Source organism: Chiloscyllium punctatum, chromosome 28, assembly GCF_047496795.1.
Source record: "Chiloscyllium punctatum isolate Juve2018m chromosome 28, sChiPun1.3, whole genome shotgun sequence".
NCBI lineage: Eukaryota > Metazoa > Chordata > Chondrichthyes > Orectolobiformes > Hemiscylliidae > Chiloscyllium > Chiloscyllium punctatum.
This window is the reverse complement of record NC_092766.1, coordinates 61,096,525-61,168,613: the sequence shown is the minus strand read 5'-3', so window position 1 is coordinate 61,168,613 and position 72,089 is coordinate 61,096,525.

Genomic DNA, 72,089 nt, shown 5'->3' with positions numbered 1-72,089 from the left:
ATCCCCCGCTCTCTGTCCCCCACTCTCTGTCCCCAACTCTCTGTCCCCCTACTCTCTGTCCCCCTCTCTCTCACGTTCTCTCTGTCACCATCTCACTCTGTCCCTCCCTCTCCCTCTGTCCCTATCTCTCTGTCCACCGCTCTCTCTCTCTGTCCCCCTCTCTCTGTTCCCCTCTCTCTGTCCCCCCACTCTCTGCACATCTCTCTCTGTCCCCCTCTCTTCCTCCTCTCTCTACCCCTCTCTCTCCGCTGTCACTCCACCCTCTTTCTCCCCCCACTCTCTTGTCCCCCTTTCTCTCTCTCCCCTCTCTCTCTCTGATCCCCCATCTCTCTCTGACCGCCCCCTCTCTGTCCCCCTTCCCTCTGTCCGCCTTCTATCTGTCCCCCGTCTCTCTGTACCCTCTTTCTTTGCCCCTCCCTCTCTCTGTCCCCCTCTCTCTCTCTCTTTCCCCCCTCACTCTCATTCTCCCCTCTCTCTGGCACCCCCTCTCTCTGTCCCCCTCTCTCTGTCCCCACTCTCTCTCTGTCACCCCGCTCTCTTCCCCCTCTGCCCCCCCTCTGACCCCTCTCCCTCCGTTCCCTCCTTTCTCTGTCCCCCTTTCTCTGCCCCCCATCCCCCCGCTCTCTGTACACCTCTCTCTGTCCCCCTCTCTTTGTTTCCCTCTCTCTGTCCCCACTCTCTCTGTCCCCTTCTCTCTTTGTCCCCCCTCTCTCTTTGTTCCCCCTCCCTAATTGTCCCCCTCTCTCTGTACCCCCCCCGTTCCCATCTCTTTGTACACCTCTCTCTGCCCCCTCTGCCGCCCTCTCTCTTTGAACCCAACTCTCTATGTCCCCCCACCTCTCTCTGTCTCTCCCGCTCTCTATCACCCTCTCTCGGTTCCCTCTCTTTCTGCCCCTCCTTCTTTCTGTCCCCCCACTCTCAGTCTGCCCCCTCTGTCCCCTTCTCTCTTTCCCCCTCTCTCTGTCCCTCCCTCTCTGCCCCCCTGTCCGTCCCTCTACTGCATCCCCGTCTCTCTGTCTCCCATCTCTTACTGTCCCCACTCTCTCTGTCCCCTCACTCTCTCTGATCCCCCGTCTCCATCCCTCTCTCTCTGTCCCCCTCTCTGTCCCCATGCTCTCTCTGTCCCCCCTCTCTGTGTACCCATCTCACTCTGTCCTCTCTCTATTACCTCCCTCTCTGTCCCCCCGTCCCGCCCTCTGTCCCCCACTCTCTCCATCCCCCACTCTCTGTCCCCCTCTCTTTGTCCCCCACTCTCTCCATCCCCCGCTCTCTGTCCCCCACTCTCTGTCCCCAACTCTCTGTCCCCCTACTCTCTGTCCCCCTCTCTCTCACGTTCTCTCTGTCCCCCTCTCTCTCTGTCCCCCTCTCTCTCTGTCCCCCACTCTGTCCCCACGCGCTCTCTATCCCCCCTGTCTCTGTGTCCCCCTCTCACTCCCTCCTCTCTCTCAGCTCCCTCTCTGTTTTCCCGTCCCCCTCTGTCGCCCACTCTCTCCCCCGTACCCCCTCTCTCCCCCACTCTCTCCATCCCCCACTCTCTGTCGTCCCTCACTCCATCGCCCTCTCTCTGACACCCTCTCTCTGTCCCCCTCTCTCTCTCCCCCAGTTTCTGTACCCCTCTCTCTTTCACCCCTCTCTCTATCCCCCGTCTCTGTCCCCTCTCTCTGTTCCCCTCTCTCAGTTCCCCCCTCTGTCCCCTCTCTCTCTGTCCCCCCTCTCTCAATCCCCCCTGCACCCCCTCTTTCTGTCCCCCCTCTCTCTCTGTTCGCAGTCTCTCTGTCCCAGTCTCCGTCCCTCCCCTCTCTATCCCCCCCTCTATCCCCCTCTCCCTGTCACCCTTCTCTCTGTACCCCCTCTCTGTCACCCTCCTCTGCCCCCATTCTCTCTGTCCACCCCCTTCGCTCTGACCCCCTCTCTCTGTCCCCCTCTCTCTGTTCCCCCTCTCTCTGTCCACACTCTCTCTCTTCCTCCTCCCTTTACCCCCTCTCTCTCCCCACCTCTCCCCTCCCTCCCACCCCCAACTCTCTTGCCCCCCCTCTCTCTGTCCCCCCCTCTGTACCCCTGCTTGGTCACCCTCCTCTCTGTCCCCACTCTCTCTGTCACCCTCTCACTCTGTGCCTCCCTCTCCCTGTGTCCCCATTTCGCTGTCCACCCCTCTCTCTCTGTACACCTCCTCTGTCCACCTCGCTCTGTCGCCCCCACTCTCTGCACCCTTCTCTCTGTCCCCCTCTCTCTCTTCCCCCTGTCTCTACCCCCCTCTCTATCCCCTATCACTCCACCCTCTCTCTCCCCCCAACTCTCTTGTCCACCTCTCTCTCTGTCCCACATTCTCTCTGCCCCCCCTCTCTCTCTGTCCCCCTCTCTCTCTGTCCTCTCTCCCTCTCTGTCGCCCCCTCTCTCTGTCCCCCTCCTCTGCTCCCCCGTCCTCTCTCTCTGACCCCCTCTGCCGCACTCTCTCTGTGACCCCCACTCTCCCTGTCCCCCACCTCTCTCTGTCTCTCCCGCTGTCTGTCTCCCTCTCTCGGTCCCCTCTCTCTCTGCCCCTCCTTCTTCCTGTCCCCCCGGTCTCAATCCGACCCATAAGTCCACCTCTCTCTTTCCACACTCTCTCTATGCCCCTCTCTCTGTCCCCCTCTCTGTCCCTGTCTCTCCCTTCCCCCCTCTGTCCCTCTCTCTCTGTCCCCTCTCTCTCTGTTTGACTTCACTCTCTTTTCACCCTCTCTCTCTGTCCCCCTCTCCATCCCTCCCCTCTCTGTCCCGCCTCTCTCTTTCCACCTATCTCTGTCCCCCTCTCTCTTGTCCACCTCTCTCTCTGTCCCACACTCTCTCTGCCCCCCTCTCTCTCTGTCCCCCTCTCTCTCTGTCCTCTCTCCCTCTCTGTCCCCCCTCTCTCTCTGTCCCCCTCTTCTGCCCCCCCCGTCCTCTCTCTCTGACCCCCTCTGCCGCACTCTCTCTGTGACCCCCACTCTCCCTGTCCCCCACCTCTCTCTGTCTCTCCCGCTGTCTGTCTCCCTCTCTCGGTCCCCTCTCTCTCTGCCCCTCCATCTTTCTGTCCCCCGCTCTCAATCCGCCCCATATGTCCACCTCTCTCTTTCCACACTCTCTCTAGCCCCCTCTCTCTATCCCCCTCTCTGTCCCTGTCTCTCTCTTCCCCCCTCTGTCCCTCTCTCTCTGTCCCCTCTCTCTCTGTTTGACTTCACTCTCTGTTCACCTTCTCTCTGTGTCCCCCTCTCCATCCCTCCCCTCTCTGTCCCACCTCTCTCTGTCCCCCTATCTCTGTCCCCCTCTCTCTGTCCCCTCTCTCTCTGCCCCCCCTCTCTCTGTCCCCCTCTCCGTCTCTCCCCTCTCTGCCCCCCCCCTCTGTCCCCGCTCTCTCTATCCCCCCTCTCTGTCCTCCTTCTCTGTCCCTCCTCTCTCTGCTCCCCCCTCCGTCCTCTCTCTCTGCTCCCTCCTCCGTCCCCTCTCTCTCTGTCCCCCTCTCTCTCTGTCCGCCCTCTCTCTGTTCGCCCTCTCTCTGTGCCCCTCTACATCCCTCCCTTCTCTGTCCCCCCTCTCTCTGTCACACTCCTCTCTATCCCCACTCTCTCTGTCCACCCCTCCATCTCTGTCCCCCTCTCTCTGTCCCCCCACTCACTGTCCCCCTCTGTATGTCAACCCTCTCTCTCTTCCGCCTCTCTATGCCCCCCTCTCTCCCCCCATCTCTCCCCTACTTCGCTCCCCCTACTCTCTTGTCCCCCTCTCTCTCTGTCCGCCTCTGTCTGTCCCACTCTCTCTCTGTCCCCACTCTCTCTATCCCCCTGACTCTGACCTCCCTCTCTCTGTCCCCCCTTCTTCTGTCCCCCTCTCGGTCCCCTTCTCTCTCTCTCTCTGCACCCACAATCTGCCCCCCCTCTCTGTCACCGTCTCTCTGTCCCCTTCACTCTCTGTCCCCCTTCTCCCTGCCCCCATTCTCTCTGTTCCCCCTCCCTCTGCTCCTATCTCTGTCCCCCATCTCCGTCCCTCCCCTCTCTGTCACACTCTCTCTGTCCCCCCTCTCTCTGAGGCCCCTCTCTGCCCCCCCTTCCCGCTTTCTCGGTCCCAGCCATCTCTATGTACCCCCTCTCTCTGTCCCATCACTCTCTCTGTCCCCCCTCTCTCTATCCCTCTCTCTCTGTCCCCCTCTCTCTCTGTCCCCCTCTCTGTCCCCCTCTCTGTGTCCCCCTCTCTCTGTGTCCCCCTCTCACTCCGTTCTCTCTCTATCACAACCCCCTCTGTCCACCCGTCCCCCACTCTCTTCATCCCCCACTCTCTGTCCCTCTCTCTCTGTCTCCCACTCTCTCCATCCCCCACTCTCTGTCCCCCACTCTCTGTCCCCCACTCTCTGTCTCCCTCTCTCTATCCCCCTGCTCTCTGTCTCCCCTCTCTTGCCCTTTCTCTCTGTCCCCTCTCTCTCTGTCCCCCTCTCTTTCTCCCCCTCTCTCTGTACCCCCTCTCTCTGTCCCCCTTTCTCTGTCCACCTCTCTCGCTGTCCCCCTCTCTGTCCCCATGTGCTCTCTGTCCCACCATCTCTGTGTCCCCCTCTCACTCCCTCCTCTCTCTGTCACCTCCCTCTCTGTCTACCCGTTCCCCCCTCTGTCCGCCAGTCTCTCCCTCATCCCCCCTCTGTGCCCCACTCTCTCCATCCCCCACTCTCTGTCCCCCCTCTCTCTGCTCCCCACTCTCTGTCCCCCTCTCTCTGTCCCCCACTCTCTGCCCCCTCTCTCTGTTTCCCGGCTCTTTGTCCCCCTCTCTCTGTCCCCCCGTCTCTCTGACCCGTCTCTCTGTCCTCCTCTCTCTGTCCCTCACTCTCTGTCCCCCACTCTCTGTCCCCCTCTCTCTGTTCCCCCTCTCTTTGTCCCCCTCTCTCTGTCCCCCCTCTCTCTGTCCCCCTCACTCTGTCTCCCACTATCTGACCCCTCTCTATACACCCCTCTCTCTCCCCATCTGTCCCCTACCTCGCTCCCCCTTCTCTTGTCCCCCTCTCTCTGTTCCCTCCTCTCTGTCCCCCCTCTCTCTGTCCCACCCTCTCTGTCCCCACTCTCTCTGTCCGTCCCCTCTGTCCCCGTCTCTCTTTCCTCCTCTTTCTTTCCCCCTCTCTCTTCGCCCCCATCTCCCTGTCCCCCTCTCTCAATATCCCCCTCTCTCTGTCCCCACTCTCTCCCTGTCCCCCTCTCTCTGTCCCCCCACGCTCTGTCACCCTTCACTCTGTCCCCAATCTCTCTGTCACCCTCTCACTCTGTCCCCAATCTCTCTGTCACCCTCTCACTCTGTCCCTCCCTCTCCCTCTGTCCCGATCTCTCTGTCCACCCTCTCTCTGTACCCCTTTCTCTGTCCCCCTCTCTCTCTTCCCCCTCTCACTACCCCCTCTCTCTCTCTCCCCTATCACTCAACCCTCTCTCTCCCCCCACTCTCTTGTCCCCACTCTCTTGTCCCCTCCTCTCTCTCTGTCCCCCTCTCTCTCTGACTCCCTCTCTCACTCTGACCGCCCCCTCTCTGTCCCCTTCTCTCTGTCCTCCCTCTCTCTGTACTCTCTTTCTTTGCCCCTCCCTCTCTATGTCCCCCACTCTCTCTCCGTCCCCCCTCTCTCTCTTTCTCCCCTCTCTCTGGCACCCCCTCTCTCTGTCCCCAATCTCTCTCTGGCCCCACTCTCTTTCTGTCATCCCTCTCTCTTCCCCCTCTGCCCCCTCTCTCTGACCCCCTCTCCCTCTGTTCCCTCCTCTCTCTGCCCCCTTTCTCTTCCCCCCAGTCACTCCGCTCTCTGTCCCCCTCTCTCTGTCCCCCTCTCTCTGTCCCCACTGTCTCTGTCCCCCCACCTCTCTCTGTCTCTCCCGCACTCTGTCCCCCTCTCTCGGTCCCCTCTCTGTCTGCCCCTCCTTCTCTCTGTCCCTCCGCTCTCAGTCCACCTCCTTTGTCCCCTTCTCTATTTCCCCCTCTCTCTGTCCCACTTCTCTCTGTCCCACCTCTCTCCGTTCCCCTGTCCCCCCTCTACTGCGCCCCCGTCTCTCTGTCTCCCCTCTCTTACTGTCCCCACTCTCTCTGCTCCACTCTCTGTCTCCCCTTCTCCCTGTACCCCCCTCTGTTCCCCCTCTCTCTGTCCCCCCTCTCTCTGTACCACCTCTCGCTGCCCTCCCTCTCTCTCTGTCATCCTCTCTCTCTCTGTCCTCCTCTCTCTCTGTCCCCCTCTCTCTATCCTCCCTTCTTTCTGTCCCCCTCTCTCAGCCCCCCATCTCTGTCCCCCCCTTCTCGGTCCCAGCCCTCTCTCTGTTCCCCCCTCTCTGTCCCACTCTCAGTCCCCCTCTCTATCTCTGTCCTCCCCCCTCTCTGTATCTCCCGCTCTCTGTCCCCCTCTCTCGGTCCCCCTCTCTCTCTGACCCCTCTATCTGCCCCCCCTCTCTGTCCCCCGGTTTCTCTGTCCCCTTCACTCTCTGTCCCCCTTCTCCCTGTCCCCACTCTCTCTCTTCCCCCTCTTTCTGCCCCCATCTCTGTCCCTCCCAGCTCTGTCCCTCCCCTCTCCGCCCCTCTCCTCTCTTTCCCCCCTCTCTCTGACCTCCCTCTCTGTTCCCCACCCCCGTCCCGCCTTCTCGTTCCCAGCCCTCTCTATGTACACCCCTCTTTCTTTCTCTGCACTCTCTCTGTCCCCCCCCCCCATCCATCTCTCACTCTGTCCCTCTCTCTGTACCCCGCCTCGCCCGTCCCCCACTCTCTCCATTCCCCACTCTCTGTCCCCCTCTCTCTCTCCGCCACTCTCTCCATCCCCCACTCTCGGTTCTCCTCTCTCTCTCCCCCACTCTCTGTCCCCCACTCTCTGTTCCCCTCTCTCTGTCCCCCCACTCTCTGTCCCCCTGCTCTCTGTCCCCCCTCTCTGTCCCCCTCTCTCTGTCTCCCTCTCTCTATCCGCCTCACTCTGTCCCCCCCTCTCTGTTGCCCTCTCTCTGTCCCCCTCTCTCTCCCGTTCTCTTTGTCCCCCCTTTCTCTCTGTCCCCCGCTCTTTGTCAAGGTCTCTCTATCCCCCCTCTCTCTGTCCCCTCTCTCTGTCCTCATCTCTCTTTCTCCCTCTCTCTGTGTCCCCCATTCACTCCCTCCTCGCTTTGTCACCTCCCTCTCTGTCCCCCCGTCCGCCCCCCGTCCCCACTCTCTCTATCCCCCACTCTCTGACCCCCCTCTGTCCCCCAGTCTCTCCATTCCCCACTCACTGTCCCCCACTCTCTCCGTCCCCCAGTCTCTGTCCCCCACTCTCAGCCCCCCTCTCTGTTCCCCCGCTCTTTGTCCCAATCTCTCTGTTCCCCCTCTCTCTCTGTCCCCCTCTCTCTGTCCCCCACCTCTCAGCCCCCCTCTCTGGTCCCCCGCTCTTTGTCCCAATCTCTCTGTTCCCCCTCTCTCTCTGTTCCCCCTCTCTCTGTCCACCACTCTCTGACCCCTCTCTCATTATGTCCTCCCCTATTTCTCTCTCTCTCTTCCTCACCTTAGCTCTCCCTTGCCTCTCTCTCGCTCTCTGTCTCTCCCTGCTCCTTCACTCTCTTTCCACTTCTCTCACTCTCGATCCCCCTACCTCAGTCTCTCTTTCTCCCCAGCTCCCTCTGTTTCTCTCTGACTAAATCTCTTTCCCTCCTGCCCCCCCTCTCTGATGCAATCTGTCTCCCTGACGCGTCTCTCTCCCTCTGATCCAGAGATTGGAGAGGGGGGTAGTCCCCATGAAACAACTGAAATCCTGTCCCACTCATGACAGGAAATGGGGAGGTCAGGGTGGAGTGTGGGGGGGTCAGAGGGAGTTAAACCCAGCTCCTGAGCTCAGGGCGCGGTGCCCTCCCCTTCCCTGAGGCCCAGGACTTGGGGCTGAGTCTGTCTCTCTCCAGCTCAGCTTCTCCAACACAAAGACACACAACAACATCGGTCACTCTGCTGCTCGGCACGCTTTAATCAACATTTTTATTGGTTACAAATGGAAGTGATGGATACAGTCAGTGGGATGGTGCCTTTTCTCACTGGCCCCTGAGTTGTGAGAAACATTGAAATGTTTCCCTGTAACCCCCCTGTGGGATAAGGATGGACAAACCAGCGCTACCCTCACTCTGTTACCATAGCGACAGGCTGCTCCATCGCTGAAAGACTGAACTGAAATGAGAAAATCCCGGATGGATTGATTAATGAGGGAATTTGATGGATGGATGGATTTGGGTGAAGGGATATTTCAGCACATTCTTCAGCTGCTGCCTAAACTTAGTCTGGGTCACGGCATAAATCGCGGTGTTTGTGCAGCAACTGAGGAGCTGCAGCATGAAGCCCAATTCCAGCACAAAGGGATGGAGATACACAGACCGATACCCAATATCATCCATCCGGTACCATATAGAATACAGCATTAACGTTGACCATAACAGGATGAAATTGGCCGAGATCACAAACAGTAAAATGATGGATTTTTTTCGGTTTCTCATTTCAGTGTCAGAATGAGCGTCCCCATTGGTGTGAGCGCGGAGTCTCCTGCGGGCTCTGCTGGTCACTAAAATGTGTCTGACAGTGAGAACATTGAGCAGCAGAATCAGGAGAAATGGGACACACGGGTTTAGAATGTGGTGGAAGAACTCGATTGTGACCCAGACAATGGAGAATTGAACACCTCCTGTTACATTACAAAACCAGGGGATGTTCCTCAGCAAATACCGAGTCTCGAACATAAAATACCAGAAAATGTTCTTTAAACAGCTCAGCACAGTCACTGCTCCCAGAACCACAGCCGCCGTTTTCTCACTGCAATCTTTACTTTTCAGCTTCTGGCAACAAATGGCCACAAACCGGTCAAAGGTGAAAGTGATGGTGAACCAGACAGAGCAGTCAGTGGCTGCATAAAGCAGGACGGCGTGGATATTACACACGGGGACGGAGTCCCTCAGGAAATAAAACTGTTCCTGATAAACAATGGGAATGTGTCTCAGGATCAGGTCGAGGATAATGACCAGGAGATCCGCCGCTGTCATGGCCCCCAGGTAACGTCTGACACATGGAGACAATCCACAATCTTTATAAAGCAGGACGTAGATGGTCACTACGTTAACTGTGAGGAAGGAAAACAAACCCATTATCCACCAGCCTGGAGGCAAAGGGACCCGTTTGATCGGGGACCCAGTGAGATTTTCAAACGTGTCCCTGTATTCAGGGATTTATTAAAATAATTGAAGCTGGAATAACAAATGGGAAGGTCGGAATTACTGACAAAAATGTGACATAAACCACAAGAAACTTTCGTCCCCAAACACACAGAGACACATCGATAAGGACAGATGGTTTCTAGAACATTCCCACACACTCGATCACTCGAGAGCAGACACAGGTCACTCCTTCCCAGTTCCTAATACGGAGGGTGGAAACGTTGCTGTCCTGATGGATTCTCTCCCAGTTTCCTGAACACAAACGGAGTTTGGGAATTCCTTTATTTTGGTCTAAATTGTGGTCGATCCTGTGTCGTGGAGAAATGTAAACGCAGGGAAAATGTATTCCCCCCTTTAACTGCCTGAGGGGCCTTCGGAACAGTGGCTCCTTCTCCCTGGAAAGGGATCTCTTCCCTCGGGATCTTATCGTTTGTTCAATTCACTGACGTCCGGCCGTTCACAAACAATGTCAGGGACAGAACGTTCCGGGGAATGTCAGTTATAGAATGTCAGGGACAGAACGTTCTAGGCAATGTCAGTTATAGAATGTCGGGGACAGAACGTTCCGGGCAATGTCAGTTATAGAATGTCAGGGACAGAACGTTCCGAGGAACGGCAGTTATAGAATGTTGGGGACGGAACGTTCCGGGGAATCGCAGTTATCGAATGTTGGGAACAGAACGTTCCGGGGAATGGCAGTTATAGAATGTTGGGGACGGAACGTTCCGGGAAATCGCAGTTATCGAATGTTGGGGACAGAACGTTCCGGGGAACGGCAGTTATAGAATGTTGGGGACGGAACGTTCCAGGGAAACGCAGTTATCGAATGTTGGGGACAGAACGTTCCGGGGAACGTCAGTTATAGAATGTTGGGGACGGAACGTTCCGGGGAATCGCAGTTATAGAATGTTGGGGACAGAACGTTCCGGGGAATGGCAGTTATAGAATGTCAGGGATAGAACGTTCCGGGGAACGGCAGTTATAGAATGTTGAGGACGGAACGTTCGGGGGAATCGCAGTTATGGAATGTTGGGGACAGAATGTTCCGGGGAATGGCAGTTATAGAATGTTGGGGACGGAACGTTCCGGGGAATCGCAGTTATAGAATGTCGGGGACAGAAGATTCCGGGGAACCGCTTGACCTGTCCATGACCTTTCCCCCTTACCCACCAACATGATGTCCTGTGCCTGGACACACTGTAACATTAATGGGGTGAGAGACGGAGGGTCCAATCACAGGAATGGGAACTAAAGGCATTGCCTGAGCAGCTGAAAGGGTGCGATATACCACATTCTCAATCCACCTCACAGAACCAGCCCAGACACCATACACCCAGAGGCGATATCTGTTCACCGTGGAACACTGTACAGACCCGGCCAGTGTCCTGCTCAGTACAACCCAGCAATCTGTCCAGATTCATCCATTACACTGGTCAATACAATCCACCAATCTGTCCAGAGTGGAACACTGCGCAGATCAGATCAGGGCATTGATATATAACCCCGGAATACATATCTGCCCAGCACCGGGAGATGTTCAGACCACAGCAGTGCATTGATCTATAACCCTGGACTAGATATCTGTCCAGGGCGGAGAGCAGTGCATTGATCTATAAACCCGGACTAGATATCTGTACAGCACCAAGAGCCGTGCAGACCACAGCAGTGCATTGATCTATAATCCCGGACTAGATATCTGTCCAGGGCGGGGAGCTGTGCAGACCACAGCAGTGCATTGATCTATAAACCCAGACTAGATATCTGTCCAGCACCGAGAGCTGTGCAGACCACAGCAGTGCATTGATCTATAAACCCAGACTAGATATCTGTCCAGGACGGGGAGCTGTGCAAACCACAGCAGTGCATTGATCTATAAACCCAGACTAGATATCTGTCCAGGACGGGGAGCTGTGCAGACCATAGCAGTGCATTGATCTGTAAACCCCGACTAGATATCTGTCCAGGACGGGGAGCTGTGCAGACCACAGCAGTGCCTTGATCTATAAACCCGGACTAGATATCTGTCCAGGACGGGGAGCTGTGTAGACCACAGCAGTGCATTGATCTATAAACCTAGACTAGATATATGTCCCGGACTGGAAGCTGTGCAGAATTCGGCAGTGCACTAATGTGTGAACCTGAAAGAAATATCCTTCCAGTATGAGGAGCTTCACGGACACTATCTATAAACCTCAACCAGTTCGTCTGACCAGCACAGGGAACAGTGCAGTAATCACCGTGAATTAATCTGTAAAAGAGGAGCATTTACCCTCACCGCATGTAGGACTGTGTACACCACCCCAGTACACTGATCTATAACCCAGGAGCAATTACCCTCCCAGCATGTAGGACTGTGTACCCCACCCCAGTGCATTGATCTGTAACCCAGGAGCAGTTACCCTCCCAGCATGTAGGACTGTGTACACCACCCCAGTACATTGATTTCTAACACTGTGTTAGATCCCTGCCCAGTTTGGGGAAACTTGCAGCCCATGCTGGAAGTGACAGGATGTGCAGCTCACACCCATTTACAGCTCCATATCCCCATTGGGCCATGAAGAGGGGATGCTGTGGGTGTGAACATCATTGCCAGAGAGAGATGGCGAGCGAGTCAGTTTAAACAATAACAAATAAGAGGGGTTTGGGAAATAGACAGTGAGGGGGAGACTGAGAGACAATGTTATGGAAGGACGTGTTCCCAGGTTTCAGAATGCTGAAATGAAAACATTTTAACAGCATCATGTAACATAAACCAGTGTTTCCAGGAATGGTAGGTGAACATGATATTGGTGGGTGTACAGATGATGCAGAGTATTGGATGAGTATTTGTTCTTCAGCTTTGTATCTGGGTGTAGGGTCAGCAGAGTCTTTGATTCATTGGGCTAAATCTAACAATAATTTGTCTCAGTGCCATTTTCATTGACTGTGACAGAGGGATCATCTGCACTAGGCCGAGCTAGTTTCCTGGTGCTATCTTATCGAACTCACCTCATTAACTACCCACCCCACCCCATGGTGTCCCTCTCACTCAATACCAGCCCGATTCTTCCACCCATCATTGTTGGAGGTACTCACCATCGCCTGGGTGCCCCTGGATATTCCGTGATCCCTGGCACTGAGGCCATCTTTAAAAGGCCAAGGGGCACACGGTTGAGCTTTCTCAGTTTGGAGCTGCCCTGCACAGTTTACCCCGAGCATGGCAGATAAGGGACAATTACACCACGGTTTGTCAACAGGGGCACAGAGGTCCTCGTGGATGGGCTAGTACAGAGGGGGCCCATTCTCTTCCCAGAGGAGGCCACACCACCAGACCCCCCGAGCATGGTCTGAGCTCCCCACCCAGCTCAGTGCAGTATCTGCGGTCTGAAGAAATGCCCAGCAATACAGGACAAGCATCAATAACCTTCCCACTCTGTCAGGATAAGGGACACTGTATTCTCTCTGCTCCATCACACTCACTGTATATCTGTTATAGCACCGACCTCTGAACAAGGCTCATGGTCCACCACTCTCACTGTCACATGCTGCACCTTCTCTGTCTGTCTGTCTATGTCTCTGTCTTTGTCTGTCTCTGTCTATCTCTGTCTCTCTGTCTCTCTCCCCCTCCCTCCGCTTTACCCCCCCCCCACACTAATAACATTGCATGGATACAACACTGTGGACTGACTCCCCTCAGACCCCTCACCATGACCCTGTTCCCCACCTCTTCCAGCACAAACAGCAGGACCACACACCCCGACCCTTCCTCCCTCCCTTTTTCCCATTCCAGGAGAAACAGCCTGGAATAGGACAGAAAGGGCCTATCCGGGTGGTGGAGTGCACGATATCCGTCCCCCCCCCGCCCCCCCCCCCCCTCCGCCAGGTGGGGAGGATCATGGTATGAGCTGGAGGGGACCGGGACGCCTCGTGTGGAGATTCTGAAACATCCACATCACACCGACCGAGTAAGGAGCAATGTTCAGTGAAGGGCAATTCTCACTTTAAACCCACTGGCAGCTCCGCTTTCCCCCGGCACAACTTCGAAGCCTTGGCCCTGATGCCATCTCCCTTTTGTGTCGAGCTGGTACAGATGGAATCCCCATGGTCTCGGTGGGCAGGAGGGTGGGCTCACAACACATCGTCACCACCACCTCCCAGGAAGGGAGCACGGCGACTCCCTCCTACACCTCCCCCTGTAAACAGCTCAGATACTGAAACTAATCTGTGATAGTTACTGCTCTCCCCACTTATCTTGATACCTTCATCAATCTGTGCTCATATACACACAGGGCCCTCTGCTCCTGCACTCCCTTTATAACGGTACAGCCTGTTCTAAACTGACTTTCAATGTCTTTCCTACCACAGTCCATCAGCTCACACTGCTCTGCATTGATCCCCACCTGCCTTACACCTGAACACTACACCAATGTGTGATTGTCCTGTTAGAGTTCCACACTGACCTCCATAGACTTCAGAGTTCTTCCAGGTTCGGTGCCATCTACAAACATTGAGATTGTCATAGTGTCACAGTCCCCATGAAACAACTGAAATCCTGCCACACTCACGAGTGTGAGCAAGTCAACTACTGATATATTCCCACGGACAGAGTCGAATAATGACATACTGTCAATGGAGCAACAAAAATCCTGACACATACGAGACAGAGTAGATGAAATATTGACAAACCACAGAGCAAGAGAAATCGGATAGGTTCCACTTATCTATATTCATCAGAGTATAATGTGATGAAGTTGAAAGTGTGTACTGTACCTTTAAGAGAGGATGAATGCTGTTCTGAACTGAGAGCTGCCAAGCACCTGTGATATGAGAGGATGGCAGACCCAGAAACAATATATTGCTATAGAGCTGGAGTCGGGTAATAAGCAGTTAAGAGAAAGAGGGTCCCTGAGTTGTGAATAGTTAATGTAAAATGTTCACTTTCAGAGTGAAAAAATAAATTGATGTTTTTATTTAAACAGTAGAATTTGGTAGGTCTGTCACTCATATTTTAACAGTTTACGAGGCGAACTTATGTTTAGTTTAAATTACCAGATGAGCTTCACGCCGTGTCCGAACAATTTCCGTGTGTGTATCTGTGTGTCTCTGTGTGGGGCAAGTCTGTCAGTCTCTGTGGTGCTTAAAGTGATGCAATGCCACCCTCTGCTGGCCTCCCCACGCCACTGCACAAGCATTGGCAGAGGGTGAAAACCAACAGGGATTCATTCAGAGAGGGGGAGGGAGGTCAGCTGCTCACAGCACCATCCAAACTGATGTCCGATCCATGTACTGATCTAAATGTCCTTTAAACGTTGTAACTGTCCCTGCTTTCACCACTTCCTCTGGAAGTTCATTCCACACACAAGCCAGACTCTGTCTAAAATAATTACCTCTCATGACATTTGTGAATTATTTTTCCTCGCATCTTAAAATATCCCTCAGTTTTGAATCCCCAACTCTAGGTAAAAGACATCAGCCTTTCTGCTTATCTGTACCCCTCACGATTTTGTAAACTTCTGTGAAGTTACCCCTTAATCTCATACTCTCCAGTGAAAAAAACTCCCAGCCGTTCCAGCCTCTCCTTATAGCTCACTCCCTCCATTCCCAGCAACATCCAGGTTAATCTCTTCTGAACCCTCTCCAGCTTAATAATATCAAGGTCAGTAATATCTGGGTGAATAGTCAAAGTGTTTTCTAAGGGTACAGGGAGTCCAAAACTAGAGGACATAGACTTAAGGTGAGAGGGGAAACATTTAAAAGTGACCTAAGGGGCAACATTTTCACCCAGGGGGTGGTGTTCCTATGGAATGAGCGGGCAGGATGACCAGACTGGGCACAGTATTCCAGAAGAGGTCTCACCAATGTCCTGTACAACCACAACATGACATCCCAATTCTGATACTGAAAGGTCTGTCCTATGAAGACAAGTGTGTTAAACACTTTCTTAACCACAAGATCTATATGAGGTGCAAATTTTAAAGAATTATCCCTGACGGCCTAGGTTTCTGTACTACAGCACTGCCAAAGGCTCTACTTTTATTTGTATACGTCTTGCTGTTGTTTGATTTACCAAATCCAATTGCTCACATTAATCCAAACTAAACTCCACCTGCCACCCCTCAGCCCATTGTGTGATATTTATGCCACCTCACCGTCCCCCTTCAATTTTAAAGTTCCCATCCCTCTCCAGAGTGCCTGCACACTCCGGCCTTGATTTTCACAAAGACCCTGAGCTTGGGTAGCCTTGTGTGGTTTGGGGGAGGAGGGACGGATTGCAGACACAGTCAGTGGGGAGGAGGAGCTGGACAGTTATCACTGGCCTGGTATCATTTCATGGCTTTAGGAAGTGGGCAGTCGCATGTTAGAGGTGGGTAATACCGCTCGGTGCTTTGGGGCCAGAAATTAAGCTCTTCCTTCGTCTCTGGTGTTCAGTAATAAATATCCATTTGAGACCCTTCATTGGGCAGAGTGTGTCTGCAGGCATTCTTTCCCTAATATTGCAGACTACAGATCATAGCAATTAAAGCTGTTCATAGTTAATTTCGATGGCACAGCACGTGCACTCAAAATACTAGTTAAGACAAATATTTTGCATTTGTTTAACAACACAAAGTGTTTTCTTGTAACTCAGTAATGGCAACCTGATTATAATAAATAGGAGAAAGTGAGGATGGCAGATGCTGGAGATCAGAGCTGAAAAATGTGTTGCTGGAAAAGCGCAGCAGGTCATGCAGCATCCAAGGAGCAGGAGAATCGATGTTTTGAGCATAAGCCCGTCTTCAGGAATGAGGCTGGTGTGCCAAGCAGGCAAAGATAAAAGGTAGGGAGGAGGGACTTGGGGGAGGGGTGTTGGGAATGTGATAGCTGGAAGGAGGTCAAGGTAAGGGTATTAGGCCGGACATTGGCCTATCGCAGCTGCACTGGCACCACCCCCCACCTTTTCCTCCGCTACATCGATGACTGTATCGGCGCTACCTCGTGCTCCCACGAGGCGGTTGAACAGTTCATCAACTTTACTCACACTTTCCACCTCAAATTCACCTGGACCGTCTCAGAATCCTCCCTCCCCTTCCTAGACCTCTCCATTTCTATCTCGGGCGACCGACTCAACACGGACATTTTCTATAAACCGACCAACTCCCACAGCTGCCTAGACTACCCCTCCTCCCATCCTGGCCCCTGTAAAAACTCCATCCCATATTCCCAATTCCTTCGCCTGGGCTGCAACTGCTCCCAGGAGGGCCAATTCCAATACCGAACAACCCAGATGGCTCCTTCTTCAAAGACCGCAACTTCCCCTCAGCCATGGTTGACGATGCTCTCCACCACATCTCCTCCACTTCCCGCGCCTCCGCCCTTGAACCCTGCCCCTCCAATCACCACCAGAACAGAACCCCATTGGTCCTCACTTACCACCCCACCAACCACCGGATACATCAGATCATCCTTCGTCATTTCCGCCACCTCCAACAGACCCCACCACCAAGGATATATTTCCTTTCGCCACCCCTATCAGCGTTCCGGAAAGACCACTCCCTCCGCCGCTCCCTCGTCAGGTCCACACCCCCCACCAACCCAACCTCCCCTCCCGGCACCTTCCCCTGCAACCACAAGAAATGCAAAATTTGCGCCCACACCTCCCCCCTCACTTCCCTCCAAGGTCCCAAGGGATCCTTCCATATCTGCTACAAATTCACCTGCACCACCACCACACATCATTTACTGCATCCGCTGCACCCGATGTGGCCTTCTCGACATTGGGGAGACAGGCCACCTACTTGCGGAATGTTTCAGAGAACACCTCTGGGACACCCGCACTAACCAAACCAACCGCCCCGTGGCTGAACACTTCAACCCCACCTCCCACTCCACCAAGGGCATGCAGGTCCTTGGACTCCTCCATCGTCAGACCATGGCAACAAGACGCCTGTAGGAAGAGCACCTCATCTTCTGCCTAGGAACCCTCCAACCACAAGGGATGAAAGCGGATTTCTCCAGCTTCCTCATTTCCCCTCCACCCACCTTATCTCAATCCCAACCCTCAGATTCAGCACCACCTTCTTGACCTGCAATCTTCTTCCCGACCTCTCCACCCCTGCCCTATCACCCTCACCTTAACCTCCTTCCACCTATCACATTCCCAACGCCCCTCCCCAAGTCCCTGCTCCCTACCTTTTATCTTAGCCTGCTTGGCACACCAGCCTCATTCCTGAAGAAGGGCTTGTGCCCGAAATGTCGATTCTCCTGCTCCTTGGATGCTACCTGACCTGCTGTGCTTTACCAGCAACACATTTTTCAGGTCTGATTATAATAAATCCCAACCGAGCTGAAAGCGGGCACTAAAATATGTCCCAGAATCTGGGTATGGTAGTGTAGTGGGTAGTATCCCTGCCTCTCAGTCAATGCTCTGAATTTAATCCAATTCCTGAACTTGTGTGGTAGTGTTCCTAGCTCTGGACTAGAAGGCCTGGATTCAAGTCCTGACTATTGCAGAGGTATGTCACGTCATGTCAGAACAGGCTGATGAGCAAACACACAGGAGAATACTGTTACAACTTTATGGGTATTGCTGAGTGATGCTAGTGTCCCTACCTCCGGGCACAAAGGTCCAGGTGTAAAGCCCAGAGAAGTGTCTCAGGATACATCTGAACAAACGGATTAAAATGGATTTAGAATTGTGTCTTGATGGAGAAGGAAGAGGTGTCAGTATTGAATTTCAGAATTTAGGCCCAGGATGACTGAAAGTACAGCCATTCGTGTTGATTGGAGGCACATTTCGCAGCAGGAAAGGTTTATAAAATCAGAATGGCCATGGATAGGGTGAGTAGTCAGAGGAAGTGGTGGAGGCTGGTACAACTGCAGCATGTAAAAGGCATCTGGATGCTGACAGACCTGCCGAGCTTTTCCAGCAATTTCTTTATTTCTTTAAAAATGCATTCATTTTAACACAGCTATTCTGAATAAATTAAACATTTTTATTTTTTAATGACGCAGGGCCATATAAATATATCTTCAAATTGACCGAGACCATTTTCTGCTCAGGGTATTGCTCTGTGTATGACAGCAGCAATGATGCACCTACATGGAACAGGGAATGTGATGGAGACATAGTTTGGACAATGTACAAGGAGACCTCACATGGTTCAGTTTGGGAGAGGATGACATTACTGTGTGATTCAACTCAGAGAGGAAGAAAATGTAATATACCCGAGAAGGAATGGCCTATTGCACTCTCTCTCCTTCATTGTTCCTCATCACAGCAATGTGCGCAAGCTAAAAAAAAAACCTCTACAGTCATCGTTACCTTTTTATTTTTATGGAATCCCTGCAGTGTTGACACAGGCCCTTCGACCCAACAAGTCCATACCAACCTTCCCAACCCATTTCCCTATACTTACCCCTGACTAATTCATCTAAACTAGAAATCCCTGAACACGACAGACAATTTAGCATGACCAATCCACCGAACCTATACAGCTTGTGGTAGGAAACTGGACCACCCATTAGAAACTCACACAGACAAGGGGAGAATGTGCAAACTCCACACATACAGTCACCCAAGGCTGGAATCGACCCCAAGTCCCTGGTGCTGTGAGGCAGCAGTGCTAACCACCGTGCTGCCCTTTGGGTGATCACTGACCAGAATTCACTGGAATCTCCTCTTTGCCTAAAGCAAAGGGAATTAAGCCAAATCCAACTTTCCCAGGATGGAATCCCATTGCTAGCAGCTGTGTGAGTACAATATCTTCAGAAACAGAATAGCGTTTTGGACAATCTCACAATTTTCCCTTCAGTCATGAGTTCCAATAATATCTGAACAGAGTTCTTTCAAGTTAAAAGTGTGTGTGTGTGTGTTTAGAAAGGGAAATATTGATTACATACTTGCAATACCCAAACCGTTTACCTTTCATCTTTCCATCACAGTTTGAGTAACATTGCTCTGGATCATAAATGTGCTATTTGAGCAAATTAAAGAAACTAGCCTGACTTGTTCCTAAAACTGACCCTGACCCAGTCTGAGACCGATATGATCGGCCATATCACAAACCTGGTGACATTTAACATTTGTTGGGAGCAGTGGAGGAGTGGGACTAGAAAAGGAAACAGTGACCCAAAAACCCGTGAACTATAGACCGGTGAGCCTGATGTCAGTGGTGGGAAAGTTGTTGGAGGGGATTCTGAGGGATAGCATTTACATACATTTGGGAAGCCAAGGGCTGATGGGAGTGGACAACGTGTCTTTCTGCATGGGAAATCATGTCTCATTAATTTGGTTGAGTTTTTTGAAGGGATAACAAAGAAGATTGATGAAGGCAATTTGGTAGACATTGTCAATATGGACTTCAGCAAGGTGTTCATTTAAAGAACAAAGAGCAAAGAAAATCTACAGCCCAAAAACAGGCCCTTCGCCCTCCAAGCCTGAGCCGATCCAAATGTACTGTCTAAACCTGTTGCCCAATTCCTAAGTACCTGTATCCCTCTGCTCCTCACCTACTCATGCATCTGTCCAGACGCATCTTAAATGAATCTACCGTGCCTGCCTCTACCACCTCTGCTAGCAACGTCTTCCAAACGCCCACCACCCTCTGTGTGAAGTACTTACCACGTGTATCCTCCTTAAACATTCCACTTCTCACTTTGAAAGCACGACCTCTCGTTATTGAATCCTTCAACCTGGGAAAAAGCTTGTCTCGATCCACACTGATTCCTGAAGAAGGGCTTATGCCCGAAACGTTGATTCACTTGCTCCTCGGATGCTGCCTGGCCTGCTGTGTTTTTCCAGCACCACATTTTTCAATTCTGTCAACCCTGTCTATACCCTTCATGATTTTGCAAACCTCAACCAGGTCCCCCCTCAATGTCCTTTTTTCTAGTGAAAGTAAACCTAACCTTCTCAGCCTCTCTTCATAGCAAGTATTTCATTCTGATTGGTAGACAGGTTAGTAAGGTTCGGTCACATGGGATACAGAGGACGCTAGTCACAATTGGCTTGAAGGAAGAGGGGTATTTTTCAGACGAGAGGCTTGTGAGCAGCAGTGTGCTGTAAGAATCAGTACTGAGTTCACTGCATTTCATCATTTATGTCAGGCTTTTACATGTGAATATTGGGGCCATAGTTAGTAAGTTTATAGATTACATCAGAAAGGTGGTGTAGTAGATTATCTCAGAGTACAACAAGACCGCAATTAGATGGGACAAAGGGGCAAGGAGTGACAGATGAAGATTGAGTTAGATAAAGACGAGGTTTTGCAGTTTGGGAAGGTAAATCATGCAGAAATTATACACTGATGTTAAGGTCCTGGAGAGTGTTGTGGAACAAAGTGACATAGGACTGCAGGTACATTGTTCCTTGAAAGTGGAGTCACAGGTGGACAATGTGGGACAGAACACATTTGGCACATTTGCCCTAATCAGTTGGAGCATTGAGTATAGGGGTTGTGGTGGCATGTTGTATCTGTACAGGATGTTGGTGAGGCCACTTTAAGAATACTGCGAACAATTCGGTTGTCTGCAGAAATGATTTAGACACCGATGTTCCAGGACTGGAAGTTTGAGCTTCGTGGAGAGGTTGATTAGGTTGAGGTGCTTTCTCCTGGAGTGTCAGAGGCTGAGGGGTGACATTTTAGAGGTTCACAAAACCAGCAGTGGCATGGATATTCTAAACAGCAACGTTCTGCTCCCCAGGGAAGCGGAATCCAGAACAAGAGGGCATAGGTTGGAGGAGAAAGGGCGAATGATTTCGAAGGGACCTGAAGATAAATGTTTCATACAGAGAGTGGTGTGTGTACAGAAAGTGCTGTCAGAGGAAGTGGTGAAAGCAGTTACAATCGCACATTTAAAAAGTATCTGAAAGAGGAGGGATATTGGTCAAATGCTGGCAAATGGGACTGGATCAGATTTGATATCTGATTGGAGTGAACAGTTTGGACTAACGGGTCTGTTTCCGTTCTGCGTGACTGTCTGATTCGATAAGAAGGATGACGAATAATTCTGAAAGGCCCTTTCAATTCAGAATCCTCTTCACTGGAAGTTTATTGTGCCTCCACGTTCACATTGATTGAAAGCTGCATTACTTAAATATTTGACAGAGAAGTGAGTCATGCATAATGGGATATCGACAGGGAAGTGGGGCTGAGACCCCAACCTGATCAGCCAAATCTTAGTGCCTGGTGGAGAAGGCTCAAAGTATCTAATGACCCACTCCTGCTCCTCAGTCCCATGTTTCTGTGTTCCATTCAGCCCATCAAACCTGCTAAACAGGAGCACTTAGATGCTACTTACTGCTATAAACTGGTGCACAGAAACACAGACAATTCAGCCCTTCAAAACTGTCCCACACGCTTTGAGGTGATTTGGGAAGTGTAATTGGAAAATCCAGGCACGGGTATGAAAGAGGCACCTCACCTCTCTTTACAGAGCTTCCCCTCTCTGCAACTTGTGCTTCATTTGTTGGTCATGTTGTAGACCCAGATTCACTGAGAATACAGCCCCCATACCTCACCCAGAGATGGCTCACAGAATCCTCTGGTCTCCCTGACTGCAACATTCAATAACAGAACATCCATGAAAATAACACCCACTAACTTTCCAATAAAAGAATGTGAGAACATCAGAAACAGGGGCAGGTCGCTCACTCCCCAAGCCTGCCTTGCCCTTCACTAAGATCATGACTGATCTGCTCTTGGTCTCAAATCCTTTTCCATACCCAATTCTTCATATCCCTCAACTCTCTGACAGGTCAATATCCATCTGCCTCCTCTTCAAATACTTTCAGTCATCTAGCTCCCCGAACACTCTTGAGAAGAGAAATCCTGACATTCAATGCCACCTGTTTGAAGAAACCACGTGCTGCTCCTATATCATGGTTTATTGATGTGAACAAAAGAGGTTGAGACAAGGGTTCAGGTAAAAATGACTGGCCCCGATATCAAGGCAGTGGTTAACTTCTGTTGACGTAAAGGAGCTTAACAAAACTTGACTTAATGGGAATCAGAGTAACCTCTCCAGTGTTTGGGATCAAAGGAAGATGTTCATCATCTCAGTCCTGGGTCACCTCTGTGGGAGATCCTCAGGGTAGCTTCCTCTTCACAAACATCTTCAGCTGCTTCATCAATGTCTCCCCTACCCACCCTCCCCACCATAAGATCAGAAGTGGGGATAGTCACAGAAGATTCCACAATGTTCAGAACATTTTGTTCCCCCTCAGCTCCTAAACTGGTCTGTCTCCGTGTGTAGCAGGTCCCAGACACACTCAGGCTTGTGCTGTTAAAGTGTCTGTAACATTCATGTAACAACACTGCCTGACACTGCACATTGCCACAGTAAAACAAGAGTTCATTCAGCACCTCACGCTAGTTTCACAGGAATATGAGGAAGCCATTCAGCCCATTGATATTATTGGAGTAGAACAGGGACAGCCCACTCAGTACCTCCGGCCTATTACTCAGGAAGAGAAGGAGTCTAGTGTGATGGACCACACCAGAGCCCCTCGAAAATATTTGAAGGCAGTAGCGTAGACTCTAATGTTTTCTTATTTTAAAGGGAATGTAAAGTGTCTGTTCCAGATGCAATGTGACAGCATCAAGAGAAAATTCAGAGAGAGGAGCAGTCAGGAGACATTCCCCAAAGCTTCCGACTCTGTGGAGACCCCAATAGTTTCTGATGTTACTGAGAAACCAAAACCCAGAGATCCTAACCTGTGAGAGCTGGTCACACCCATTCAGGCTGTATTAAAATAAACACAAGGCCTCGCTAGCTGTTTACTCAAGTGTCTTAACTAGCCAGCTTGGTAATGATTGTTCAATCTCTCTCTTAAAAGAATCCAGGACAAAATAGCCTCTTAAAGCTGCAGCATCATCACACTTGTCAGTACATCGACCTGTCAAACAGGAACCAGGGGTAACCAGTCAGGCCCTTGGCCTTGTCCAATCGGACGAGGAAGATGCCAATCTGCCCCTTGAGTCATTTACACAGGAACAGCAGGAGGCCATTCCCACCTCAATGCACTTACACGGGGGCAGAATGTGGTTATTGATGCTGATTACTGATGATGTCTTATTCCGAAACGTCGATTCTCCTGCTTCTCGGATGCTGCCTGACCTGCTGTGTTTTTCCAGCAATCAACGCTCTACTCTGATCTGCAGCATCGGCAGTCTTAAGGGTGTCCAGATTGATGCTCTAACATGATGAACAATTGGAGCAGAGGCTGCACAGACAGACTGCTCCACGTTGTTCTTCATGGCTCCGTTGCTCATGATACACACGTGGGACTTTAACATGGTGAGGAGGGAAGCCATATGTCTTGTTTGAAGTCTCAAGAAGGCACCTTCCATCTCCGAGAAGCCAGCCTGGTGTTCTCTATGTAGGGCGGAAGTGTGTGGGAATGGCTACCTGTTTCAGATGGAAGGTATTGTGGCTGCTGTTGGGGATTGTGAACAACCTGGCGTTCAGTACAGGGTTCACACGCCGACTGCACAATAACGTGGGGAGAGTTAGTAAAGGCATACAAACTATTCGGAAAGCCATGTTAGATTGATGAATGGACTCTCTAAGTTCAAATAATGCTGATCTTGTTCATGTTGACCTTGTCTAGTGCACGTCCTGTTCAGTGTAACCTGTATGCCTTACTCTGTCCAAGTCTATTTCCAAACTATGATCTGTTTGGTCATGCTTAATATGATCTTCCTCCACTGCTCATAAACAAAGTGTTTCCCTGTACTGAGGTACACGTGACATTAAATCACACCAATCAATCCTGGGTAAAGTATGGTTTTTCTCTCCCTGTCAATGTCTCTTTTGGAAATAAGTGATCGCTGCCACTCCTCGTGTTTCAGCATCACCATTTCTTCGTCTCTCACAGCTCTACAGATTAAACACTCAACTTATTCACTCTATCCTCATGTTACCATCACCGGTGTCTGTGGTAAGGAGATCATCCTTTACAAAGGAGATCAAATCTGTACAGAGTGCTCCAAATGCTCTCTCAGCAAGGCTCTACAACAGCACGAAGATGGCTTTACTTATGTACTCAAATCATCTTACAATGATGGATAGCATACCATTGACTGCACCCATTACTTAAACAGGGTTTGATTCGGAGCAGTCAGAATAGACTTGTGAGTGGGAGATCATGCTTCCCAAATTTGTTAGCTTTCTTTGATGAAGTGACCAGGAAGGTTGATGAGGACAGAGTGGTAGACAGAGTCTCTATGGATTTTAGGAAGGCCTTTGATAAGCTTCCACATGGCAGGCTGCTCCGGAAGGGGACATCACGTGGAATGCTGGGGGAACTGGCAAATTGGATACACAGTTGGTTTGATGGTAGAAGGCAGAGGGTTTAGTGGAAGGATGCTTGTCAGACTGGAGGATGGGTCCATTGCTGTCTGTTATCTATGAATTAGTTGAGAATGTACAAGACATGATGAGTAAGTTTGCAGATGACACTAAAATAAGTGGGAGCATGATCAGTGAGGAAGTTTATCAGAAATTGCAGCAGGACCTTAATCAGGTGGAGAAATGGACAGAGAAATGACAAATGGAATTTAATATAGATGCGTGATGTCTTACATTTTGGGAACTCAAGTCAAGGTAGGAGTCTCATGGTGAATGGGAGGATCTTGAAGTGTGTAGTGGGCAGAGAGACCTTGGTGTTCAGGTGCACGGTTCTCTGAGAGTGGAGTCACAGGTAGACAGGGCAGTGAAGAAGGCTTTTCGCACATTGGCCTTCATCAGGTAGGACATTGAGTATAGAAGTTGGGAATTTATGTTGCAGTTACACAGGACTTTGATAAGGCTGCACTTGGAGTATTGTGTTCAGTTTTTTCACCTTGTAACAGGGAGGATGTTATTAAATTAGAAAGAATGCAGAAGAAATTTTCAAGGATGTTGCCAGGACCCAATGGTCTGAGTTATAGGGAGAGGTTGGACAAGCTAGGACCTTTTCTTTAGCATGTAGAAGACTGAGGGAGTCCTTATAGAGCTGTATAAGATCATGATGGTGGGGTTAATGCTCTCAGTCTTTTTCCAAGGTTTAGAGAATCGAGAACGAGAGAGGATCAGTTTAAGGTTAAAGGGGAAGGAATAAAAGGGAACCTGAGGGGCCACTTCTTTACACAGAGGGCTGGTACATGGATGAGCTTCCAGCAGATGTGGTTGAGGGGGTTACATTAACAACATTTCAAAAGCATTTGGATAAATATGTGGATAGGAAAGGACTGGAAGGATATGGGCCAACTGCAGAGAATTGGGGTTAGCGTGGATGGACATTTACAACGTAGAGACGAAACCCCTCTGTTAATTAAAACCAAACACCCAGAAAAGCTCGACTCACCTCGTAGTCTGTTAAAATATGAGTGACACAGACCTCCTACATTCCACTATTTAAACAAAAAATTGCAAGTTAGTTTCTTAACTTTAATAGTGAACACTAAACAACAGCTATTCACAAATACAAGCCCCTCTTTTCTTAGCTCTTTACTATCTGACTCCGACTCTGGAAAAATATTCTGTTCCAAAAGCCCACATGTGAAACATTACAATCTCAAGACCACACAGTCTCTATCTTCCCCACTGTGTTCACTCTTCCTGCTGCTCATCTCCCTGTGTCATTTTTTTTATTGCAAGTAGATTTGACATGAACATGTGTCTTTGATAGAGAGTGTTTGGGATGGCCAGTTAGCACTCCTGTTCTACAGCAGTTACTCTGCTGTTGGATGGCAGTAGCTCTCCCTCCAGTGTTCAAAATGCTGTGTTTATCTACTCCCCATGATACAACAATTCTCATAATTTGATTGCTTTCCAGATGTCCAAACAATAATATTCAAGTTTCGTTGGCTTCTGGTATCCTGAACGTTATTTAAAATCTTTGGTTGTATTTGAATTGTTGTCAAAACAGCAACCAAAACTCAGGTCTCCATTTCCCAGCTAATTGTGATATATGGAACAATCTGACATTTAGCTGGCATCTGTGCTGTACTTTCTATTCAACAAAACCCGTTCTGTCTTAAAGTGACCTGACATGCGTTCGGCTTCATAAGACCTCCCTCCTTCAGAAAACAAAAGAACCATCAGAATGAAAAGATGGCTTCGTTTCTTTTCCTCTAATTCTTAATCCCATTATTATGAAATACAAAAGTATTAATCTCAATTATGTCATTCATATTAATTTAAGCCGGAATAAGTCAAATCTTATCTAAACTTTTTCCTTTAAATCCGCGATAAAACATCTGCTATCACATTTTAGGACCCACAGCATGTACATTTTGTAAGTTTAAAGTTGGTGTGATAAGACTCCAATGAAATACTCTCATATTCTGGTCTTTAATATTCCAAAAAACGTGAGAGGTTTGTCGTTGTCCACAACCATCTCCAACAATTTATTTGTCACATAAACATTAAAATATTGTCAGGTCAGTGCAAAACGTGATCATTTTTTTTCAATAATGGAGAATGTTGTATTTTTCTTTCTGGTGGATATTGCGTTTTTCGACAAGTAGCCAATTAGCCACTCAAATCCATCATAACCTTTCTGTATCAATACATCTCCAACCCCTAAATCCCGAGAAACAAATAGAATTTTCAAAGGGTTTCAGAATATTTGGTATAGCTAAAACTGGTGCAGTGATTAATCCTGCTTTAAAATTCTCAAATACCTCCTGGCATTGTTCTGTCCACCACAATTCTGTTTCCTTCTTTACTAAGTCCATCAGTGGTGCCAATACGCTGCTGATGTTTGGAACAAACTTCCGATAGAATCCAATCAGTTCCAAAAATTGAAGCACCTCTTTCTTCGAGGACGGTCGTGGAAATTCCTCAAAGCCCTTCGTCTTTGTGTTCCATGGGGTCATCCTTCCATGTCCAATGTAATGTCCCAAGAACGTCGTCTCTGCCTTCACTAATGCTGTTTTCTTTAAGTTTATTACCAGTTTTGCTTCTTGGAATCGTTCAACATGCTCTGCCAACTGTAACATGTGAACTTTCAATCACTTGCTAAAGGTCACTACATCATACAGATAAACTACGCAATTTGTTCATCTGACCATAACTCTGTTCCTGAGTCACTAAACCTGGCTTTGAAGGAAATTCCTATCACTGGTGGCAATACTAATACGTCATCCCCACAGGAAATCGTCAAAATTTCAGAGTTTTTATCTACCACGTGCTTCATTCTATGCTGTGCCCTTCAGGCCGTTTAGCGAACTCACCTACTCCATTTAATCTCTCCCTCACCTCACATACATAATCCGAGTGTGAGATCTCTGACTTTGGTCCTGTCAATTTATATTCAATTAATTCCAAAGGACCTCTCACTTCAAATATTAACTCAAAGGGAGTAAACTGAGTAGATTTATTTCGGGCAAATAATTTTTGTCCAATGGCAAACAATTCAATGAGACACCTTCATTCCAATCATTCCGGTAATCCTGACAGTACACTGTTAATATGGTCTTCAGCGTCTGATGCTAACTTTCCAAGGCTCCCTGGGATTCAGGATGGGACGCCCTTGATTTAAACTGCTGTATGCCTAAGCTATCCATGACTTCCTTAAACAGCTGATTGGTAAAATGAGACCCTTGGTCTGACTGAATCTCTCTGCGGAACCCACAGTGACTAAAGAAAGCTACCAACTCCTCCAAATCCCTTTTTACCTTAACGCTCCATAATAGAATTGCCTTTGGATATCTAGTAGACACATCCATTATGGCTAGCAAATATTAGTTTCCACTTTTATTTTAGATAGAGAAGCTACACAACTAATCATAATCTACGTGAAATGTTCTTCGAATGCAGGAATTGGTAACAAAGGTTCTGGCTTTATTACTGCCTGTGACTTACCTACCATTTAGAATGTTTGACATGTACGTCAAAAAATAACCACGTCCTTGTGCATTCCAGGCCACAAGAAATGCCTCTATACCTTCACCTGAGTCTTCTGTACACCAAGGTGACCCCCTGCAGTTAGTTTATGTGCTACCCGTAACACTCTACGCTACCTCTAAAACAATCTGGTGCACTTCGGCCCATTTCCCTTCTGCACTAACCTATCGGGGTCTCCATTTTAATTTTAGCATTCTATCTTTAAGTTAACAACGTTAGACAATATATTTTGATTCCCTTTCTGTGTGTGTGCATGTGTATGTGTGTGTGAATGTGTGTGTATGTATCTGTTGTAAGTCCATTAGCCTTTCTGGACTAAACACCTCTGCCTGATCCTCTGCCTGTTCAGGTTTTTCCTGCACCGTTACATCAAATAGGGGGTCAGTTCACTGCACAGCAGCTCCTTTGGCTTTTTATTTCGGTTTTCCGTCCTGCTCTAAATTATGATAGTGGAGTCTTGTTACTATACAGTCTGGAAAAATCCTGGGTATTTTTCTTTTAACTCCCCAATTCCCTAGTTTTCCTTTTGCCTTCTCCAACACAAGGGGTGCCACTCCCACCTTGGATCCTGTTAAATCTTTCACAAGAATAAACTGTATTCCTGGAAATGACACTCTGTTACTCACTGTCACTGTTACTTCCCCAACCTTGAATTGGCATTCCATTCTGATGTTACACAAGGGAATAAATAATTTCTAACCCCATTCCACAAATTGTCACGATCTTGATTAATATGTCAGAAAGAGTGAAAATACTTTCATCTCTCACTATTAGAGGCCGAGAGAAAGTGAGGGCTGCAGATGCTGGAGATGAGAGTTGAAAAGTGTGGGGCTGGAAAAGCATAGCCAACCAGGCAGCATCTGAGGGGCAGAAGAGTTGACGTTTCAGGCTTAAATCCTTCATCAGGAAAGTAGGGGGTGGGGTAAGGGAGGGAGAAGGGGGCTGAGAAATAAATAGGAGAGTGGGAGTGGAGCTGGGTGGAAGATAGCTTGGAAGGCAAGAGGTAGACGCAGGTGGGGTGTGATGGTGATAGGTCGGAGAGGAGGGTGTTGTGGATAGGTGGTAGGACAACTAGAACCCTCAAACTAGAACCATCATCAACGTTGACTTCACCAAATTCCAAATCTCCTCTCCACCAACCTCTCGCAGATCCAACCGTTCAACCTAGCACTGCCCTCATGAACCGCCCTAACTGGCCAGCTTCCTTCCCACCTTCCGACTCCACCCTCCCCTCTGACATATCACTATTAATACCACCGACATCATCTTATTGCCTTCCCAGTGACCCTCCCACCAGCTCAGCTACTACCCTCATATTTATCTTTCAGCCCCATTGTCCCCCTACCATGTTCCTGACGATGGGTTACTGCCTGATATTCGATTGTCCTGCTGTTCGGATGCTGCCTGATCTGTTGTGCTTTTCTGGCGCCTCACTTCTCAACTATTAGAGACTGAGCAGATCCCATATCTCACAAAATTATAACTTCTTGTCCTTCTCCCCCTGTTCTTTCTGAGTAAACTTTATCTACAGAGGTGAATTCTTTCAGAGATCAGGTACCGACTCCATACCCAGACCCTGCCAAGGCTGAGCACTCTCCTGCAGCTCCTCGGCTCCACTTGGGGTCCCCTTTACCAGTTTCACTAATGCCACTGGGCTTAGCCTCTTCTACCGCATCTTTCCCCAAAGTTCCTTCCTTCAACGACCATCACAGTGTGTCCCAGCTTACTTCAATGAAAACACCTTTTCCTAGTGCTCTTCTTAAACCATCGGCACTGTCATTTTATGTGTTCCACTCCCTTATACTGAGAACACCTGAGACCTTTCACCTCCTTTCAACCCCTTTGGGCTTCTTTTTTCACTTGTGGTAAACTATTGTGCGCTACTGTTTGCTTTGTAATGTGTGAACTGCCCTTCTCCCAATTTCTATCCCTCATAGCATGTAAATTCTCCCGGAAGCTAAATTTCATCTCATGCACCAATGCATATTTACCTGCCATTTCTGTCGAGCTTCTCGCTTCTTGAACTTTCTGTTCGTGCACATGAATTCTTACCATCTCTGGAAGTGAGTCTTTAAACTTCTCCAGCAGATTAATCTCCCTTCAAGCCTCACAGGTCTTATCTATTTTTAAGTCCAGCACCCATCTAACAAAATGACTGTAGTTAATTCTTTCAAACTTAACATAAGTCTGACCTGGTTCCGTCTCTATTTTTATGAACCTCTGTCTATATGCTTCTGATACCAATTCATAGCCAATCAAAATAGCCAATTTGACATCTGCATAATCTCTTGATCCCTCATCTGACAGCGCTGCACATACCTCACCAGCTGTGCCCAACAGCTTAGTCTGAACTAGCATACCCACAAGTTCACTGGACACGTCATCTGCCGAGTCATTTTTTCAAATGATGTAAAAAAGGTTTTGACATTTTTCTCATCGAAATATGGCAAGGCACTAATATAGTTGTATACATCCCGACGTTCTCCCTTCATCTCAATCCTGTTAATTGAACTTTCTTGTCTAATTCCCAACTTCTGAATCTCAAATTCTCTCTCTCTTTCTTTTTCCTCTCCTTCTCTTTTTTCTCTCTCTGTTTCCGTCTCTTTCTTTATCTTCTAACTTCAGTTGCCATATCTGCAATTTAAGTTTTTTCTAACTCGACTGCAGTTGTCTGTTTCTTTGATACATCAAAGTGCTTGACCAACTCCATCATAATTTCTGGTTTCCTTTTCTCCCTGGTTAAACCCAATTCAAACCTATTTGCTAATTCTAAAAAATGTCCTGCTTCTGTCTTTCTAAACTTTCTTGGCAAATTTGGGAACCTCTTTAGTAATGTTAAAAGCCATTTCCCTCACTTTTAATTTGAACAACCACAAGTAAACAAAATTAAACAGATTTTCCGACTGGTTTTATTTGAAGATCTCGGTCACTAATTGCAACGTGTTGGAATTTACTGGGACATTTTGTACTCGAAATCTGTTCAAATCTGTCCAAGTCCCTTACGGCAGGGCCCCAAACTATAAAGACATCTATTTCGAGCCCTTCTGTTAATTAAAACCACAAACCCAAAAAAGCTCACCTCACCTCGTAATCTGTTAATACATGAGTGACAAAGAACTCCCAAATTCCACTAATAAAAGAAAAAGAACAGTTTTTATATATGCAAGTTAGCTCGCTGTGCTTGAAGGTTTGTTTTCTGATGATTCGATACTATGACTAGGTAAGATCATCAGTGAGAGTCTCTGCTGAAGTGCTGGTGGTATGTCGCGCCTCTCTATTTATAGGTCTTGGATTCTTAAAATGGGTGATGTCATTTCCAGTTCTTTTGTTTACAAGAGAAGGTAGACAGGATCTAAATTGATGCGTTTATTGATGGACTTCTGTTCAGACTGCCATTCCTCTAAGAACATCCTTGCGTGTCTTAGTATGTGTGTGTGCATTGTCCAAATCAAAGTGGTGCCCTTCTTTGTCTGTATGTATGGAACATAGTGATAATGGGTCATGTCTTTTGGTGGCCAGCTGGTGTTCGTGTATCCTGGTAACACGACAACAGGACCATTTCAATGCCGGAAAATGATTTTATATACACTGTTTAATGAATGTGTGTGTGCAGATATGTAACATTTTTCATATGTGCACAACACATTCTAAATGAAAAACGGAGACACACGAAAAGTGATGCATATGATGTATAAAATTTATAAAACATTATTGGATCCTCATCTAAAGTGATATGTTTCCCCTTCTCTCAACGTTCCCTTCTTTTCTAGAATTCTCTACTCCAATCTCTCCTTCTTATCAGGATGTGTGTTATTAATTCTTGCTTCTGGTGTCCCAAATTATTTCAGTTAATCCCCTTTCAATCAGAATTCAATATATTGGCCTGTTGGGTTATTTTCAAAGCTAGTGTCTGTCATATTATTGGAGATAAAAAGTCTGGCATCAGAGCCAGCATTTGATCACATTACTCTGTTGTCCATGCACTATACAAAGGACCACAGCACACAGAAATTGGCAAAACATTGAGGGATGTACATCAAATTCTTTCAATGATCTAGTTTTCTCATTTTTCACATTTCCTCATCTATGTTGTCGCGCTCTTTCTCTCTTTGTATCTAGTTAAGAAATTTACCAATTATTCTTTGCGTCCCTTCTCTCAAAGCTCCTTCTTTCGGTTTATGTCTATTGCTCTCTTCTAGATGTAATGTGATTATAATTGAGCAATGTAACTGCAAAGACATTCAGGAGGAGCTGGCCAGAGTTAATTGGAAAGGGAGCTGAGCAGGGCAGACCATGGAGCAGCAAAAACAGGAATTTCTGGGGATATTTCGGAGGATATCAGAAATTCTCCCAAAGGAGATGAAACATACTCATGGGAGGACAAGGCAGCCATGAGTGATAAGACATCAAACCAAAAGAGGAAACATACAATATGGTGAAGATGATTGGGAATCCAGAGAATTCATTGGCTCGGAAACTACATAAGGCTGGCATCACTGACACTGCAGAGCTCTTAATCATGGTCAGGGAGAGAAACAGAGGAAAAACATTCACTTTACACACAGAAAATGATATTACTCAAGGAAAAAAATTGAGGTGAATTAAACAATTGAACTAAAATCAGTTACTTGGTTTTGCAGAATGTGTCAGATTGAAAGCCTGATCCGGGGAGAGACCCTCAGGAGAATGAAAGTATGAAAATTGAAGTGTTACCACACCAGAAACCAGAGTAGGTCACTGAGTACATGACTGATGGGTGAATGGGTCTCGATGTGAACTAAGGGACAGACAGCAGAATTGCAATGCAGATATTGCAGCTCAAAACTGCGTATTTATGTAGTGCTGTAGACTACAGCAGCAGGAGAAGCAAAACAGCATTCAACCACAACCTGTAACTTTTAGCCTCGAATAATTTCCTCAGTCTGCCATTACCATCAATACGGTCTATGTTTCAGTAATGACTGTGGGTGAACATGACAGGGTCAGAATCACGTGAACCTAAACCTGATGCTAACCCATTAATGCTACCACATTTGACCAACAGACCTGATCGAAGCTCCGCAATCCTGTCACATTCTGACATAAATGGTGATGAATGATTAAACAACTGACGGAGGAAAGGGCTCCACAAATAACCCCATCCTAAATAATTGAACAGTCCTGTACATCAGTGTAAAAGACCAGGACGTGGTAACTCCACCAATCTCAGCCAGAAGAGTGGAGTTGATGATCCACCTCACCCTCGCCATGATACCCACAGAATCACAGATGCCCATCTTCAACCAATTCGATTTGATGTTCGTGACATGAAAAAAAAAACAGCTGAACACAGTACGTACGAAAAAGGCAATGGTCCCTGACACCATTCCTGTAATAGGACTGAAGACTTATGCTGCACAACAAGCCGTGTCCCTGGGGAAGCTCTTTCATTCCAGATCCAACTCTGACATCTCCCTGGTAATGTGGAAAATTACTCAACTATGTCCAGTTCCTAAGAGGATTATAATTACAATCTGGCCAGTTACCTCCCCCTCAGACCCACCTCGACAGTCAAATTGGTGGGAGTTCTTTTTGACAGAGTTATCAAGCAGCACAGAAATAACCTGCTCAGTATGATTTCTGATAGGTCCCCATGTAGAGATGGTGCTGCAGTGGAAAGATCACTGGATTACTAATCCAGACCAGGCTAATGCTCTGGCAGCTGGTGTAAATTCAACACAATTGACAAAATATTAAGATGCAAAATCTGGTGTCCGTAAATAGTGACCTTCAAGCCAATGTCGATTGTACACACCAATTTGCTTCACAAATATCCTTTCAGGAAGTGAATCTCCCGTGCTTTCCTGGTCTGGCCGAAACGTGACTGCAGACACAGAGACATGTGATAAACTTTGCATTGGTCTCTGAATCCGCCAAACAAGACATTCTATTGTATCAAACTGTTCCGAGGTCTAAAGGATAAAACCGGACAGAACACCCGGCCCCAGCCTCAGTATCGGAAAAAGGGAATGAGAAACACAGTCCTGTTGACCGTGCAGAGACCTCCTTCCTAACATCTGAGAGCTTGTGACTAACCTTGGGAAGATATAAAATAGGATGTGCAGTAGTCCATTTGGTCTGTCGAGTTTGCTACCCAATTCAATATAATGATACCTGGCCCTTTATTTCCATATCGTTCTCCTCCTCTCCCACCATTCCTTTACTGTCTCTAAATCCTTATTTATATTCAGTGTCTTGGCTTCCAGGTTCGAGCGCATTCCCCAGGTTCACCAGTCGCTGAGTGCAGACATTTATTGTCATCTCATTGCAGAATGGTCTGTCTGTACCTAATACTATGGACCCTTGTTTGAGACACCACAGCCAGGGGAATTATCATCCCTGCTTCCAATCCGTCTCACCCTGTCAGAGCTTTATATATCTCATTGACGTCTCCACCAATTTTCCTAAACCCCATGGAATACAGGCTCAGTCGCCCCAAACTCTGCTCCCACAACAAGCCTGTCATCCCAGAGATCAGTCTGGTCATCCTTCACTGCTCTCCCTCAATGTCAGGTTTGTCCTTTATTATGCACTGAGACCAAATCTGCACAGAATACTGCACAGTGTTTGAGATAGGGTCTCACCAAAGCCCTCTACAGCTGCAGTAAGACACGCTTACCCCTGGACTCAAATCCCCCTGAAATGAAGGTTTGTTTGATCTTCCTAACTGCATTCTGCTCCTGCAATATTGCTTTCAGTGACTGGTCTACAGGGAGATCCAGATCCTTTGCAATGTTACAGCTCCCCAGTTGGTAGGTCCATGTACACTGGGCAGCGTGTGAATGCCATTCCCAGTATTGCCTTGTGGGTTCAGACCTCACTGTGCTGCAGGGACCTCGGAGGGCCACGCAGAAGGAAACAACAAAAAGGCCCATATGTCGCTTTTCAGATCAACATGTTTCAAACAATCCCTTTTCAAACGAAAAGCTGCCAACCTCTTGTTCCAACCAAAGGGCACACTGTCACCTCAACTCACCTTGCTCTCCATCTGCCACGTATTTGCCCATTCACTCCACTTGTCTTAGTCACCTTGAAGCTTTTCTACAACCTTCTCACCCACTCACAATCCAACATCCTTTAGTTCTCTCAGCAGGTTGGGATATATTGTATTTGATTCCGACAACCAAATGTTTAATGGGTATTGTGAACAGTTGGGACCTGAGCACTAATCTCTGTGATATCCCAGCAACATTCCTGTTATCTTTTCAAAAATGGTATTTATTTCCTGAATCTGGGTGTGACTGGCTGGGCCGGCATTTATTGCCTGTCCCTGGTTGCCCCTTGAGAAGGTGGTGGTGAGCTGCCTTGTTGAACCGCTGCAGTCCACTGTGGATTCAGTGACAGTAACACCATTGAATCCCAAGGGGCAGTGTTTAGATTGTATTTTATTGATGATGGTCACGGTCTGGCATTTGTGTGACGTGAATATTATTTGCCACTTGTCAGCCTGGATACTGTCCAGATCTTGTTGTATTTGAACATGGACTGCTTCAGTATCTGAGGAGCAACAAACATTGCTGAACATTGTGCAATCATTGGCAAACATCTCCACTTATCACCTTATAATAGAGGCAAGGTCATTGATCAAGCAGCCCTGAAGATGTTTGGGCCTAGGCCACTGCCCGAGGGACTCCTACAGACTTGTCCTGGAGCTGAGTTGACTGACCTTTATCAACCATGACCATTTTCCTACGTGTCAAGTATGATTCTAACCAGCGGGGTGTTTGCCCCTGATACCCATTGATTTCAGTTTTGCTAAGAGCCCCTAATACCACACTTGGGCGAAGGCAGCCTTGTTTTAAAGGGCTGTCACTCTCACCCCACCACTGTAATTCAGCTCTGTTGTCCATGTTTGAACCACGGTAATGAGGTCAGGAGCTGAGTGGCCCTGGTGGAGCCCAAACTGGGCGACATTGACCAGGTTATTGCTAAGCAAGTGCTGCTTAAAAGCACTGAGACCTTCCACCACTTTACTGATGATCGAGAGTAGACCGATGGGGTGGTAATTGGCCGGATTGGATTTGTTCTGCTTTTTATATACAGGAGATACTTGGGGTAATTTTCGACGTAATCGGGGAAATGTTGTTGTAACGGTATTAGAACAGCTTGGTGAGGGCAGTGACAAGGTCTGGAGAACAACTTTTCAGTACTATTGCCAGAATGTTGTCAGGGTATGTACCCTCTGGGGTATCCAGTGTCTCCAATTGAATCTGGATATCGCGTGGAGTGAATCAAATTGGCTGATGACTGGTAACTGAATTGTTGAGGACCACTGGAGGAGGCCAAGATGGATCATCGACTCAGCACTTCTGACTGAAGATTGTTGCGAATGCGTGAATGTTAACTTTTGCACTGAAGTGCTGGGCTCTTCCATCATTAAGGATGGGGATACTTGTGGAATGTCCTCCTCCGATGACTTGTTTAATTGTCCATAACTATTCTCAACTAGAAGTAGAAGGACTGCAGAGCTTAGATCTGAACCGTTGCTTGTGGGATCCCTTAGCTCTGTCTATGACTAACTGCTTGTGCTGTTTGGCACGTAGGTAGTCATGGTTGGTGACTTCATCAGGCAGACACCTCATTTTCAGGTATTCCCAGTGCTGCTCCTGCCCTCCTGCACACTCCATTGAATCAAGGTGGATCCTCTGGCTTGATGGTAATTGTTGTGAGGGGGATATGCCATGCCATGAGGTTGTGGGGGTGTACAATTCTGCTGCTACTGATGACCCACAACATATTATCAAAACCCAGACTTGAGCTGCTACATCTGTTCAAAGTCTGTCCTATTTAGCATGGTGACAGTGCCACCTAAAATGGTGGAGGTTATTCTCAATATGCAATGACTATGCAGTGGTCACTCTTACCCGATACTGTCATGGACAGATACTTCTGCAGCTGGCAGATTAGTAAGGCTGTGGTCAAATATGGCTTTTCCCTCTTGTGGGTTCCTTCACCACCTGCCGCAGACCGAGTCGAGAAGTTATATCCTTTCGGACCCAACCAGCTCAATCAGTAATACTGCTGCTGAACCACTCTTTTTATGGACATTGACGTCCCTAACCCAGAGTACATTTTGTGCCTTTGCCACCCTCAGTGCTTCCTCCAAGTGTTGATCAGCATGGAGGAGTACTGACTCATCAGCTGGGAGAGGCTGGTACATGGTAATCAGCAGGAGGTTTCCTTTCCCATGTGTAAACTAACGTCATGAGACTTCATGGGATACAGCGTCACTGTTGAGGACTCCCAGAACAATTCCCTTCAAACTGTCTCCCACTGTGCCACCACTTCTGCTTTGTCTGTCCTGCTGGTGAGAGAGAAGATATCCGGGGAAGGTGATGGGGTGTCTGGGACATAGTCATACTCACAGAATCAGACCTTAAATACAATGTCAGGCTGTTGCTCCACGTGTCTGTTTATTTCTATTCACTGTTTCCTGCCAGCTGTCCCATTCTAGAAGCATGGCCATATATTCGCTCCAATCCACGAAGATTTGATTTTGCAAACTAGACTTGGAGCTTTACCAAAACATTTCTGAAAATCCACATGTTTTACATCCATTGCTTCTCTTTCATTTGTCTCCCATGCTTTTTCTCAAACTTAATTCCCATTTCATAAACCTGTGTTAGTGTTGTCTATGACCATTATTTTCAGTCCCAGTAATCTCTCCCAAACGATTTACTTACTATATTCTATGTTCCATGTACTATTTCGTTTTCCACGCCAGTCTTGGTTTTCCTGGTATTGTCAGAAAGTTCTGTGAAGACAGAACTGAAGTAGTGGATTCATAGTTTTGCCATTTCCCTGTTTCCCATTCTCCATTCTTTGGTTTCAAACTGGAAAAAACCTGCACTCTTTTTTCATACTTCTCACATTGACATAATTTGACAAGCTATGACAGTTCACTCTTATAACCTTTGTGAACATTATCTTCAGAAACCAATCAATTCTTGTGTTAAGCTACTCAATCATTGACCTTCCACATCATACACTCACAGGAGCATAGTCTCTGTGCCAACAGAAATACAGCACGATCTATATTAGTCCCACTTTCCGACAAAAGGCTCATAGCCTGGAATGTTATGGCACTTCCAAGTGCTATTCAAAATACTTTTAACAGTTGAGAGGTTAACCTTGATAACTCCCCTCTCAGAAAGTACTTTCCAGACCCCAACACCCTCTGGGTAAAGAAAAAGTCATCTTTAAATCCTCTCTGAACCTCAACCCCTTCACTTTAAAAGTGTGCTCCCTTGTTCTTGACCCTCTGTCTAAAAGGAACAGTTGCTGTCTGTCCACCCTGTCGATGCCCCTTGTTAACTTATCCTTCTGAATCACATCCCCCTCAGCCTCTCTGTCAAAAATAAACAACCTGAGCTTATCCAGCCTCTCTCCATAGCTGATATGCTCCATCCCACGGAACATCCTGGTGAATCTCCTCTGCAAACCCCTCCAGTACAATCACATTCTTCCTTATAATGAGGCTCCCAGAACGACATACAGTACTCCATCATGGACGAAACCAAGCCCTGTATAGTACTTATAATCTACTCCCTGATTAATAAACGCTCCACCCAAGGCTCAATTCTTAACTAGTCCATTACCCTGTTCAGTCACATTCAGGGATGTGTGGAGAAACACCCTGTGAGCTCCCTAGTGTGCTGCCAATCATTGTGTACACCCCATGTCTGGTTCCTCCTTCCAAAGTACATCACCTCATATTTATCAGGATCACATTCCATCTGCCATTGATCTGCCCATCTGATCATTCCACTTGTATTTTCCTGTTAAATCAGAACTTCCTCCTCACTACCAACCACCCGGCCAATCTTTGTGTCAAACACAAACTTACTTATCACAACTCCCACGCCTCCACCCACTCCCCCTCCAGATTCACATCTATACCATTTATGAATGCTACAAACCATAAGGGACACAGCACTGATCCCTGTGGTACACCAGGGGACACTGGTCTACAGTCACACAAACAGCCTTCTCCCACCACCCTCTGCCTCCTGACACTAAGACAATTTTCGCTGTAACTTTTCAAGTTATCCTTGATACTCTGAGATTTTACTTTTTTTTTTCAGTTTCCCATGCGGAACTTTGTCAAAGGCATTGCATCAAAACTAAATAAGCGACCTCCTCAAACTAATTGAATCAACTCCATTAGTGTGACTTCCCTCTGATAAAGTCATGATGATTATCCCTGATCAAGCCTTGCCATTCTGATTGGAGTTCAATTTTCTCCTTCTCTATTTTCTCCAGTAGTTTCCCGAACAGTGATTTAATACTCGCTCGTCTATAGTTTCCTGATCTATCTCTACCACCCTTACTGTGAAGTGCAATCATAATAGCTGTTCTCCAGTGCTCTGGCACCTCCCCTATTGTCAGATTCTAATTAAAATTTCCAGTCAGTGTCTTTCCTCCCTTGACTCCAAGAGTATCCAGACCTGCAGATTGGTCCAATTTTATACCAGACGAAGCCTCAAACCCCTGCTCGTATTTTACATCAATCTCTTTCCAAGAGCTTTCCAGTCCATCTTCTCGAATTCTGTACCTGCATCCTCCTTCTCCCAAGTAAAACAGCTGTGATGTTTACATGGAACAATCTATCAATGTTCTCCGAGTTGATGCACAGATTGCCCCTTTGGTTTCTAATGGACACTAACTGTTTGCAGATTATTCTGTTCTACTTGTCCGTGTAGAATATCGTGGGATTCTCCCTAATATCGCCTGCTTGCACTTCTCCATGTCTCTCTGTTATTCAGTCTCCTCTATGTTTCTCAACCACCTCCCGTCTTTTGAAACTCGAGATCACAGGCTGAGTTTCCCCATCAGACAATCTTGCCATTTTATTGATTAGTCTGGAAAATACCTTTTGCAGTTCCTCTGTCGTCAGTATCTTCTATCCTAGATTGGGACTCGAAACGGTACACAATACTCTAAGTTTAGTCTCAGCAACACTATATGCAGCTGGTGCACGACATCTTCTATATTGCAAAAACATACATGTGAATGTAAACCTAATTTTTCATTTCCTATTTGCATGCGTTCTTCCCAATTCCTTTCACTTTAACTTTTCTTATGATGATAGTGAGAGAGTTCTTTTAAAAATGATCCTCCTGAACATCCAACAATACGTTATCCATTAGTTCCTCGATGCCTATGTCCACAAGAATCATCTTCAAACCATTCCAAAAAATGTTTGCCACGTATGGTTTTCATTTCATCGATGCATTATCATCCTCCCCAGTTTTCCCATTACCTTCTATATATCCAGGAACGCGTTCTTTGTAATTCAGCCCAAGAGACACCCGACCACGGATTACAAGTTACTGGTCTGTAGTTCACCACTCTCCATCTTCATCCTTTCTTAAAATATTGGATAAAATTTATGACTTTTGCCATATCCAGATTGGCTATATATCTTTCCGGAATGTATTGGAATATAACATGAAAATCTGCGATGCAATCAATACGTCTATTGCTGCTTCCTCTGAAATTCTTGTATGAAGTACATCTGATCTGTCAGATTTATAAATACTCAATCCAGCATTCTTTTCAAAGATGACCTTAACACTGATAAGAATGATCTTAGACCTTAAATACACAAGTCCCATGGTTACTTGGTATTTCTGGGAGAATTTCTGGATATTCTGCCTTGAAGATAGACCCAAAGAAACAGTTTCTTTACCCTGTGATTTCTCTGTTCTCTACAATAAATTACCCTGTCCTCACACCCACTGTTCCACATTTGACCTTGTTTTTACTTTTGTTTCATACACTGATGTACTTTTTTTAAAGCAGTCTTTATGTTTTTTTAGCAGTCTTTATGGTTTTTTTTAAGCTGTCTTTATGTTTTTATTTTGTTTGCATGCTGTTTCGCTTTTTGATTTCCTTCTCAGTTTCTTGGTCATCCGTTGCTGGGTCCTACATTTCTCTGAATCCACTGGCTTACTACAACACTTGGCATTTTTCTAAGCTGCTTCCTTTGAACTAATAGGTGGTTAAAGGTGAGGCTGAAAGGGTTAGGTCAGAGAGGAGGGTGGGCCAGATTGATGGGAAGGAAGATGAACACATATGAACGGTCAAAAGGGGGGAGTGTGCTGAGTTGGAATATTGGACTGGGATAAGGGTGGAGTTAGGCGAAATGGGGAAACTGGTGAAATCTACATTAATCCCCTGTGGTTGGAGGGTCCCAAGGCAGAAGAGGAACCTTTCTTCATCCATGCTTCGCGTGGTTAGGGTTTGGTGATGGAGGAGGCCTAGGACTCTCATGTCCTTGCCAGAGTGGAAAGGAGAGTTCAAGTGTTTAGCCAAAAGGTGGTGGAGTTGGTCAATGTGGCTGTTCCAGCGATGTTCTCTGAAATGATCCACTTATGTCTCGCCAATGTAGAGAAGACCACACTGAGTTTAAAGGATGCAGTAGATGAGGCGTTCTGTCTCCCTTCATCACCTATCACTCTCAACACCACCTTCATCTACCTATCGCATTCCCAGCTCCCTCCCTCCTGCCAGACCCCCTTCCAATTTATCTCTCAGCTCCCTTGACCCAGAAGCCTCATTCCTGATAAAGGGTTGTGCTCGAAACGACAATGCTCCTGCTCCTAGTAGGCTGCCTGAATGTGCTTTTCCAGCGCCACTGATCTCCAGCAACTGCAGTGCCCACTTTCTCCTCACACCTTCAGGGCTTGCACGATTCAAATTTATCAAATAAAACAAACACTATCGTGTACTCAAACAGCATAAAAGAAAAACAATGCATTGTGGTCACTATTCCCAAAAGGTCCTTTACAGCAAAGTTTCCAATTAGCTTTTCTGATCATCCAACACCAATTCCTAAATAACCTGATCTCTAGCTCCGTGCTCGACAAAATGTTAATGCCAGCTATCTAACACATGCTCATGAAATCCATTTTTCCCAGCATTAGCATTCAGTTGGGTTAACACAGTTTAGATATAATGTAAACAGGACATTATTACTGCAGTACCCGCAAATGTGTATATCTCATTTTCCTGTTTTATAACATGTCCAGCATTTGTATTGTAGCTTTCACTTTGATATATAACTCTCATCAATGTTTGCTCCTTCTTGCTGTTTTTACGCTCTACATTACAAGATTCTGTAGAATCTGAGCGACGTGGGCTTTGGTGAGATTAATGTTAGAGATCATCTTGCCACATCATTTATGATCTTCTTAAGCCCCATTGTGACATTTTCTCCAGATCTCCCGTTATGCTAGTGGAGTAGAGAATGACAATGATCGTTCATAAATGCTCTGTATTCCCCCAGAGAGCTGAGACAGCTCTAACCTGGGTGGGAACCTTACCGCAGGCTGGTAAAGTGTTGCTGCTGCTGTACAGGATCTTAGTGAGATCACATCTGGAGTAGGGTGTACAGATTTAATCTCTTCAATGAAGAAAGGATGTTGTTATATTGGAAGCAGCTCAGAGATGGTTCCCTCAACTGATTCCTGCAATGAAGCTGCTAGCATATAACGAAAGGATAATCACGTTGATCCAATAGCCATTGGAGTTTACAAAAATGAAAGAAGATCTTATTTCAACATAGATGACAGGAAGGAGTCATCAACTGAAGAGAATTACACAGATAATGGAGGAATCCATTCCGTTCTCCAGCCTGTTACACAGGAACAACAGAAGGATATTCAGGCCTTTGACCCTATTACACTAGAAGAGGACGAGGCTGTTCAGCCCCTGGAGCTGAATGTCTATTTACAGGAGGAGGCCAATCAGCCCCTTGAATCTATAACACTGGCCCCAGAGTTGGCCATGCAGCACCTGTATCCTATTACACAGCAACTGGATCAGCCCATTCAGCCTCCTCAAGTCGGTGACATAGGAACTAAAAGCGGTCACACAGTGACTGGAGATTGTTACACTGGGATAACAGGAGGCCATTCAGACCCACCCAGTCTGTTGCAAGAGAATTGGATAAGGATAAAACTATCTGAAACTTATTTCATGAGAAAGGAGGAGGTAATTCAGACACGTGTCTGTTGTATGGGAACAAGAGAAGACCAATCGCTCCATTGGTCCCATCTCTGGATACATGAGGAGACCGTTCAGTATCTCCACCGATTATGGAGAAATATGAGAAGACCCATCAGCCCCTCAAAATGTTACACAGCAACGGGAAGATTCCATAATCCCCCCCCCTCCCTCTAACGCATCAACAGGAGGTGGTCATTCTGGCCTTGGAGATGACAACATGGGAACACCAGAAAGACTTCATCCCATCGATTTTGTACTCCAGCAGGATGATGAGTCCAGTCAGCCACACGTACCGCTTATACAGCAATTAGAGCACATCTCTTAAAACCCTTTTGCCCATCAAACAGGAATTCAAAGAAAACGTAAAGGTTTTAGAAAGGGACGAACTTATAATAACTGAATACATTAGGGAGTAAAATGGAACAATAAAGTATTGTAATTTAAGGCAAGTTATTAGAATCCATTGTTGTGGACATTTGCAAACATAAACCACAATTCATCAGAATCAATATGGTTTTACAAAAAATAAATCATGACTGAAGTGTTTTGTTGAGTTATTTAAAGATGTGACAAACAAGGTGGATAATGGGAATCCTGGAAATGGAATATATCTGGTCTTTGTGAAGGATTCAGATACGTCGCTTCTCCAAAGAGTGAGTGGTAAGATCAGAGAGCATCAGTTTAGGAGTAATTTATTGGCTTGGATGGAGGATTGGTTAACCAACAAAATGCAGTCAGATGAATTAACTGTGTCATTTTCTATTGGAAAATGCAATTTGTTGGATGCCATAGATTTCAGTTCTCATGCTTCAACCATTTGTGATCGACATTATTACTCGGTTGACGGGATAGAAAATACAATAGGGAGGAGAAAGTGAGGACTGCAGATGCTGCAGATCAGAGCTGAAAATGTGTTGCTGGAAAAGCGCAGCAGGTCAGGCAGCATCCAAGGAACAGGAGGGCTGATGCCCGAAACGTCGATTCTCCTGTTCCTTTGATGCTGCCTGACCTGCTGCACTTTTCCAGCATCATGTTTTGAGCTCCAGAAAATACTATAGTCACATTTTCAGATGACACTAACATTGGTGGGAAATTACCTGGTGGGAATGATTATGCAAGAGATTTAAAAACTATATGGATAGGCTGGGTGAATGGGCCAACATTTGGCAATGAAAATTAAAGTGGATAAATATGGGGTTATTCAAGTTGGCCAGTCTAATAAAAAGGCAAATGTTTATCTAAATGGAGAGAAACTTCAATGTGATTAGGTGCAGAGGGATCTGGGTGCCTGCTTGCATATCACAGAAAACTTGCTTGCGGGTACTTGAAGTAATGCGGAATACAAGCATAACTTCAGCGTTTATTTGTAAAAGGATAGAGTAGAAAGGTAGGGAGTGTTGCTGTAGCTATGCAAGGCATGAGTGAGGCTGCAACTGGAGTACAGTTTGGGTGTCCTGCAGAATGAGGTATTTCCATTGGAGGCAATTCAGAAGAGCTTCATTACATTGATTCCATATTTGAAGTGTTTGTCTTATGAAGAGAAATTGAGCAGTTCAGGCCTATACTCTCGATTTTATAAGAACCATAGGAGAGCTCATTGAGGTCTGTAAAATGCTAAAGGTAATTGAAAGTGTAGCTGTGGAGTGGATATGTTTTCATGTGGCGCAGTCTACAATAAGTGAATACAGTTTGAGAATTGAGAGATAGCAGGGATGTCGAACAGAGACCGCGATGACATCAGCCATGATTGTATTCCATGGCGGAGCAGGTTCGAAGGGTTGGATTCCTGACTGATGTTCCTTGTTCATATTCAGCTTTATGACTGTGTGACACAGTAAGGGGGGAGGATTATGTATCAAACAGGAAGTAGGCTCTCCGGATAAATCAGTCTAAATCAGTTTGACAGAACGTCACCAGTGGAGTCACACAGTGACCAATGCTGGGTCCTCCACTATTTACAATCTATATCAATGATCAGGAGGAGGGAACAGATATAGAGATACTGAGTTTGGTCATTTTGCTGTGATAAGCAAGAGATTAAATATCAAGAGAGGGCGGAGGGTCTACAGATAGATACAGAGAGGAAAAAGCAATGGAGAATAATTTGGCAGCTGCAATATAACATGATATAATCTGCCATTTCATTTACAGGAATAATGGAAGGTAGTATGTTACTGAAATGGAGAGGGATTACAGGGGATTAATGATACTGTGTACTGAGGGGTTCACTCAGACCCGTTCAGACATGGGAGGTTTTGCTCCATCCCTGATCATCTGCTCCTTGATGCTCCAAGTGACCCCATTGCTCTCCGTACACATGGAATGCTTTGAAGTGTTTGGTTGGTGATTGGGGATGCTGTTTTCAAACGTGTATCAAGGGGTTTGCCTTTATCCAAGATACATTCACTCCTTCCTACATGGAGACCCGAAGACGATGGGAATGGCTGCCTGCTTGTGAATGAAGAGGCTGTGGTTTCTGTCTGGACAGGGGTATTCACCAACATTATGTACTGTGATGAGCATGCTGCAAGATTAATACAGAGAGTGTTCCTTCAGTTCCTCTACCTCTCCCCATTGACATGGCGACTCCGCAGATGTCATGTACACCATTGGGAATCCCACTATTATGGATACACCTGGCAGTTCCCTGCTGAGGGTGAAACAATGTATTTACCTCATCCCCCATATATATCCTCTGTCACTGAATGGTTACATTGATGGCAACATACTGGCCGATGATGGATATGTCACCCAGTTCTGTTTGAAAAGTTCCAGAACATAGAAGCTGAATGAAACTTTGACCCGAACAGCCACTGGCAGCACCATCCTTCCCCCTGGTGTGAAGCTGCAGGTCGTGTTGTAGGAGGTGACACCGTTCTGTGACCACCTCCCTGTTCAATCAGTTATCCCTTACACTCTGCTCCTGGGTCAAGTGGAGCTTGGGAAGCTGTTCCTGGAAAATCCGTGGTGGACACAGCAGATCCCTTTCCCCACGAACACTCACTGTGTGGTATCAAAGCTTCCCCTCTCTGCAGCCTCTGCTCCATTTGTTGTTCATGTTGCAGACCCAGATGTTGTAACTACAGCCCCCATGCTCCATCCAAAGTTCGGTCACCAAATCCTCAGGTCTCCCTGAATGTTTGAGGCAGCTCACAGCACAACCTACAGCAAACCATCCCCTACTGCTGCACTAACTTTTCAATAACAGGAGTCAGTCAGAAACCCCTCGTCTATAAGTGTTGTGGACCAGACCAGATTCCCGCAAAATATTTTAAGAAGGCCGCTTAGACCCAAACCTTTCCTTATTTTGAATATAGATGTGAAGTGTGCTTTCCAGATATGTTGTGACTGGTCAAACCACTCGACATTAAGCAAAATATAATCTATTTAAATGCTTTAGTTAATATGCAATCAAAGAAAAGAACATTTCAGGATGGCTTATATGTGGAACACTTACACAAACAATAGATACAGTACCTTCTTGGTATACACTGCTTGGCACAAAGATATATTCAAATACAGATTCTTACATGCAAATTTCTTATCCAGGAGAAATGAACATCAACAGAGATCTCAGAGAAAAAGGCAGCGAGGAATCATGTATTAAGACTTCCAACCATTCTGGGACCCGTACAGCTTCTGAATGCTGCAGCTAAAAACAAAACGAGGAAACCTGGTCTGGGAGAGCTGACTACTGCCCTTCCATTGTTATCACCATTTTAATAAAACCTAAAGGCTTTCTCAGTTATTTACTTAAAATGTGTTCAGACAGCAGTTCTGCACCTCTGCCTTTAAAACCTCTCTTCAAAAAAACATCGAAGAGAAAATAACCTTTTTACAGTGATAGTATCCTCACAACTCCATCTGTAATAAAATAATACATCAATATGCAAAGATGGATTCATTTTCGACCTCCTAATCTTCCACTATTAGTAGACTGAAATGCATATACATTACATTGACTGTGAGCATACAAATGTTCACAACTAGTTTCGATTTCAGTCATTTTACTCCTGCCGCAGAATGCCTTTGTGTTTCTTCATCCAAGTCTCCTCAACGTGTCAAAACTTAAGTTTCCTCGCCCTGTCAACTTTATAATTTCAAATTGCATGGCAGCAAGAATGAGCTCAGTCGAAACAGACTGGTAATTTTCTCCCTAAATTTCTCCAAACACTTTAAGGGGTCACGATCAGTGATAAAGATTTGTCTCATGTATGTTATTCGTAATTTAAATGCCAAAGTGTTGTAACGCCAACACCAACCTCAAGGCCTCCTTCCCCGTTGTGGAATAAATCTGTTGATGTTTCCACTGGACACTCCAACCACACGTTACATAATGGAGCACTTCTCATCTCTCCAATAGTCCTTCTGAATGACATAGCTCCACATGTCTCAGCGTAAAAGAGTTACATCCTTCTTTACCTCTTAATGCTATAACCTCTTCACCTGCTACTCCTGGCCTATACCAGTAAACCTTACTCTCACAGGTATATGTTTTAAGAAGATCTCACACGTTCTTCTCAACCTCTCACAGAAACCAAACTTTGATTTCTGAACCAAATCATCATCAGCCATTTCAGCTTCTAATCTTGCCATTGTAACTCTCTGCTCTTCCACACGAGTTCTCACGACTGCAGGAAGTGAATTGTTGAACTTCTCCAAAATTAGAGTCTCTCTCAGAGTGTCATAGGTTTGCTCTGTTTTTAATACCCTTACCCACCTTTCAAAATTACTTTGTTTTATTCTTTCAAACACAATATGTGTTTAACCACGGACGCTATTTTAGATTCCTGAAACACTGTCGGCTTCTGGCACAAGCTCATATGCACTTCAGATGTCTTTCTTCACCTCCTCCGATAGGGATGCAAATACCTATCAGCTTTGTTTGGATAAACTAAATCCACATGTTCTCTGGCCGCTGCACTTGTTTATCCACTTTCTGAAATGAAATTAAAAAGGCTCCCCCATCATTCTCTTCAAATTTAGATAATGCCTGGATGTATTTAAACAGATCCTGATCAGGCCTTTGGCTACCATAGGGTTGCTCAACCTCACTATCCTCTAATGAAAATCCATACAAAATGAAGAGGAATTTAGAATAACGTAACTATTGGAAACCTTAACCGAATAACGGATACAGTACGTTCTACAAATGAACTGTTCAATCTATTAACATCACCTAAACACACCCCTTGGAAAACATGCATTCTTGCATATAGTTCTCCAATCCAGGAGGAAACACCATCAAGTGAGGCTTTAGAGAGAGTAGCAGCTAGGGATAATTTACTAAAACCTCCAACCTCTCTGGGACCCCAAGCACCCGGTGATTGTTACAGCTACAAGAAAAACCAAACTAGAAAGCCTGGTCTGTGTGAGCTGGCCATTGTTACTACTATGTATTAAAAACCCTAAACGCCCCGTAAGTTATTGACTTGAGCCGTTTTCCGTCGGCAGTTTGGCCTTTAAGACCTCTTACTAAAAAAAATTAGAAACTAACGTTTTATTTAAAAAGTAACAGCATTGTCACACAATTTATATGCCTGGTCCTTCATCAGTTGAATTCCTCGTGTTAATGATCGCAAGGTCACCTGAGAGGGGCAACCACAGGTACAGACCATGTTACAAGGATGTATCTCATAACTTCTGAAACACGCCTGTCCATGGACCATCACATGGGACATACCAGGAAGTGAACAATAGCTTGACACAACACTTTAGTATTTCTGAGCTAAACAATGCCAGCACTCGATACACTAGGGAGCCAAAACCCAAGGCCAGGGTGAGAGACAGAGGGGCAGAGAGATTCACATTAAAGACAGAAACAGACAGTTAATTAACTGAAAAGATGTTGTGGAAATATGGGGAAAATGACAGGACAGTGGGACTAACTGGAAAAGTGAGATCTTCGTGAGTAAAATGACAAGAATGAGAACATTGAATAAAGACATTGTCAGATCAGCTGGAATGGTTTGTTACATCAAATTCTGAATCTGCTCCACAGAACACCACAAACAACATAAACTGGGAAAAGATGACAGCCCAGCATGGAGAGCTGTGCAGACCATGCCAGAGTATTGCTCAGTAAACTGCACTATCTGCCCAGCATGAGAGTATTGCAAACTTTACTATCATATACTATCCTTGCATCAGATTACTGCCTGCAATGGGAAGGTTTGGTGTGTGTGTGTGTGTGTGTGTGTTTGAATGCGAAACTCATTGTTTGAGAAGGAACGCAGATGGAGGAAACTATTTTAAATACGAACAACTGGCAAGCTTTTTGTTAATCAACACAGAGAACGAGGGGAATTTCATGGATAGATGAGATAAAGTGTTTGAGAATGTTAAAATAAAGTTATTGCCAGACTCAACAGCAATAAACATCAGCGTGCACATGAATGACAGAGGGATGGGAGTTTGGTGTGAGTTCGAATCAGATTTGCTTTGGCAGGTTTGAAGCCGGAGCGTCAGCAGCAGATTATTAACTTCATTAAGACTGTATTTCATAGCTCAAGGTTCAAACAGCAGATGGAATAAACCAGTGAGATATATTCTGGAGTGGTGAGTATTTCAAGTTAGAAATGGTCAGGGCATGGTGTCAAGAATCAGCTCATGGTCAAAGGGATCTCCTACAGTTGTGACTTGTCTGCTTCAGCTGCAGATATTGGCCAGGGATGAAATGGAAACAATGTAAGGAAGTGGAGTTTGTAACCAGAGCAGTAGACGGTGACCTCCATGCTCTGAACAGTAAAGGCAATGATACAATGCATTGTGGTTCTCCCATGAAACTGAATAGATCAACATAGAGACCCATGAGTAACACTGCCAGAGGAGAGAGCGAGACAGTAATTGAACACCTTCATTGACGTCGTTAGTAGTGGTCTGTAGAGTGAACATCTGGATTGAGAGATTCAACAGGAAAAAAATAATAGTGACAAGAAGTGTAGACTATATGAAAAAAACAATAATACAGTCATAACTGGTTTATAGAAAACAAAATCTGGACAGTGACACTCACCAGGAACACCAATGACAGCCAGGAAGGGATAATAAAAATATTGAATAATGAGAAAAGTGTAATAGATCTGCGATGATAATGACCAAAAATAAAATGCAGAAAGATTCCAAACATAATCGGATAAGCTCCTGTATATTGCTGGAATATTCCTGTCTAATGTTCTCACATTCTGATCCATTGTTGGAATATTCCTGTCTAATGTTCTCACATTCTGATCCATTGTTGGAATATTCCTGTCTAATGTTCTCACATTCTGATCCACTGTTGGAACATTCCAGTCTCATGTTCTCAGATTCTGATCCATTGTTGGAACATTCCAGTCTCATGTTCTCAGATTCTGATCTCTCCTCCCTCTCTCTCTGGATCTGCTGATCCCTGTCAGTGCTGTCGGTGATGGTTCCGCTCATGTTATGGGATAACACATTGAACGGAGCCCATTTATCATTAAAAGATGGAAACCCTCCACTGGGATAATTAGAATCCATGGAGATTGGCATTAATCGCAGTCACTGAACAAATAGGCTCAGTTAACCTGTTCAATACATCACTTTTCATTTCCTGGTTTTGGATGGAATGGATGAGGGTTGCTGAGGAATGGATCATAAATCTTTAAGTCCTTTATATCTTTTTATTAACTTGTATATGAGAGTAATAACAGGACACTGCATGCGTCTATATATGTTCCAGTCTGTTTATGAAAGGAGGCAATTATAAAATAACAGATCGGCTGCATAAAAAACGTCGGGTGGGCAAGTTTCTAGATACCTGAACCCAAAGTATTGTACTTATTGACGAGTGTGCGGCCACTCCTGGTTTTAATGCCCTGTTATCAAATCCTTTCATAACCTTGAGACAGAGCATTGAGACTGCTGCTCAGGAACAGGCTGAAGCAATTCTATCCCAATGGGACACTTACAGAGGGATAGGAGAAGGCCATTCAGCCCATATTAGCCTGTTGCTACTTGAAAAGGTGTAAAGCTGGAATATTGGCACATTTTGTCAACAGAATCATTCAAAACAAAGGAATGTGTCGCTGGAGCTGTATGAGGTGTTACTGAGAGGGCACTTGGAGTACATTGTGTTGTTTGTGTTTCTGTAACTGAGAAAGGATGGACCTCCATCAGATACAGTTTAACTGCTGCTCGTAATCCACGGGTTGCTGTGTCAGTTAATGTCTCAGATTTGTTACACAGGGACAGGAGGAGGCCATGAAGCCTTTTGAGTCTATTTCAGAGGGACAAGAGGAGGCCATGACACCTCTCCAGTCTATTACAGAGGGACAGGAGGAGCCTATTCAGCCTCTCGAACCTGTTACATAGGGGAGGAAATGTTTATTTAACATTCAAGTCTGTTACACGTAAATATTAGTTTTAAATTAGTTGTCGAATAGGAAAGACCTGATGTAAACATTAAAGTTCTAACTTTGAAAAAGGCCGATTTTGAAAGTGTTAGGTGAGCCCTGTGAAAGGCTGATTGGAATACCCTATTCACAGGTAAAGGGATGTTTGGAAAATGCAAGGCCATCAAAACCTGGTTTCAGAGAGTCCAGAGCCAACATGTTCCTGTTAGTGAGATGGGCAAGGCTGGTGGGTGCAGGGAGTGCTGGATGGTTAGATATATTGATGCTCTGGTCAAGGTAAGTAAGGAGGCATATGTCAGGTAAACAGAGCTGAGTTTAAGTGAATCCCGAGAGGAATATAAGGGCAATAAGTGTGTAGTCAACAGGGAATTCGGGACAGAAAAATGTGGACATGAGATGGCTTTAGAAATAGGGTTAACGAGGCATTGAAGCAACTCTACACATCCTTTAATTGCAAAATATTAACTAGGGAGAGAATAGGGCACCTTAAAGATCAGTAAGGCTACGTATGTGTGGAACCATAGGAGGTGGAAGGGATACTAAACAAGCATTTATCCTCGTATTTAATGTAGAAGAGTTTACAAGAGCGAGCGAATGAAGAAATACATAGTGATATCTTGAAAAGTATCTATATTACAAGGAGATGTTGGACATTTTAAAACATATGAAGGTGAACGAATCCCTGGGACCGAATCAGTTGGATCCCAGAATATTGTGGGAAGCTAGGAAAGACATTGCTCAGAGATTTGGTGATATATCTGTAACATTGATTTCCACAGGGGAGCTGGCAAAAGAGTGGAGGGTTGCTAACATAGTGTCATTATTTCAGAAATTAAGGAAAACCCAGGTAACTATAGATTGGTGAGTCTGACATCAATGGTGACTAAGTTGTTGGAGGGGATTTTAAGGGAAACGATGTATATGCATTTGGAAAAACAAGGACAGAAGACGGCTTTGTACATTAGAGATCACGTCTCACTGACTGGGTGGAATGTTTTGAGGAAGTGAAGAAGATGATTGATGAAGGTAGGACAGTGGATGCTGTCTTCATGGAATTCAGTAAGAAAACCAACATATTCTACATGGTAGACTGGTTAGCAAGGTTAGACTGCCTGCAATCCAGGGAAAGCTCGCCATTTAGGTCCAAACTTTTCTTGAATATCGGAGACAGGGTGTGACAGTTGTCATTTGTTCATTAAACTTGGAGACCTGTGACCAGTGGCGCTGCTCGCAAAGATCAATAGTGGGTCCACTGCCTTTTGTTACATATACAAATCGTTTGCACTTGAATGTATGAAGTATTGTCAGTAAGTTTATAGATAATTCCAAATTTGGTGGTGTAGTCGACAGTGAAGAATGATCTCTCAGAATATAATGGGAACTTAATTAGGTGAACTGAGGAGTGTCAGATGGAGTTTATTTTAGATAAATGTGAGGTGTTGCATTTTGGCAAGCAAAGTCAGGGCCAGACATATAGGTAGGGTCCTGTCGAAAGTTGCCAATCAAGGAGAGCTCCATAGAAATTATAGAATCCCTACAGTTAGGAAACAGGATTTTCGGCCGATTGAGGCCACACCGTCCCTCTAAACAGTATCCCACAGGACAAACCCCTCCCCTATCCCTCTCAGCCTGCATTTCCCATGGCTAATGCATCTTGCCCTCACATCGAAGGGTACTATGCACAATTTAGGATGGCCAACCTACCCTTATCTGTATATTATTATACTGTCGGAGGGAAACGTAGCATCCGGAGGAAACTTACATAGACACGGGGAGAATGTGCAAACTCCACACAGCCGGTCATTCAAGGATGGAATTAAACCCCGATCGCTGCCCTGTGAGGCACCTTGTGGTGAGGTTCTCCATTCCTTGAAAGTGCTCTCACACGTCGACAGCGCAGTGAAGAAGGCACTCGGTGTTCTTCCCTTTATTGGTGCGTGCTTTGAGTCGAAGCATTTGCATGACATGTTGCACCTGTACAGGTCATTGGTTTGGCCACTTTTGTAATATTGCCTTTAATTCTGGCCAACCTGCTGTTGGAAAGATGTTGTCAAACTTGAAAGGGTGCAGAAGAGATTTAAAAGAAGGTTGCAGATGTTGGAGGGTTGGAGTTACAGGGAGAGTTTGAATAGGCTGGGAGTATTTTCAAGTGTTGCGGCTGAGGGTGGACCTTAAAGAGGTTTATATAATCAGGAGGGCCATAGAAGAAGTAAACAGTCAATGTATGTTCCCAGGATAGACAATTCCAAATATAGAATATAAAGGCTTAAGGTGAGAGGAGAAAGATTTAAAAAGGGACGTGAGGGACAACATTTTCACACAGAGTCTGCTGTGTGTATGGATTGAACAGCCAAAAGAGGTGGTGGAGGCAGGTACAGTTACACCATTTAAAAGGCATTTGGATGGATACATGCATGGGAAGTGTTTAGAGGGAGATGGGCCAAGTGCTGGCAAGGGAGACAAGATTAATTTAGGATATTTGGTTGGTATAGATGACCAGACCGAAGGATCTTTTTCCAGGCTATACATCTCTGAGAGTCTATTGACTCTTGAGAGTTTAACACGGGAACAGGAGGAGGCTTTTCAGCTTCTGAAGTCTATCAGTCAGCTGGTTTGCTCAATTACTGACAGTAAAATACAAAAATAAATCATTCAGATTTTGATGGTGTTTTACAGAAACAGGAGAAAGGCTTTCAGTCAAGAAAAGCTGTAAAGAATGTGAAGAGGCCATTCAGTCCCTCACCTCCATTCCACAGGAGCAGCAGGTGAGTACAGAGCTATTGGAGCCTGTTACTCTGAAGCAGGAGGAGGACATCTATTTTCACAAAACTTCGATTAGGAGGCAGTCACTCAACTGCTCGTAACTGGGACACAGGATCAGGAGGGAGTTACTCAGCTGCTGAAGACTGGGACACAGGAACAGGAGCCAGTTATTCTACTGCTCGAGACTGGGACACAAGATCAGGAGGGAGTCATTCAACTGCTCGAGACTGGGACACAGGAACAGGAGGGAGTCACTCAACTGCTCGAAACTGGGACACAGGAACAGGAGGCGGTCATTCAACTGCTCGAAACTGGGACACAGGGAAATCTAGAGGCTAGTGAGGCCCGAGGATCCTGTTACGCAGGAACAGGAGGAGGGTACTCACTCCCCACCAGTATGGGACACTGGGAGAGAAGGGGAGTTTGCTTCGAAGAAACACAAATATATGAATAAGTTGCATTCGTGGTCCACACAATCCTACCCCAACATTCACTAAGACCACGGCTGATCTGATGGTGATTCCCTCATTCGACTTTACAGTGACTGTCCTCTCTGCAGCCTCTGCTCCATCTGTTGGTCATGTTGCTGACACAGATGCTGTAACAACAGTCACCATGACTCATCCAGAGGGTCGGATCTAACCGGATGAGTCTGGATTTTAAGGGTCCAATCACGAGAATGAAAACATAAAATAAAGGTACAACCAGATGTTTAGTTCTCTCACATTCACAATCCAACTCACATAACCAGCCCGTCCATTATACTTTCAGGATGGAGCACTGTGTAGATATGGCGAGCGTACTGCAGAATATAACCCAGCAATGTCCAGAATGGAAATCTGTGCAGCCCACACCAATGCTGGATCTATAATCATGGGCTAAATGTCCAGTGTCGGGAGCTGTGCAGTCCGCACTGCTTCATTCATATATAAACCCAGGCTGTTGCATTGTTCGGTAACACTGTGTTAGATCACTGCCCAGTGTGGGGAAACTTGCAGCCAATGTTGGAAGTGATAGGATGTGCAGCTCCCATCCATTTACAGCTCCATAACTCCACTGTGCGTTGACAAGGGTTGTCATGGATGTGAAAATCACTGTGATGTAGAGATATAAATGGAAACAGTTTAAATACCAATAGTTCTGATTAAGGCGAGTATCACATCAGTATTTAAACCTGAAATACCTGAGATAATATCCAATGACGTTTCGTGAATGGTGCAAAGTAGTTAGAGGGGGATGGTAATGTTATAGTGGTTGCACTATAATTAACAATGTGAATTAGAGGAACAAATATGCAGGGGGACTGAGGAGACTTGCAGGAACAATAGGGTTGTTATAATGGGTGATTTCAATTTTCCTAACGTTGACTGGGGCTTCCAGATGGTTAAGAACTTAGATGGAACGTAATTTGTTAAGTGTGTTCAGCGAAGTTTCCACAATCAATATATAGAGCATCGTACTCGGGAAGGGACAAACACGACCTACTGTTGGGAAATAGGGCAGGATAGGTGAAGGAGATAAAGTGGGGGAGCATTTTGGTAAAAGTGATCAGAGTTGTATCAATGTTAAAATAGTTATGGTAGGGACAAAATTGGTCCACAGGTTCAAGTTCTAAATTGGGGCAAGGCGTATGTTGTTGGAGTGAGAGAGGAGATTGCAGGGGATGATTGTAGTAGTTTGTTTCCAGGTAAAAGGATCTCGTGCAAGTGGGAGGGCTTTAAAAGTGAGATAGCTCGAGTTCAAGGTTTCCATTTTCCTGTGAGGGTGAAGTTAAAGTGAGGCTGGAAGAGAGAACTCTGGATGTCAAGAGATATTGAGGCTTTGACCAGAAAAAAGGAGGCGTGGCTCATGTTCAGGCAGCTCGTATCAAGGGAATCCCTGGAGGTATATACAGGGGATAGAGGAGTTTACTGAAGAAGAATATCAGCAAGGTCATAAGGGGGTATGAGGTAGTCTTGGCTGAGAAGATTAGAGTGAATCCAAATTCAGTATAGTAAAGATAAAGAGCAACTAGAGAGAGAATAGGATGCTTTAAAGTCCAAAACCGGCATGCATGCATAAAACCTCAAGAGATGGGTGAAGTCCTCAATTTCCCCTCTGTGTTTATCATGAAGAAAGACATGAAGACCTGTGACCTTTGGGAGTTTAGTTGTCATATCTTGGTACTGTCCATATCATGAGTTGCTGTTGGACATGTTAGAATGCACAAAATCAGACAGATCTCTTGGTCCTGACCAGATATATCTAAGAGCACTTTAAGAGGCGAGGGAAAAAGCTTAGGGACCAAGATCCCGGAAGACTGAGCGGTAGCAAATGTTGTGGCCTTATTCAAGAAGGGCTGCAAAGAAAAACATAGGAAATATAGACCAGTAAGCTTCACTCCTGTTTTCGGTAAACCACTTGAGAAGGTTCTGAGAGATAAGATGTGCATGCATTTGGAAAGACAGAGTTTGACTTGGAGCAGTCAGCATGGCTTTGTGCGTGGCGGATCATGCCTTACAAATTTGGTTAGAGATTTTTGAGGAAGTGACCAGGAAGGTTGATGAGAGCAGGGTTATACACATATTCTATATGGATTTCAGTAAGGCCTTTGATAAGGTTCCACATAGTAGGCCGCTCGAGAAGGTTAGATCGCAAGGAATCCAAGGTGAACTAACAAATTAGACTGAGCTGCCAGTGGAAGTGGTTGAAGTGGGCACACTAACAACATTGAAAAGGCACTTGGACAAATACACAGATAGGAAAGGATTAGATGGATACAGAGCAACAGCAGGGAAATGGCAGATTGGTAGATAAGGGACAATTACACCATGGTTTGTTGACGGAGCATGGTGGGCATATTGGATGGGTGAGTACGGAGGGGGAACATTCCCATCCCAGAGGGTGCCACACCACCAGACCCACCGAGCATAGCCTGGGCTCACTACCGAGTTCAGTGCAATATTTGAGGTCTGAAGAAATGTCCAGCAATACAGGACAAGCATCAGTAACCTTCCCCGCTCTGTCAGGATAAGGGTCACAGTATTCTGTCTGCTCCCTCACACTCACTGTATATCTGTGATTGCAACTACTCCCGAACAAGGTTCATAGCCCCCCACCCTCACTACTGCATGCAACACCTTCTCTCTCTCTCTCTCTCTCTCTTTCTCTCTCTCTCTCTCTCTCTCCTTTGCAATACCTCGCACACAGTCATAGAATATTCTGGTGAATGCCGATTATAGAATGTTCCAGATAATGTTCCAAATATTTCCCAGTTTCAGGAAAATGTTAGTGTCCCAGTGTGTAACACATAAGAGTCACTTGACTCACCTTAATCATATTAAACAAAAAAAACCTTCTAAACACGTCTTGTTACAAATATAATTTCGAACAGAGAACATTTTTACCCTCAGGCGTTATCTTGACCTTTATCTGAACTGTACCACTTTCCTTGTTATGAATGTTTCTCTTACCCTTTGTCTGTGACTGTTTCTGTCTGTAACAGTTACACAGTCTCCCACTCAGTTGGCAGGACGGCTGGTTTGTGATGTAGAGGCAGGGCAACAGCGCAGGTTCAGTTCCTCACACTGACAGAGATTACCATGAAGGGGACACTCTCTCAGCCTCACCCCATCACCCGAGATGTGGTGATCCTCAGGATAAACCACCATGAGTGGGCTCTCTAATGAGAGTTTTTTGGGACTGTATTCTATCAATGTTAGCATTTTAATTAAAAAACTTATTTTAAAAGAGATTTTTAATATTATAATAAACCAATAACAATAAAAATCAAGTATCTGAAAAAATTACATCCAATTGCATGTACATACAAAACAAGTTAAAACACTACACAGACAGAAGAAAAAACAAAACTAAACAATAAATAATGAATAAATAATACAGCTCAGCAGAACAAAAGGACAGCTCTCGTTCATCAGGAGCATTAACTGATACACATTTTTATGTTCATAGCTCTTCCTCTCTGGGGCTGGGGGAGTTCAGACATCCAACACAACAGAATATTTTTCCTAGCACAGAAAGTACGGATTGTAAGGATATATAAAGCGCCCTCTTCCCTTTATCGGATCTGTATGAGTGTGGTAAAAGGGTGTTTTTTTTTCAATAGAATCTCTGATCTGGAAAAAATACAGAAGAGGTCTCTAATAGGTAGTCCATACGTACGAGTTATTTGATCGAATGACATCATTGTTTCTCCATCAAATAACACGTGGTGGCTCAGTGGTGAGCATTGCTGCCTCACAGCACCAGGGTCTCAGCTTTGGTTCCGGCCTTGGATGACTGGCTGTGTGGAGTTAACATATTCTCGCCGTGTCTGTGTGTGTTTCCTTCCACAGTACAAAAATGCACATGTTAGATGAATTGGTCATTGATAAATCACCCATAGTGCTCAGGGATGTGTAGGTTTGGGCATTATCCAGGGTAAATATAGGATGGTAGGGGATTGGGTCTGGGTGGGTTTCTCTTTAAAAGGTCGAAGTGGTCTTGCTGGGCCCAAGGGCTTGAATCGACACTGTAGGGATTCTACTAATTCTAAATCACTCAAGCAAGGTACAGCTCTTGCTGCCACAGTTTAAACCTGGAATCCATTATCCCCGGATGATAGCCCAGTGTACCAATTACAGGGGTAAGAAACATGATTTTGGTTGTATTGCCCTCAATCTGATGCATTGTCACGCATGCTTTAACAGTATTGATAATTATTGGGTTATGACAATACTCCATAAATGTTGTCATTTTTGCCCAAGAACAACCATGGGCCGCACAGTGGCACAGTGGTTAGCACTGCTGCCTCACAGCACCAGACCCGAGTTCAATTCCCGCCTCAGTCGATTGACTGTGTGGAATTTGCACATTCTCCCCGTGTCTGCATGGGTCTTCTCCGGGTGCTCCGGTTTCCTCCCACAGTCCAAAAGATATGCAGGTCAGGTGAATTGGCCATGCTAAATTGCCCGCAGTGTTAGGTGAAGGGGAGAATGTAGAGGAATGGGCCTGGGTGGGTGGCGGGTCGGTGTGGGCTGAAGGGCCTGTTTCCACACTGTAATAATCTAGCAATAAGAGTTCACTTTGTCTGAGAGGGTTCAATACCTAACCGTATTGACGCCGTGTACTAATGTATGATAATAAGAGCTTAAATGATAGCTTTTAATGTTGGAGATCTAATCCCCACATCTGGGGGTAGTTACAATTTGGTTAGGTTGATAAAGAGTTGCTTATGGTGCCAAATAAAAGAGCTAAACCAGCCATTATGTCTCCTAAATATCTGTCTGGGAAACACCAAAGGAAGCATTCACATGGAGTAGAGTAAACGACGAGGGACATTCATTTTAATAAGAGCTATTCGACCTAGCCAGGATATTGGAAGTGCCTCCCGTCTTTGAAGGTCTTGTTTAATTTTGTTAAATACATGGACATAGTTCACGTTAAATACATTATCAAAGACAGATGTAATGAATATACCGAAATAGAGACGCCCCCCCCCCCACCATGATCATTTAAAAGGAAACCAGGATTTGCCCTCATCAGGTATTTCCCTAAGGCCGCCCATAGGCATGGCCGCCAACGTTGTAAAATTAATCTTATTGCCCGAAAAGGCGACAAGCGAATTAATGCATTACATCACGGCTGATATTGTGGGATTTGACAAAAATATAAGACCCTCACCTGTATCCAACATAATATTATGTGGCATCTATCTCACTTCTGGACCAGGTATGTTGGGGTAACATTCCCAATCGTGCAGGATGCCATCGAATTTAAGATTGTTGCAGTAATGGGGAAGAGATCAACCCTCGTGTAGTATTTCTGCGGGTTAAAGAAGAAAATAAAATCCATACTTGTGAGGTAGATCTGCCTCCAGATATCTAGTTCTGCACACACATCCACTAATTGCTTACATTATAACGGGGATTTTGGGGGCCGTTTGAACATTCTGCCCATCATGAGGTCCATAAGACAGTTGAAATCTCCTTCGACAATAATGTGCCACGTTGCAAGATAACTTAATTTGGCAAAGGCAATTACCAGGATTTTAAGAGGGTGCGCTGGGGGGGCAATAAACATTCAAAATACTGTATTATTTCCCACAGTTCAAGGCTTTAGGGATTATGATCCTCCTGTGAGTGTCTAAAAAAATCTAATAATTTAAATGGAAGATTCTTCCTGTCCAGTATGGCTTCTCCCCTGCTCCTAGTATTAAAAGATAAGAAATAAACCCGATCAAACCCGCCCTGCTGTGATGTCAAATGTTCCTTGTCATCAAGATGCATCTTCTGCATAAGGACAACATTCACCCTCTCCTTTTTAAGAAAAGAAAGTATATGTTTCCTCTTGACTGGCAGATGGCTCCCCTTAATGTTCCAGGTATGCCATTTAAGCACATCATTATCTATAACACACTGTAGCAACATTTCAACTCTCGAGTTTCACATTGAATTACACATCACTGATCATTAATGAAAAAGGACTCATAGAGCCTAAAAACTGTACAAACTAAAACTACTACACATAACCAGCTCTCAAAACTATCCAAAGCTAAACACATAAAAAAACCAAAGAACGAAACAAAGACCAAAGTGCCAATGACACTTGATAGGGTAATTTACTGCCACACCACCCCTGACAACCGGGGACGTTTTCATATCACAAAACTTTATCTTCTGCCCATTACCAATATGGCATCCAGGGCAATTAACAACAAAAATCCAGCTTGAACTGCCGGTGGGCACTGAGCAAATAAAGAGAAAATGAGTAGTAATACTAATGAAGAAGTTAAAAGTGACTTCTCGACCCATCCCCGACTATAATTAAACACTGGTTACTACCAGAAAAATCCAATAAAATTTCTCTAAGAGAGAAACATGATTGTCTAAACATCCAGCTTACTTTAAAATATCCACAAAGTTTTCGCTTACTCTGGAGAGTCAGACGGGTTCACGGATCCATTCAAAGCAATACGGAGCACCGCTGGGAACCATAAGGAATACTGAATCCCGAGTTCCCTTACTCTTCTCTTGATATCATCAAAAGATTTTCTTTTTTGAATCAACGCTGCTGAAATGTCCTGAAAGATCATAATCCCGGAGCTCTCGTAAATTAAAGCCATCGCATCATTCTCCTGTGTTCTGGAAGTTTCCATCAGTCTTTGTTTGTCCCCATAACTCTGTAATCACTCAAGGACAGGGCGAGGGCGCTGGTCTGAGGCTGACCTCCGAGCCATCACCCGATGAACTGTCTCACTCTTCACCCGTCCCTCTTCAGCTTCGAAGTGAAGGAATCGCTGCAGCCAGTTCTCGCAAATCCTCACTGGCTGACCACCTGCCGTCTGGTCCAGCAGACCGACGATGTGAACATTTTTCATCCTGCCTCTGTTCACAAGGTCGTGATCTTGTTTTGTTAAGGTGCAGACCTGTTTTTCAAGGGCGAGTATCCGCTCCTTGAAGATATCAGTTGTAGTCTCTGCCACTGCAGTTCGGCGCTCAAACTCATCCGTTCTCTTTACAAGGCTTTAAGTCATGTTTTTGGAGCACGGCTGAGAATGGCTCTAGCATACTGCTGAACCTTTCTTTAATCATGCCTTCAATCATTTCACATAACTTGGTGAATTCAGTGACCAAGGTCTGGTGAGTAACTGGGTCTATCGAACGAGCAGAGTAGGTTGCAGCTACAGCCTCAGGCATGCTCGATGCTTCTGATGGGTGCACCGTGTGTTGGGACTTACTCGATCCTTTCCCGTGTTTTGTCAATTCCATTTGACAAAACTTGATTAGTAAAGATTCTATCGTTCTTTTATTGTTGAATTTTTAGTAAATCGCTGGGATGGAGTGGGTTAGAGTACCACTTTGCCCGTTCTGTGATGTAAAGCCCAGCAAAGCAGACCTTCTGGATCGTGGCCATCTTGGATTCCCCCTTAAAAATTTATCAACATTTTAATTTCGTTTTGCGTTTTATTAATGAATTTTCTGGAGCCGTGTCATTTGATACCTTTGTCTACATTTCCCCCCACACTGCACGTTCCTGCCAATCCCCGATAATCCTCGACTCCGTTGTTATTTATGAAACTTCTGTCTGTGCCTCAAAAATATTCAATATCTCTGCCTCCATTGGTCTGCGAGGAAGAGAGTTCGAAAGACCTGCAATGCTGAAAGAACAAAACATAAACCTCAAGACCTGAGTTTGAGATTAGTTTTTCTTTGTCTCCTTATCTGAGAAAGGATATAATTACATTGGAAGCAGTTCGGAGATATTTCACTTCATGGATTCCAGGGATGAGGGCCTTATATTATGAAGGCTTTAACAAGTTACTCGTGGAATGAGAGGTGATCTTATTGAAACATACAAGACCTCGAGTAGAGTGGATCAGATAGATACCCACTGGGTATAGCCCAAGTTTCTTGTCATTTTTGTAGAATCTCAACAGTGTGGAAGCAGGATATCCCATCCATCAAATCCACACTGACCCTCTGAACAGCATCCCCCTGGATCTTCCCCCCCCCCCTCCTTCCCGATCCATGTAACCTTGCATTTTCCATCGCTAACCTACCTAACCTACACATCCCTGGCCACTATGGGCAATTTAGCATGGCCAATCCACTCTAAGCTGCATGTCTTTGGAATGTTGGAGGAAATTGGAGTATCGTGAGGAAACCCACACAGATACCTGCATAGAGAATACTCAAATTCTACGCAGAGCATAGCCCAAGGTTGGTAGTTAACCCAGCTTCTTGGTGACGGGAGGTAGCAGTGCTAACCACAGATCCATCATGCGCGCCCGTTAGTCCTATTAGTTACTTGTGGCTGACTAAAGAAATCTGCCTGGCTTGTTCCAATCACTGAACCTGATCCATTCTGAGACCTTTATCATTGGCCATATCACGAACTTGGTTACATTTAAAATTTGTTGTGAGCAGGGGAGGAGTGGAACTAGAAAAGGAAACAGTGACACCCTCCAACCTTAGTCAGAATAGGAATTAGGAAAATTCATTCAAGTGGGAATTCTCTTTGTGATAAATGACTCTTTATTTTATATTGAGGCTGGTTTCGTCTGGTTGTCCATTGACGGTGAATCAGGGATAATAGTACATGGAGATAAAAGTGTAGCTGGGACCACAATGAGATGAGCCACGACCTTATTTAGTGGTGGAAAAAAAGCAAATTACTGTGGATTCTGGAATCTGAAACCAAAAGAGAAAATGATGGAAAATCTGAGCAGGTCTGGAAGCATCTATAAGGAGAGAAAAGAGCTGACGTTTTGAGTCTAACTGACCTTTTGTCAAACCTAAAAAAAAGGGAGTCATAAAGAGGTATTTATATGAGGAAAAATGCTTCGATATTTCTCCCCTTTATTTTTAGTTTTGACAAAGGATCAGTTAGACTCGAAACGTCAGCTGTTTTGTCTCCTTACGGATGCTGCCAGACCTGCTGAGATTTTCCAGCATTTCCTCTTTTATTTACTGGTAGAGTAGTTTCAAAGGGCCGAATGGCCCATTCGTGTCCCTCAGTCCTGTGTTCTGATGTTCCATTCAGCCCTTCAGAACTGCTATATAGGGACAGATCGAGGTCACTCGGATGGTTAGGTGTAGTTTTGGAAAGGTATTTGGAAAATGCAGGCTGGGTCGGGAAGCGACCCCACCCCCAATCCCTGTTTCCAGATGTGCATCATTTTACAGACCCAGATACGGTGGGATACAGCCCACATACCCCACCCGGGGTTAACTCAAGCAAATCCTCTGCTCTCCCTGAATGCAACATTGCACAATGCAACTTCCAGGAAAACAACCAGTTACTTTCCAAGAGCATAACATGTGAAATAAATAAATAGAGTAGGCTATTCGGCCCCTCAGATTTGCCCTGTCATTTAATACGAACATGACTAATGTACTCCAGGGCTCAACTCCACTTTCTTGCCTACTCCGTGTATCCCTCTATATCTCTCTGGGTTATGGAGTTCTGGACATTTACTACCTTCTGAGAGAAGACATCACTCTGTGAAATCGATTGTCCATATTCGGTATCTATATTCTCGAGTTTGAGACTCCACCCAGGAGTGGAAACAACTTGCCAATACCTACCTTCTCAAGCCCCTTCTGTGTCTTGTATTTTTCAGCGGTATCACTCCTCATTCATTTAAACCCCAATGAATAATCGCCTCACCATTTTAGAGATTCTCAACAACTCAACCCTTTCAGCCCAGGAAGCTGCTTAATGAACCAACCGAGTTACTTGCTGCACCAACATGCTGACTTTATGTTTCATACATAGGAGCACTCCTTTTCTGGAAGTCCCCTCCATTAAATAACAGCCTGCCTTTTGATTCTCAGAGTCATCCACTACCTCGAATATGTATTGCACTTAGCTCCCACCGTCAGGCGATCAATATAGAATGTAAATAACTGATTCTGGATTAGTGGTGCTGGAAGAGCACAGCAGATCAGGTAGCATCCAAGGAGCAGCGAAATCGACATTTCGGGCAAAAGTCCTTCATGAAGGGCTTTTTCCCGAAATGTCGATTTCGCTGTTCCTTAGGCTGCCTGTACTGCTGTGCTCTTCCAGCATCACTAATCCAGAATCTGGTTTACAGCATCTGCAGTCATTGTTTTTACCTTGTAAATAACTGATGCCCTTCGACTGATATTTGTGATACTCCAGCAGATAGACCTTGAGCATGAAGATCCATTAATTCTGACTCTCCGATTTCTATGTGTTAACCAATCATCATCCCATGTTACCACATTAGCCGTCATCCTACGAACTTCAGTCTTGTGTAAGAACTTTTATTTTGTAATACTTTATGGAAAAGCTCTGGAAAGCCTGGTTTTTACCAGATCCACTTTATCAAGTCTGCTTGTTACATTCTCTGGCATCTCCAGAAGTTCTTTGCATGATTTTACAGGGCAAAGTATAATTTCCCTTTCACAAAACTACACTGACCCTGTGTGAAGCTTTTCTAAATGTCCATGCTGGCCAGGTTTTCCAAATTAAGCTCAGCCCATCTGCTTTCATTTGGCCCATATGCCTCGAACTGTTTCCCATTCATATGTTTGTCCAAATGAGTTTTAAATGTTGCAGCTGTACATGCATCTACCACACTTCCTCTGGCAGCTCATTCCATACCCACACCACCCACTGTGTAAAACTGTTGCTCCTTCGTTCCTTTTAAATCTTCCGTCTTTCAACTTAAGCTGTGCCTTGTATGTTTGAACTCCCCCATCCCGTCGAAAAGACCGTGGCTATTCACCCTATCCATGCCTCTCATGATTTTATAAACTTCGACAATGTCACCCCTCAACCTTCTATACTCCAGTACTAACTTCAAGAACAAACATTTAAAGATACGCACTGCAAATTTGACACGATATTAAACATGGCAGTAAAACAATACACAGCCCAAACTTCATATCGTTATTTGTTTTTCTCCATATTAAAAAATACTAAGACAGCAAGAAACGTTTACTCGTGACAATAAGAAGTCAAACACATGAATTCATGTGTTTGACTTCTTATTGTCACGAGTAAACGTTTCATACTGTCTTAGTATTTTGTAATATGGAGAAAAACAAATAACAATATGAAGTTTGGCCTGAGTATTGTTTTACTGCCATGTTTAATATCGTGTCAAATTGAAAGGGGTGATGATCTTGACAGTGAAAACGTAATTATGGCCAGATCTATATAATGTCACATAGTCAACATTCTCCCTCCTGGCCTCCCTTATGTGATTGTGTCTTATTTATCTTGCACTCAGTAGAGAGAATCCCTTTCCCCAGTCACGTCTTAATTTCAACCCGTTCGTTATCATCTTCTTGTTCACCACTGTTAAAAGCCTGCTTATCTTTGCCAGACCCTCTTTTCCCTGTCACCCATCCCTCACCTCTGGCAAACGATTAAAAATCCCAGTTTCCAATCCTTTTCAGTTCTGAAGAAGTGTCACACAGGGCTTGAAATGCTAACTCTGTTTCTGTCTCTGCAGATGCAGACAGACCTGCTGAGTTTCTCCAGAAATGAATCGTTACAGAATAAATTTTCAATTAAACAAATAACTATGGATACTGCAAATAAAAGTACAAAAATTGTTGGAGAAACTGAGAGCTTTGTAGAGGGTCCCTGGACCTGAAAGTTTCACTCTGCATTCACTCCAGAAGATGCTGCAACATCGTCTGCAGTTTCTTCAGCAATTTCTGTTTTTGAACAATTTCCAAAGAAGTATGTCAAAGATGCTCAAACATTCCATCGAAACTGAAGCGCTGTACCATGGGGACTGAACGATAATGCATGTTCACAAGTTCCTTGATTCTGAAACTGCGTAAGACTGGCATCATTGACACTACGGACATCTTAATCATGGTCAGGGAGAAAAACAGAGGGAAGCATATTCACTTCGAACACAGAAGATGGCATTGCGGATGAAACGTTGTTGAGTGGATGAAACCCCTCAACCTCATCATGATACCACAGAATCACAGATGCCAGTTTTCAATCAATTCGATTCGCAGCACGTGACATGAAGAAACAGCTGAACACAGTAGATACGACAAAGGCAATGGGCCCCGACACCATTCCTGCAATCGAACTGAAGACTTGTGCTGCACAACAAGCCGTGTCCCTGGGGAAGCTGTTTCATTCCAGCTCCAACTCTGACATCTCCCTGGCAATCTGGAACATTACTCAACTATGTCCAATCTCCTCAGAGGGGAATAACTACAATCTGACCATTTACCTCCCCTTTAGTCCCATCACGAAAGTCAAATTAGTGGGAATTCTTTTTGACAGAACTTTCAAGCAGCACAAAACTAACCAGGCCAGTGTGGTTTCAGATAGTCCCCATGTGCATATGGTGCTGTTGTGGAAATGTAAATAGATTACGAATCAAGACCAGGCTAATGGTCTGGCAGCTGGTGGAAGTTAAAAGTAATTAATAAAATTAATTAAAATCTGGTGTCAGTAATAGTGATCTTGTGTCCAATGTTGATTGTAAACATTGATCTTCTTCACCAATATACTTTCAGGAAGTGAATCTCCCTTGATTTTCTGGTGTGGCCTAAACGTGACTCCAGCCACACAGACATGTGATCACTTTTTCAATGGTCTCCAAATCTGATAAGCAAGACACACTATTGTATCAAACTGCTCCAAGTTCTGAAAGGATATAACCGGAGAGAACACCCGGCCCCAACCTCAGTATCGGAAAAGGGAATGGGAAAAACAGTCCTGTTGACCCTGCAGAGGCCTCCTTCCTAACATCTGAGAGCTGGTGACAACATTTACAGAGCTTTCCCACAGACTGCACAGAAACATTGGGAAAGGAGGAGGTCATTCAACATATTGAGCTTTCCCCATGCTCATTCATGGCCAAACGTCTCCTCAATGGAGTTTTCCCCAAACAGTGTTCATTTCACTGAATATGTTTAAACATTGTGAAATATAAAATTGGAACTGCTGTAATCCCTTCGGTCCATCAATTTTGTGGCACCATTCAATATAAAGGCAGTTCTCTGATAACACACATTTATTAAATATGATATGGCTGTGGCCCCTTGTTTTAGGCATGCTAGCCCAGAGAACTATCATCCCTGCTTCCAATCTGTCTCGCCCTGTCAGAGTTTTATATATCTCACTGAGATCTCCACTCATTTTCCTAAAACCCATGGAATACAGGCACAGTTGCTCCTACAACAAACCCGTCATCCCCGAGATCAGTCTGGTCGTGCTTCACTGCACTCCCTCAATGTCAGTTTTGTCCTTTATTAGGTAAGGAGACCAAAACTGCACACAATACTGCACAATGTTCGAGGTGAGGTCTCACCAAGGCCCAGTACAGCTGCAGTAAATGACCCTTACTCCTGCATCCAAATCTCCATGAAATGAATGTCAATACACTATTTATTTTCCTAACTGCTTACCGCTCCTGCAACATTGCTTTCATTGACTGGTCTACAGGGAGATCAAGATTATTTTCAATGTTACAGCTCCCCACTTGCTGGGTCTATATGCACTGGTCACCGTGCCAAAGCCATTCCCAGTATTGACTTCCGTGTTCAGAACTCACTGTCCTACATGGACTCAGAGGGCTGCACAGAAATAAATAACAATGCTGCTTAACTTCCTTTATAGAGCAACATTTGTTCAACCAATCTCTTTTCAAATGATAGGCTGCCATTCTATTGTTCCCATCAATGTATACAACATCACATCTCTCCCAATGATCTCCATCTGTCAGGTATTTGCCCAGTCGCTCCACTGTCACAATCACCTTGGAGCTTTTTTACATCCTCCTCACCCAGTCACGAGCTGACATCATTTAGTGCTGTCAGTGGACTTGGGAATATTGCATTTGAGCCCCTCAACCAAAGATATGATGTGTACTGGGAATAGCTGGATTCTAAATCCTGATCCTTGTTATATCATCCAAGCCTTCCGTTCAAAAATCATGGTTTTATTCCTTATCAGTGTTTCTTGCCACCTCTCCCATTCTAAAAGCATGACCACATATTATCCCCAGTCCCACAGGATTCGAATTTGCACGAAAGGCTTGGGGTTTATCAAAAATCTTTCTGAGATTTCAGTCGTATTGCGTTGATACCTTCTCCATAATTTTGCAAAAAGCCACTTTCTCAAATATGATGCCCATTTCATAAATCTCTGTTCACTTTGTCTATACCCGTTACGTTCAATCCAATACTTTCTCTAAAACTGTTCGTTGCTAATTTCATTCTATTCCCTTTTTCTCACCAGACTAAAGTTCCGTAGTATTGGTAGGAAGTTTCTTTTTGATTTGCTTTCTTCTGTGAAGTCATAACTGAAGTATTTTTCCATTGTTCTGCTATTTCCCTGTCCTCAATTATGCGGTAACAGACTGTAAGAAAGCTGCACCTTTTTCTTTTCATTTTGCCAACGATATATTTTCAGAAGATATTAGAAGTTCACTCATAAAAGTTATGATAAGATATTATTCAGAAATCCATCAATTCCTATCTTAAACGACGCAATGATTGACCTTCCACAACCATACAATCACAGAAGCACAGACTCTGTACCATCAGAAATACAGCACGGTCTACATTAGCCCTACTTTCCGACACAAGGCGTTTAGCCGTGAATCTTATGGCATTTCAAGTGCACAACCGTGTATTTTCTAATGTTTGTGAGGTTATCATAACAACTCCCGTCTCAAGAAGCGCATTCCAGACCCCAACAACTCTGGGTGAAGAACAGTCCTCAAATCCGCATGAAACCTCAAACCTTTCACTTTAAAATTGTGGGCCTTTGACGAAAAGGAACAGCGGCTGTTTATCCACCCTGTCCATGCCCCTCGTAATCTTCTCCTTCTGAAGCACGGCCCCCTCAGCCTTCTTTCCTCCAAACTAAACAACCCGAGCTTATCCAGCCTCTCTTCATGGCTGATATGCCCCATCCCAAGAAACATCCTGTTGAGTCCCCTCTGTACCCCCTCGAGTGTAATCACATCCATCCTGCAATGTGGTTCCCTGAACTACACACAGTATTCCATCTTGGTAAAAAATAAATTTCCGCATAGCTCTGATAGTCTATGCTTTGATGAATAAACGCTGTGTTAACTGTCCTCTATGCTTTCCCAAATTGTTTATTAACCTGTCTAGTCACATTCAGGGATGTGTGGAGAAGCACCCTCTGACCTTCCTAGTGTGCTGCCATTCATTGAGTCCTCCCCCGTCTGGTTCCTTCTTCCAAAGTATATCACCTCACATTTATCAGGGTTACATTCCATCTGCCATTGATCCACCCATCTGACCATTCCATGTGTATCTTCCTGAAACATAAGACTTTCGTTCTCACTGCCAACCACCCGGACAATCATTGGATGAAACACAAACTTACTTATCACCCCGCCCCACCCCTCATCCATATTCACAGCTGCATCATTTATGATTACCACAAGTAATAAGGTTAAAAATCGCACAACATTGGCTCATAGTCTAACATGTTTATTCAGAGGCACGAGCATTCAAAGCGATGTTTCTTCATCAGATGTTTGTGAATTTTGATGAAGAAGCAGCGCTTCGAATGCTCGTACATCTGAATAAACCTGTTAGACTGTAAGCTGGTGCTATGCGATGTTTGGCATTGTCTACTCCTTACCAACACCAACACCTCCGAATCACAAATATTAAGGGACACAGCACGGATCCCCGGGGTACACCATTGGACACTGGCCTTCAGTCACACAAACAGCCTTCTACCTCTGCCTCCTGTCTCCTCCCACTAATGTTGATTTGGCTGTAACTTGGCAAGTCTTAACGAGTCCTAACTGTTCCCTCAATATTCTGTTTCGCTTGTCACACTTGCAGATTATCTGGGGATACTCCCTAATCTTACCCTGGCAGCAGCAGGTTTCCATGCCCCTGTGTTTGTTAGTCCACTCCAAGTGAAGAACTTCCTCCTTATTGCAGTCGTAACTGGTCTGTCCCAGCTTATTACATTATTTGCCTTGAATGTGGATTAGAGAGCCAGGGAAGTATTCTGTTAATTTCCAACTTGTCATATGTTTTGTGAATGTTCTACATGTCACGGTGACCCACCTCTCATTCTTTGAAGCGCAGGAGAAAATAGGCCGAGTTTCCTCATCAGGCAATCTCGCTATCTGAGCGATTAATCTGCAAAATGCACATTGCACATCTTCTGTTGTCAGTATTTTTTTTCTGAGATTCGTTCAGCAAAACTGTGCACAATACTCAAGGTACAGTCCCATCAACACGCTGTGAAACTGCTTCAACATGCCTTTACATTCATGTTCTGACTCTCTTAAATGAAAACGAACCAAACTCTAACTTTCCACTTACATATATTCCTCCAAGTACCCTTCACATTCATTACCTTTACAAAATCATTATTTGAGTTCTTCTAGAAATCCTTCCGAAAATCCAACATATGCCACTTCTAGTGGTTCCCCATTATCGATGCTATAAGAAAATTTCAAACAATTCCGAAGTTTATCAAATATGATATCTCTATCAGAAATACATGCTGATTCTCTCCATTGTTGCTGTTAATTTCTAAATATCAAAAATCTCATCCTGTGTAATAGATTTCAAAAGTTTCCCTACAGATGTGAAGTTAATTGGTCTGCAGTTCTCCACACTATGTCTTTTTCCGTTTGAAGCTGTTTGGATCCCTTCCATTCATCTATAGTGCTTGGATCACGTTTACTAACTTCCATTTATCTACAATAGTTTCTGCCCTCTGCAGAATATACAGGAAAATAAAACACAGTCATTGACAGTGTAATTAATACTACTATTGCTGATTTATTTCTGACATTTTGATAGGATGTACATCTGACTTATCAATGCTCTTTCCAGCTGCACTACCTTGTTCCTGATTTGAATCAGGATATTCAATATGATCACTTGGTATTACTGGGGGATTTTCTGGATATTCTTCCATGAAGACAGATGCAATGTGACTGGTTGTTTTTTTAGCCATTTCCCTGTTCCCCACAATGACCTCTCCTCTCCCGATTCCAAATTTCCACATGTGACCTTGCTTTTATTTTGTTTCCATTGAAATATCGATTGCAGATTGATGCAGTCTTTGTGTTCCTGTGTGTTAGCATGTATGTTCTCTTTTTGATTTCCTTGTCAGTTTCATGGCCTTCCTTTTTTGGATCGTTAATTTCTGAGAATTCTCAGGTTTCCACAACAGCTGTAATTCTTCTGAAGTCACTTCCTATGATTAACATATTTTCTAATTTGTTATGTTAACCATCATTGAGTCACTTTCTCACTCTTTGGTGTTTGTACCTGAAATAAATAGATGTATGTTTCAGACTTTGCGTTATTTATAAAAACTCCTGGTCCTGACCAGTTATATTCAGGAACACTGCAGGAGGATAGGAGGATAGAGAAGAAATTGCGGG